The sequence below is a fragment of the Ruditapes philippinarum genome, unplaced genomic scaffold (genome assembly GCF_026571515.1).
Source record: "Ruditapes philippinarum isolate M1 unplaced genomic scaffold, ASM2657151v2 ctg147_1_1_1_1, whole genome shotgun sequence".
Lineage (NCBI taxonomy): Eukaryota > Metazoa > Mollusca > Bivalvia > Venerida > Veneridae > Ruditapes > Ruditapes philippinarum.
The window spans coordinates 57,204-118,151 of NW_026863615.1; the positions used below are offsets into that span (position 1 = coordinate 57,204).

Below are 60,948 nucleotides of genomic sequence, written 5' to 3' on the forward strand. Positions count from 1 at the left end.
AAAACACAATGATAGGAAAAAGTATATTTGGGTATGTTTGCTTATATCTTAGTGAAAGTGTATATTGTATTCATGATTAAATCAGCACTTTTTTAGTATGAAACATTTATTTTTAGTATAATTTGGCAATATTTGGGTATATTTAGGCAATATTTGGGTATATTTGGGCAATATTTGGGTGTATTTGGGTATATTTGGGTATTTCGTGCTGCCCTTCATAAGAGACATTGCTTTGAGATATTTTTACTTTTTGGCAAAGCAAAGTCATATTGAAAATGCTCATAAACCCATAGCACGTTACACAAGATAAATACAGGGCTCACGCTGTCGGTCGCCATAGTCGCCATTTGCGATTATTTTATAAGATTGGCGATTATTTTTGCATTTTGGCTACAAAATCTGGCGATTATTTTTTACTTCCAACAGTGTTTATATAAGGTGTAAAAATCGATAATGAATGCAGTAGAACCAATTAACACCTTAATAAATCAGGGTATTATAAAATTAGGTGCTACGGGTGAGAGTGGTTTCGTCGAACTACCAGTACAGCGAACTGATCCTAATGATGTTTATATTTTATTTTAAATTGATAATTACATTGTTTGAAATATTTTATTAATGATTGAGCATGAAATTAAAAGAAAATTTGATAAACTTTTTATTAAAGCCTGAAAGGCAAGATAATAGGCATTTTTTGAATTTTTATGCTGTTGTGCGTTTATGAGTGATAGGTACATCAGGTTTGACTATAACAAGCCTTTAACGTCTAATATATTAAATTATACAATATGTCATTTCAAGTTTCAAAAACTTGCTGCTTTTTATAACTAGAAATTTTAATTTTTTATGATTAATTTTGTTATTTTTTATTTTTGTCAAAATCATAAACAGGACCTTTTCCAGCTATTTTGGGTGTTAAAGTTTTACTGCATTATATCCATTTTATTTCAGCCTGTACAGAATTTACAACAATTTCAAGAGAAGGACAGCAAGGTAAAAATTCACTTTGACCATGGTACTACAACACTTGCCTTCAAGTTTCAACATGGTGTTGTAGTGGCTGTTGATTCAAGGGCTACAGCAGGACCTTACATTGGTTAGTATTCAGATTTTGTCTTTCAGTAGTCAGAATTTTTTCTTTGAGACAATCTATGATACATACATGTATAATAGTCTTAAGCTGTTTGTTAAAAGTATTCTTGAATTTATAGCTATGTCCTTGGACCCAAACCAGCATCACAAACACAAGAAAACTTTTGTAAAACCCCTGGTGATGATATTGAAGTTCACTCAGTTTCAAAAGCCAATAACTTGGCCTGGATTTCTAATTAAATATGGATCTTTGTGACCATACAAAATTCTTTGGCTATCCCAAGCTCATAACTATGTCATAAATAATTTTCTTATTTTGAAATCTTCATTTTCATTAACTTCAATATTAACCAGGCTATGGTTTTACTATCAAGCACTGTGGATAGTCAAACACACTGTCCTACTGACAGCTCTAGTTTCAATCTCCCCTTACAGAATTTGATCTCTGCCATCACAACATTTTTGTCAAGATTTTTGACGATATAAATTTTTTCAATTTTTATATTTATTTTAAAAAGTAAACACGGTTTTGCTAATGTTTCAAGACCGATAGGTGTTAGATGTGAACTAAAATTAAAATAATTTTGGAAACATAAATATTATGAAAATAATTTTTTAAAATTTTAATACCGCACCGTTTTTTTCCAAAACTATGACCCCTCTCGAAAGAGAAATCATTCAAGTAATTATTAATTTCGACTCTACGCTGTACAAAAATCAATTTTTTTCAATCATATCGACATATTTGAGACCAGAATTCAAGTTTTAATGTCGCTGTTTATTACAGATAAAACATTTTTTCAACGAGTTCATTGGCGTATACGCCATTTTTACACAATCATGTGATAAGACCATCATCACATGATTTGTGTGAAGGTAGTGGTTACTGGCCGTAGCGTAACCAGTGCGCAGAGTTTGCTCTAGTTTGTGAAGTTTTTAAGAAATGAATATAGTTTAAAGTTTCACTAAGGTGTGAATTAACCTTATGATAACTGTAAATTTGTCACAGCATCCTTTGTTACAACCATGAAATTATTCATGACAATTTCTTGGTATATGTTATGATATTTTCAGCTTCACAGACTGTAAATGACAATTTCATGAAATATGTTATGATATTTTTAGCTTCACAGACTGTAAATGACAATTTTATCATATGTTATGATATTTTCAGCTTCACAGACTGTAAATGACAATTTTATCATTTGTTATGATATTTTCAGCTTCACAGACTGTAAATGACAATTTTATCATATCATATTTTCAGCTTCACAGACTGTAAATGACAATTTTATCGTATGTTATGATATTTTCAGCTTCACAGACTGTAAATGACAATTTTATCATTTGTTATGATATTTTCAGCTTCACAGACTGTAAATGACAATTTTATCATTTGTTATGATATTTTCAGCTTCACAGACTGTAAATGACAATTTTATCATATCATATTTTCAGCTTCACAGACTGTAAATGACAATTTTATCGTATGTTATGATATTTTCAGCTTCACAGACTGTAAATGACAATTTTATCATTTGTTATGATATTTTCAGCTTCACAGACTGTAAATGACAATTTTATCGTATGTTATGATATTTTCAGCTTCACAGACTGTAAATGACAATTTTATCGTATGTTATGATATTTTCAGCTTCACAGACTGTAAATGACAATTTTATCATATGTTATGATATTTTCAGCTTCACAGACTGTAAATGACAATTTTATCATATGTTATGATATTTTCAGCTTCACAGACTGTAAATGACAATTTTATCATATCATATTTTCAGCTTCATAGACTGTAAATGACAATTTTATTATATCATATTTTCAGCTTCACAGACTGTAAATGACAATTTTATCATATGATATTTTCAGCTTCATAGACTGTAAATGACAATTTTATTATATCATATTTTCAGCTTCACAGACTGTAAATGACAATTTTTTCGTATGTTATGATATTTTCAGCTTCACAGACTGTAAAGAAGGTTATAGAGATCAATCCATATTTGTTGGGTACGATGGCTGGTGGTGCTGCAGATTGTTCATACTGGGAGAGAGTACTGGCAAAACAATGCAGGTCTAATGTTAATTCATAATACATGTTTAATTCCATTTAATGTATAAAGATTGGATAAAGATTAGTTTTTGGGGATAAAGATGTAATTGAGAAGTTGTGCTCATTATATTGTATTATTTTGTATACATAAAATGTTCAGTAAAGATGTTACCTGCCTTTCTCATCTTGTTAGTAAGGATGTTGTGTAAATGAAACTTTAATTAATTGCTGTTATTGTACTATTCAAAGATGCTTTATCAAATTAATCAATTAATTAAATATGAAATGATTAATATGAATAATTAATTAATGATGAAAGAACTTCTGATGAAGAGACATTCTTATAGTTGTATTAATACTAAGGAAAATTACACAAGTGGAACAATCAACGCAGTTTTAACAGAATAAGATTTAAGGTTTATTTAATGATGTTGTTTATCAACGTTTCGACTCTCATGAGTCTTTATCAGATTGTTAAACTGTATAAATAGTACATATGAGCCGCGTCACGACAAAACCAACATAATGCGTTTGCGACCAGCATGGATCAAGATCAGCCTGCGCATCCGCGCAGTCCGATAAGGATCCACGATGTCCGCTTACCAACTCCTCTACTACAAGTTGCAAAACTGATAGCAAACAGCATGGACCCTGATCAGACTGAGAGGATGCGCAGACTGGTCTGGATCCATGCTGGTTGCAAACTCATTACGTTGGTTTTGTCATGAAGCGGCTCATATATATAAGTTAAATGATGAAAAAAAGTTCTTACAACTTAAAAGTAAATATGTTTTGAGTCCTCATCCTGGAGATAACCATTACTGGTATCATGCAAAGGAACATTTAGTGAGGCTCATACCCATAACCTATAGGTTGAATGGTTGGTTGTTCATTAACTGTATTAAATATAGAAATGATACAGGTTCTTTATTCTGTAATGAATTCAAGAAGAAACTAATAACTTTATGTTTTAATATTTAAACATCACTCTTTCTTGTTGTTTTCAGAATCTACGAGTTGAGGAATAAGGAAAGAATATCTGTAGCAGCAGCATCAAAACTTTTAGCTAATATGGTGTATAATTATAAAGGAATGGGTCTCTCTATGGTTAGTTGTTTTTGACTGAAGATTTTATTGAAACTTTTTGGTATTCTATACAATATCTTTTTTACTTTTATATTTTATTGAAAAACTATAAAAACAGGAGAAAGAATTGAAATTAATATGTATTATATTAATATATAGGAAGAATTATAACAGTATCAGAACAATGCTGGAATAGTAAGTTCAGTTCTAGGAAATAATGGTAACCTTTATGTTATGTTGTTTACAATTTACTTAGTAAAGACTTTATTTTTGTTTCCAGGGTACAATGATAGCTGGCTGGGACAAGAAGGTAACATTTTCTTATTTATTTATTTAAATGTTTAATGATGTATACATACTATTAGTCTCTGAGAAGTTCTGATATGGTGAAGTTTTCAGAAAAATGAGAAAATCAAAAGCAAAACTGGAAAATGAAATTGTCATAACTTTTGTAAAACACAGTAAAAAATTCTTGTGACGAGAATGAAAAAATTCGGATATTATATGTTAGGATATTATATAAACATTTGAATGAAGATATTTAATTTGTATAATTTCGTTCAAATGGCCCATATAGATACAAACACATTTTCCAAACAATTAGTGTACACAATTTTTTTTCAGAGATTATTTTTATTTTACCATATTATGTTTTATGTTTTGGTACAGGGTCCAGGACTATATTATGTAGACAGTGATGGTGATAGGTTGACCAACAACTTGTTTTCTGTGGGATCAGGTTCCGTGTATGCCTATGGTGTGCTAGACAGTGGTTACAAGTGGGACCTTTCTGTAAAGGAGGCTCTAGATCTCGGACAGCGTGCAATCTACCATGCTACATTCAGAGATGCTTACAGTGGTGGTGTTGTCAATTGTAAGTACTATACAGCTTATGCCACCATCTGTATTAAGCAACTTTTATTTCTCAAAATTATGACTTTAAATCAGATAGATGGTAGTGCTCTTGATTCAAGATATGGTTTTATGAAACCTTTTTTGACAGAGAGGGTGACGGTTTATTGTTTTTCAAATAATGTTTGGGTGTTAAATATTATTTGTTTGTAATGAATGTAGAAAAATTGAAAATCATTAAACATATAAATAAACAATATTTTTTGATTGAAGTAAAAAATATAGGAATTCAAATTTTATCATAGAAATACGATTGAATGAGGTTGTTCTATAATAATGATAATAAAATATAGATTAACATTTTGTCATACTATCAAATGAAGTTGTTCTATAATGATGATAATGAACTATAGATAAACATTTTGTCATTACTTTCAGTATATCATATGAAGGAGACAGGATGGGAATTTATATCTAGAACAGACACAGCAGATCTACATTATAAATTCCAGGATGAGAAGAAGAAATAAAACAATCTCAAATAATTAACTTACTGTTTTTGTGATAGTTCATGTCTTAAAAGTGCTACATGTGAAAAAAATGATTACAAAGTTTATCATAGACATAACCTAAAATATAAAAGATTTTTTACTGACAAATCTGCTATGTCTAAGGTTATATGTTGCATTCTTTATGAAAACAAAGTTCTGCATTGTACTTCAGAATTTGACAGCAGGTTTCATAGATAATTTCTGGTTTATAAAAAAGATTCTAATACAGAATTGATTGTTCTTTTCTCTCACTATGGCATATGCTTAAAACATATTTCAAGAATTCAACATTTGTTTATCACATTTCTTGTATTATTGTGATTTCACATGAATACCATTATTTTTCTCATGTCATTTCATAAAAGATGAAAATAGAAAGAAGAATTACTTTGTTATGCTTTATTTTCTCACTGTTGAGGGCAATTGAAATAATTGTAAGCATAAACTAAGCCAGTGGTTTTATCATGGGCTTTATCCATCAGTACAGCAAGACCAGCTTAACCCTCGTGGTGTCTGATAAACATTTGAACTATCAATTTCAGAATGAAATAAAAAGGGAAGTTTTTGTGTCGCCTTGAAAAAAGCGACATATAGGGGTTACTTTTGTCGGCGTCGGTGTCCCTTAAGCTTGTCAAGAGCATAAGTAAGTCATTATAAGTCGGATTGACTTCAAACTTGGTATGCATGCTTCTTATAATGACCCGAAGTGCAGTGCATAAGAACCAGTAATCTGCACTTCTCAATTTTTGAGTTATTGCCCTTTGTTAATTTTCATAATTAGGCTTAAGTCACATAACTCAGGTTTGCCTTTTTACATATTTATGCCCCTTCCCCCCCGAGTTAGAAATTCCTGGTTAAGTTTTTTGTGTGTAAGCTGGTATCTCTGTAACTACTGGGAATGGATTGAAACTTCACACACTTCTTCTCTGTGATTATTTAACATGATTGGTACAAGTACCATAACTCTGATTTGCTTTTTTGCATGATAAAGTCCCTTTTTCAACTTAGAAATGCTTGGTTAAGTTTTTGCGTGTAAGCTGGAATCTACATAACTTCTGAAGGGTTTGTGCCTTTTTTTGTGACAATTTAATCAAGCAGTGATTTACCTGATAAAACATCTTAATAACAAGTATTTGTACCTTTTTGGGTTAATTTTATGTATTCATTTAGGTAAGCATTATTATACTCAATGAAACACCCTTGTGACAACTCTTCTAAATTATAGAGCGTTGCTGTCCTCCAACAGCTCTTGTTAAGTAACTAGTCTCAAGTTTGTGACAAATACACATCATACACGTGAAGCATCAAACAAAAGATTGTTTTTTAAATTTTTCCCACTTTTCATTTTTTTAAAAGCCTCTTTAAAAAAATGGTTGGTGAGTGAATTTTTTCCAGGTTATTTTTAAATTTTTTTTTAACAAAGCAGAAGGAACAAACAAAAGAGCCCGGGAACAAAACTGGTCAAAAAAAAATCTTGTCTTTAAAGTAAAAATTCAGCACGCATTTCAAGATTTTAATATAACATGGCACATGTTCACCATTACAAGGTAGAGTGTCATGCACAAAGTAAAGGTCACATCAAGGTCAAAAGTGAGATATGAATGTGTGCATGTACCATTAAATCATCATAAATTGAAAGATTCTTTCACAAATGTTCACTACTCATGAGACTGAGTATACCATTTAAATGCCATGATTAAAGCAAAAAATGACTAAACTTTCATGTGAGCTCTTGAACATGTATTGAGGCTGTTAAATCTTGTCCATTTGCATAAGGTGAAAGGAATATGCTCTATGACAGAAATCCTGTGTACAACAATGATATTCTATACACCAACAAGACAACTTTTTTTCTTTTAAATGTATTTATTTGGGAAAATGAAATAACAAAGAATATTGTACACACTATTGGTCAGTCTAATTATCCAAAGACTACTTTAAGACTACAAATGTACATTTACTTTAGATAAATTTAATCATGTATAACTTATTTAAAAGTTAACTTACAGTGTTAATTGGTATAACAGATTGTTCATTGTGAGCTGTAAATTTTTTCCTGTTTACTGTGGTCAGCTGTGTATAATAAATGTAGTAACTATGCATGGACCATAAACACTTTCCAGGTAAATTTAATGAATTTGAATACATATTCCTTTGGATGCATAATTTTAATCTATATGCTACATCATTATCATATGTTCGTATTTAAATACATGTAATGACTGTGTAATAAATTCTTCTATGCATGAAATATATTAAACTCCATATTCTTCAATAAACATTTGCTTGAAATCAGTGTTAATCCCTGCCAATTATAATATGTTATGCAGATCTTATATTTACCACATTACATAACTTATCTTTAAACTAACCTAAATCATAATTTTCATGATAATGTCATTTTATAATTCTTCATATAAATATTATTGATAAAAAGACCAGTTCACATCTTTAAACTGTTTATCTTTTAACCTGGTAATTTAGAGTGGCCCTTGGAGGTAGTCTTGGAGTGTTTTGAGGCAATTAAACTGACCCCACACTATCACAAAACATTGGTATTAATATATAAACATAGAAAACAATAATGTAGACAAGAATGATCACTAAAGTACATGTATATAAACATGAAAATATGAGACAATATCCTTTCATACAGTACTAGTATATAAAATACTTGTGTATTTTTGGCTTATCATGCTTTCATCAAAGATATATTAAAATATAAATGTAAATACATGAGCCGCATCACAACAAATCAACATAATGGGTTTGCGACCAGCATGGATCCAGACCAGCCTGCGCATCCGTGCAGTCTGATCAGGATCCATGCTGTTCGCTTACATACTCTATGACAAGTAGAGAAACTGATAGCGAACAGCATGGATCCTGATCAGACTGCACGGATGCTGGATCCATGCTGGTCGCAAACCCATTATGTTGGTTTTGTCGTGACGTGGCTCATATGGTAAAAAATGAAATATATTAACGCGTGAATTGTATAGTGACAAAACTTGAACTGCAACTGGGTAACATTGATATACATGTAAATATATATATATATACATAATCTCTGTAATAAATGAGTTCTTGAACCTAACAAACATGTAAAGTTTGAACAAAGAAACACCACTGGTAAACTGCACTCTCATATGAGGATATAATCTATTATTTTAGTTGTTCAATTCTTCAACATTTTCTGTTCAACCTCGCTTGTCATAGAGCATAAAGTTGTGATTATAGGGTTTAAAAATATAAATTACTTTATTTATACAGAGTAAAAACCTATTAATTTATATGTACATTGTAAAGAGAAAAAACAACTCTATAAAAGGGTTGAAAAAACCTTTCATTACTGCCAAATGATAATTATGACAAAATAACCCAAGAAGGCCAAGTTGGCCTTATGTCACTCACCAGAGTTTAATGTACATTTGCAGTTACAGGAGAAACACTTCCCCCACCTGCTAAACATCTTTTTTGATAAATAAAAAATATTTGAAAATTCTGGTAGTAAATTACATATGAACCATTTCTATCTAATTTTATCAAAATCTGACCAACAGATTTAACTGTAATGATTATCATTGATTTATGTATACATTATAGGGAAATAACACCTGCCTTATAACTGCCATGTTTTAATACTAAATGAAGTTATTTCAACAATCAAAATTATTTCAACAATCATGATATATGGTTAACCAAGGATCATTTCTGTAAAATATCAAAAACTGCCCAAATGTTTTTAAGACTATTTTTTTCCTTTTGGTTGCCATGGCACATTCTGCACAAAATAAAATTACAAGTATTTGAATAACGTGAACAAGAATACTATGAAGTTTCCTGTGGACAGTTTGGTGTATATAGTCTTGTATAGGAAATGTCATTAAAGTCTATGTGCGTGAAACTACAATAACCATAGCTTAGATATTTGACAAGTAACGTTGTCTAGTGCACCTCTACAAACATTATATCAATCATGCTTCAAAGGTAAAAAGAGGCCTGCCCCTGGAACTACTGGTATGGAAAAATAATAGTAAAAATCATCTACTCAGATAAAATAATGACCATAACTTATATATTTTATATGCTGCATTTCTTATTGGACCTCTATTGTTGCATTTCCTAGAGTGGACCTCTTTAAAATTTTAATAAATCATACTTCTGAGGGATCAAATATGACATGCCCCAATGCACTCCCTACTATTACCTACTTGTGCACTGAAAAATTATAACAATTTCTATCAACTTATCTCGGGTGAGTTATTGTAATGGCCCACATTGTTACAATAAAAGGTGCAAAATAAATTATAAATCATAAAAATTAAGCAATGCAAAAAAACAATATAAAATGAGATCATAACAGTTTAAAGCATACATATCAGAAGTAAAAACTAAACAAAATAAGTTACTGAAAGACATCTCAAAAACCTTTTTCCATCTACAATAAATAATACAAAAACAAATTGATGCACTATGATTAATATGTATACATATCATTTTACAGTTGAAATAACTCACTTGACAAAAAAAACAAGAGGACTGCGATTACCCTTAATTCCTCACCTGAGGATATTGTTTACAAGGACGAGATTTCAAAATTAGGACAGTCCAATAAAATTTTCATTTTGTTGAATTCAAGCAAAATTTGCCCAGGTCGGGCATTCGTGGCAAAATGGTTAAGATTGTTGACTTCAAATCAGTTGCACTAACCACTGTGGGTTCTAAACCGCAGAATGAACTTTAAATTAGATTTCTTCATGTGAAGAAGCTATCAAGCTAGCTAACAGAAAATATAGATGGTTCTACCCTGGTGAGATACCCTCTCATGCCTTAAATAATGCACGGACGGGCATCTTGAGGTATTTTCCCACCAGTAATGTCTTATAAATATAAAATCTATTGCACAATAAATACAAGGTATATAATAACAAACGACAAAAATAATGTTTACACCTTGGTAGATTTTGAATTTACATATCTACTTCTTAAATACACAAGAACACAGCGATAATCTGATATAATAGCATTACATAAACATGCATTATGTCATGATCCATGAGCGTAAACTATACATAAATATAACATAAAAATGGACGTTAAAATTAAGCATAGTAAAAAAAAACAAGCAAATTCGTTGAATTTATATCCCCCGCCGAGTACTGGTTATTACTAACACAACAACTGAAGACATCAGGCTTTATTTATATATTTATCATGGCATAAACAGTAATATTCTTTGAACTTGAAAAATATTCAGGGCAATAACAGAGCCATAACTCTGTTAAATAGTAATATCTGGAAATGCCAATGAGATGTATGCATACTGCATAACTAATCAAGGGCCATAAATCTGAGTTAAATGTGTCTGACCGGAACAAGGCGACTATATGCACATCTCCTCTTCGTATCCCATAAAGTTTCATTGAATTCCAGCCAGTAGTTACAGAGAAGTAGCACGGAAACGATAATTGCTCTGGTTGTATACTGCATAAGTTATCAAGGGCCATAACTCAAAGTTAAAATGTCTGTCCCGAACAAGGCGACGATATGCTCATCTCCTCTTGGTATTGAAGGTTCCAATAAAGTTTCATTGTATTCCAGCCAGTAGTTGCAGAAAAGTAGCCTAGAAACAAATATTTTTCTTTATGCATACTGCATAACTAATCAAGGGCCATAACTCTGAGTTAAAATGTCTGACCCCAACAAGGCAATGATATGCGCATCTTCTCTTGGTATTGAAGGTTTCCATAAAGTTTTGTTGAATTCCAACCAGTAGTTGCAGAGAAGTAGCGCGGAAACCATTTTTGCTCTATATGCATACTGCACAACTAATCAAGAGCCATAACTCTGAGTTAAAGTGTCTGACCCAAACCAGGTAATGATATGCACATCTCCTCTTGGTATTGAAGGTTCCCATAAAGTTTTGTTGAATTCCAGCCAGTAGTTGCAGAGTAGTAGGGCGGAAATGATTTTTGCTCTATATGCATACTGCATAATTAATCAAGGGCCATAACTCTGAGTTAAAGTGTCTGACCCTAACAAGGCGAGGATATGCGCATCTCCTCTTGGTATTAAAGGTTCCCATAAAGTTTTGTTGAATTCCAGCCAGTAGTTGCAGAGAAGTAGCGCGGAAACAATTTTTACTCTATATGCATACTGCATAAGTAATCAAGGGCCATAACTCTGAGTTAAAGTGTCTGACCGGAACAAGGCGACGATATGCGCATCTCACCTTGGTATTGAAGGTTCCCATACAGTTTTGTTGAATTCCAGCCAGTAGTTGCAGAGTAGTAGGGCGGAAATGATTTTTGCTCTATATGCATACTGCATAATTAATCAAGGGCCATAACTCTGAGTTAAAGTGTCTGACCCTAACAAGGCGAGGATATGGGCATCTCCTCTTGATATTGATGATTCCCATAAAGTTTCGTTGAATTCCAGCCAGTAGTTGCAGAGAACTACTCCGGAAACGAAATTCGGACGGACGGATGGATGGACGGACGGAAGGACAGACAACGCCAAAACTATATCCCCCTCCCGATTCCATCGGCGGGGGATAATAACATGAGTACAGGCTGGACATCATTGGGTAGATCACTACATACATTTGTATCATGACATAGCTGGATTTACTTTGTGTCAAAGTTAAATATTTGCCTATTAACATATTATATAACTAATGACATTCTGGCAATTCTTTTTTTAGAAAAAAGATATTCTCCTTTATCTTGATATAAAGGTTAAGGACACAGGGCTTGTGCTTGATTTAAGCTATTTTCTGATGAAAATTGTTAGAAGAAATTTTAAATTCCTATAACCACAATTTATATGAATTATTCAAAATAAATGTAGATCAAATTTTTTTTTTTTTTTTTTTACCAAATTTAGAATATTTTGTTAAGGTCACAGCAAACCTGTATAACAAAACAGATACTACTTTATTAAATAAAGAAATGATGCAGCCAGAAACATAACCCTGTCATATAAATTAACAACAATTTTGGCATCAAAAGAGTCAACCCCTTTCTCCCACCCCACCCCGTTCCAAAAAAAAAAAGAAGAAAAAAAGAAAGAAATATTTGCTAAAAGTTGCAAACTATCTTCAAACTATTGTGCAGTATTTATCTGGTGGACTGGTTTCTAGATCCTCACTTTCAACATCAGACTGGTCCCCCTCATAATCTTCATACAAACTTCCACCAGCAGACGACAAATCTGACATATCATCAGCAGACACTGTCTCACTGTCGTTGCTCCTTAACGAAGAGAAATCATTTTCCCGATAAACATCAGAACGATAGTAGTTCCCATTCTCATACTTCATAGATACAACTGTATCAACTTTTTGATACTCTCTGGATTTCTCTCCCCTTGAAATACTCTTCACATTAAAGTTTCCAGAAAACTGTTCAACATTTGGATTGAATTTGATTTCATCCATTGATCCAGTTATGCTATTGCATATTTGATTTTGATTGCATTTAAGATCATGTGCAGAATTTCCATCTCCTTTGTTAATACTTTTCTGTGATTTGGACACTTCTTTAGAATTATGATGTTTTTTGTTATGTTTTGACTTGCTGTTTATTCTGCCATTTTCTATGACATCATACTTCTCCTGTTTTTTCCTCATATGATGTTCATGTAGACACTGTTTTAAGTAGCCTGTAATTGGCATTGGTAAACTGACTGACCACGGGTCTGGCTCAGGGTCAGTAAAGTCCTGTAAATAAAACCATATACCATCTGTATATATCTGATTCAATAACAAATTTACTAGAATGAAACTGCTCACTTTCTCTCATGCTGTTAAATAAACACTGACAGGTGTAACAATTAGCTTCTCATATGCCTTTGTTTAAATGTTTTACTGTTGTTAATAATAATTATAATAATAATGATAATAATCAAATGAATCATATAGATAACAGCTAAATCATATGAATTGTATTTTTATTGATTGGGAGGTATGACAGAAAGCATAAAAGTGAATTGGTCTATTATGAAAGGTCTGTAATGCAATAAATAATTTTTTTGATAATATTTAGTATAAGACACAACAACAAACCACAAAAATATTATACATGAAAGTTGTTGGAAAGTGTGAGGTTCATAATATTACATATATTAATATAGCAGACTATAAAGTGTTTTAGAACAAAATATTATTATTCATCAGATAAATGGTCATTCTAAATCATTCTTAAAACTTTATCAACATTTTTTTTTCAAGCAGCATTTTATAAGAAAATCCGAATGATACATTTCTATTGTTTTTATCAATATTTAAAAAACTAATGGAAAATGTGCCCATTGTAGACATACGTGTATCTAAAATACCTAAATACCTGTATGACAGTGTCAAGTTATGTGTAAGTCATATGAATTCTCTATCAGATTTTTTCGAATGTAACTTAGGACTTTTGCAAGGGGAGATAACTTCCCCGATACTATTTTCCATGTTTTTGAATGATATAGAAATGCATCTACAGCAAAGTAGCAGTGCAGGTATTACTCTGGACCAATTATCTATATATTTATTACTGTTTGCGGACGATGCTGTATTGTTTTCTGAAACAAAAGAAGGTTTACAAGATTCACTTAATAATTTAGAAACTTATTGTAAAAAATGGAATCTTAATGTCAATATTGAAAAAACTAAAATTGTTATTTTTAGAAAGGGTGGTAGAATAAGTGAGTCTTTTAAATGGACATTTGCTGGAAAAGAAATAGTAATTGTTAGTTCATTCAATTATTTAGGGGTTGTTTTTTCAAGTGGGGGTTCGTTTTACAATGCAACAAAAACTTTGGCTGGGAAAGGAATAAAGGCAATGAATTCACTTTTTAATATAACACGTGGTATGAATGTACCTGTAAATATAATGTTTAATTTGTTTGATGCTTACGTATTGTCAGTAATGAATTATGGCTGCGAAGTCTGGGGCTTTTTAAAGGCTGAGAATTTAGAGCGGGTACATAAAAAATTTTGTAAATGGTTGCTTAATGTAAAACGAACAACAAATACATTATCTCTGTATGCAGAACTGGGCAGATTCCCATTGTACATTAATAGATATGTTCGAATTGTTAAATATTTTTTAAAATTGTATGGTCGAAAAATGGAAAACTGTATAATCAGAACTATTGTTACAGACCAAAGACTAGACATTTTTCATAATACTGCTACTGTTAATTGGTCGTCGAAAATACGTGTTTTATTACTAAATGCCGGATTTTGTGATGTCTGGGAATTTCCAGAGTCAGTTAATATAGATGTATTTATACCAGTGTTTAATAATCGCCTTAGGGATATTTATATCACTAATTGGCATGCTAGTGTTCAGACATGCAGTTCGTTATTTTTGTATAGACATATTAAGTCTATTTTTAATCGTTCTGAATACCTCACTATTATTGATATTCCTAGATACAGAAATGCTATTGCTAGATTAAGACTAAATTCACACAACCTGCATATTGAAACTGGTCGACATAACAATATTGAAAGAAATCGTCGTTATTGTTTAATTTGCAATTCAAATGATATCGAGGACGAATTCCACTTTGTTTTAGTTTGCCCTTTTTATCATGAAAACAGGAGAAAATATATTCCTAGATTCTACTATACACGTCCAAGTATGTTTAAATTTATAGAACTGCTAAATTCAAAATGTAAAAAGACTCTACATAATCTTGCAATTTATTGTATTAAATGCTTTAGGCAGAGAACTGACCAATTAAATAACTTATAAATCTTTTTTGTTATTATTATAACAACGCCATAATATTCCTATGAAAGATATATGTACTTTAATAACATGCTTACTCAGATCACTCTCAACTGTTGAATTTAGACAAATATTTGTTGTAAAGTTTATTTATAATTTATATGATTTGTGTGTATTATTGTATGTTATGACGATGAGCTGTATGCTTAAGTCTTTAATAAAATTTCTGTTCTGTTCTGTTCTGTAAATCATAAACCACTAACTACTTCAGAAGTATCTTGTTCCTAAACATACCTGTCTTTGATGATATTCTATCAAGGCTTTCATCTCCAACAGTCCTCTTCTGTCTTTAAAAGCTAAAGGCGATCTTCCATCCTATATAATATACCAAATTAGAGTAAAAAAACATAAATAATAAAGGATAAAATAAAATTCTATGATATTTTAAAGGGTATGGTAGACCATAATGGATATATATTGTAAAGCATGGCAAGATCTAAGGTCAGCTGTATGTTTGTAGTCACCATACACAATTAATAACTTATAGAGTAAAGGCCTGCTAGCCTAAGTATAAAAGTTGCAAAATGGTATTTCAGGAACCTTTATTCAGTTCAACTAACAGACTGAACATTTTTAAACCATGAGTGGTACCATTAAATATACCCAAAAATAGTTCAATCCAATGAATCGTTATGTCAATACAGCCTGTCTGTCACAGGTTAGCTTGCTACATAAAACATGTAAGCTTTCACTTACCAACAGGGTAACTTTCACTTACCAACATGGTAACTTTCACTTATCAACATGGAAACTTTCACTTACCAAATTGGTAACTCTTATTTGCTAACATGGAGACTTTCACTTACCAACATGGTAACTTTCACTTACCAACATGGTAACTTTCACTTACCAACATGGTAACTGTAAGACTGTGAGAGAGAACTTAAAACACAGCTGTTTAGAAAAATAAAATCTCTAAAATAAAGTAACACACCTTGTCCATTGAGAATTCTGACATGCCACTATCTTCTAGAATATCTGCCATTAGTTTGTAACATTCCATGCCATATAGATAGTGCAATGCTGTCCTAAAATACTAGAATATAAGAAATCTAAATATTACTTTTAAATGGTACAGTATATTTCATACATTGTATATACTACATAATATGTTGCTTGCAATCCACAAATATGTACATTTAAATAGCAGGAACCTTCAGGAACCTTCAGGAACCTTTATTCAGTTCAACTAACAGACTGAACATTTTTAAACCATGAGTGGTACCATTAAATATACCCCAAAAATGTTAAAACTCAATCCAATGAATCATTATGTCAATACAGCCTGCAAATAAATTATAGGCCTGGTTACTCGGCTTGAAAAAGGAAGTGTGTACAATGTTTTAGAAACAATAAAAACATAAATTTCACCTAACTAACCACTGGATGGTCATTGAAATTATTACACTTAATCATGAAGATTTTTTTCTTCATACAGTTATTGTGTGCATTTTTTAAGCTCTGCTTTTTACTGTTACAATATTTTGACATGCTACCACAAAAACAGTACTTCATATTATATGTGGGAAATTATTACAGCCAATGAAAATTTGATTATGTTTTTAGTCGGATAGAACGAAAACATGTAGTATATAAAGGTTTCATCAATATGTTCTTTTACATATGGCTATGATAAAAATTTTAATGGAACTAGGATTTTTTACATGGATTCAAACGGAGATTTAAAGAGATTTTCTTGAAATTTGAATACATGTTAAAGGTTTAATTTGATAACAAAAATAAAATAATTAAAGACTTTCAAATAACACCCTTATCAAGGGTTATAAAAACAATACCTGATCTCTAAAACTGTCAAGTTTTCTGTTAGAATGTTGTATAACATACTGTACAATCTCCTTGACAACCTCATCATGTCCCCACAACACTGCCTTGTGTAGCAGTGGTTGACCATCTCCACATACCCTGTACATATAGGGTGTGACATAATTATTACAAATATTTTTAATCATTGTAGCATTTCAGGACAGTTACTGCAAACACATAAAGCAGTTTTAAAATATTTCATGTTAATGGGTCAAGATCACATTGAAATTTTTGAGTACATTCACATTTATATTATGTATAAAAGTTAACACAAAACAAGAGTTGTAAAGAAATTTATTTTACGTGGTCTTATTCAAACTGCTAGATCATAAAAAATATATATACATATAGCAAAATATTAATTCTGAAACAGTTTATATTTTTTTGACAGAACTGAACACTTATTTTGTTGTTTTTTTTTGTTGTTTTTTTAAACAGACACTATTTTTATTTTTTGTAGAAAATTCGTTCCAAGAATTTATTGTCAAAGTATTAAATTAGTAAAAGTTTGGAAGCACACCTTCAGTCCCCTTTTTCATTAAAGTCATATACATGTATGTGTATAACCTGAGAATTTAAAAGATAAAATATTTTGCACTCACTCTTTGCAATTATAAAATGTACTAATTTTGTGCCCTACCCCCTCTTTACAATTACAATATGTACATACCTACAATCAGCTAGACAGATATTCAAACCTCTGTCTAACCATGAATTTGTAGCAAGCATTTCTTTGACAAGAGCAGCATCACCTTCAACTACTGCTTCCCTCAATCTATATTTGTATTCCTCAAAAACAATACAAAGAAAAATAAATGCTTCAAACATAAGATAACACCTGTATGTAATTATTGATATCAATAAGTAAATAAGTAGATGTGTATCAGAGCAATAGAGATACTTTAAAATAAATTTGATATACCTTGACTAATGCTATTTATATTTAGAGCAAATTTGTACAGATACTGCAGGTCTATGTAAACTATGTTATAATGTCTATAATGTTTAACTGACTGTTCCCCAGTTGATAAACTTTAATTTCACATTTTAAGTTAAATTAATTATAGGTAACAAAACAATCAAACAGATGTATGGAATGTAATAGATGCTACTTTGAGAAGTTATGAGCGATGCATGACACGTCAGTAATCGATGTAACATCCAGTGATATAGCTGACGTCAGGAAACACCATCGTGGCCTAGGGCGCTAGCAGTCAGGTGGCATTGCCTTATATGATTTATCAAATTGCTGTTCTAATCTTTCATAACTATTTTATGAATTATGCTTGCTTTACAAAAAAGTTATAAGCACAGTCTACGAATATATTGAACGCCCCTAATATTCTGCTGATTAAGCAAAAATATATACCTCTAATTCTTCTGCAACTTGCATATAGTTTATAAACTGTTCATTTGGGATTGTATTTTCTGATGTTAATGGCAACACATATGGGTATCCATGGAGACAAAGCGTGTTTCTATTTATAGACTGGTCCTCCTGGATGCACCAATCAGAAACAACCTTGAAAGTAAAATGAGACTCTACCATATCATTTTGAATGGTACAACAAATCAAAGGCAAAAACTACAAACATGTCCATTGATTATGAGAAATGAAAAAATTGCAAGTATCTTCTTGAGCTTGTAGCATGAGTGATATTGTGGATATTCTCTCACATATATTCCTTTTATTTTTTGCCCAATTAATAACTAACATCAGTAAATTTATGACTGTTTACATCAAACTTATTTACAATTTATGCGAAGTAATGATATTTGAATCAAGAAATATGCCATAAAGAACAAAACATAACAGTCATTTGGTATAAAACTATCAAATCATAAAAATTAATACAAACACCAACAAAAAAGTGTATTGTGTAGCAAAAACACAGTATGATATACTGTGAGCGATATGGGTTGTATTTCATGGCTAAAATCCAGTACATGTATTTCATTGGTCAGCATAAAATGATTATAATTCACAGTTATACTTCAGTCGCCTATTGAAATGAGTAATAAATGGACATGAAAGTCCTTGGAGAGATAACAATGGTATAGGTAATCTAAAAAAGAATATGTGGACAGTAGATCTTGCTCTTCCATTCTTGCGCCTTTTCTTTCCTTTTGTATTAAGAAAAATATTGCTTACCACATCAATTTTTGTCACATATTGTCCTCTACATAACAGAACTGCATATTCTCTTGCATTGATATTACCCTGAAATAACCATTTGAGCTATGTAAGTTTCTAGTATCGTAATCATTTGACACATCAGTACAAGATGTATATAATCAATAGCATTAAATATCTTTCAGAGAAAAAAATATATGCTCCAACCTGGACTAAAACCTACATTTCCAAGTCATAGATAAACAACCCTGTAACAGAATTATGAATCTTAATATAAACCCTACACCACTATACCTGTCCATGTACTGGTAAATGAAATTTATAAATATCTAGGAAACTATGTAAATATCAAAGCTAACAGTTTCTTAAGATATTTAAACAATATAACTGAAAAAAAAATAAAAAAAGTTTTTTTTTCACTTGTATATCTGAGACATTATAAAGGATTATATAACTTTTATTTTTAAGTAAAGATTTTATTAAACGCTAAAAGAACTCAGTAAACAGATTACCTCAATCCTCTGTGTTAGAACATGGGCTGAACATTCTTTCAGAATATCGTTAAACAGGTCAATGTCTACCTCGTGCTCTATGCAGTAAAATATTACATTCTTTCCCTAGTAATAACAAAAAACCCCTTCATTCTTCTCTATACATGTTATGAATAAAAATTCCAATTAAAGAACACATAGCAGTTACATCAGTTACATTAAGCTTTTATATATTATCTTTTCTTTTTTCCCCGTAATATTTAACTGGTGATGTAAAATATAAGTAAAGACATGCATTTAGTTTTCACTTAACATCAATAATTTAACCATGTTAGACTAATTTAAACTAAGTATTTCATGTCAACATTTTAAAAAAAAATATTTATTAGTGATAATTGTACCTTATAGTTGAGTTGATCAACAGGAACTGGTTTCTTTGGTATTGTAAATCTTAACATATCTGTATCTACAGCAGGAGTGTGTGATAGAGCAGCAAAATATAGAGGTAACTCCATCTATGATACAATAAAAGTCTGCTTTAATACATGTGTATGTATATACAATCTCAAAGTGAAAGTAATGGTAAAATCAAGGCATCCTGTATACAGCTAGCCTGCTAAATTTCTAATCTCGTAATTTCAACACAATGAATTTAGTAACATCCAAAATGAGAGGTTTCTTTAAAATAATTACATAAAAACTTTATCTAAAATTTTTTTTATCTTAATACAGCTTGCTAAAAACATTTAATATTATTCTACATGTTTCTTAATAATTCAATCATCAAAAACAACAAGAATTTGTAACAGAGCTACCAACGTCCCCTGTCTCAGGGAAGTTTTATATGAAGCATAAAATTGTGCTATTTCAAAAGATTGAGGTATGGATCTCAAGACTTTCAGTCCAAAATTATGATCAATGCTAGATCTGAAAATGCAACAATAAATTTATTAAAGAAATAAAACGAAACACGGAATTTAAAAATCTATCATGTTCAGCTTTGACCTCTAAGTATGACCTTGGAGGTAGGGGGGCAGGTGTTGTGCATCTTATCGTCTTATTATTGTAACTATTTTTTTTAAAATCCCTTGATCTATGAAGAAGTTATGGACAGGACACAAAATAAACCATATAACAGATTCTGTTAACCTTTGACCCCTAAGTGTGACCTTGACCTTGGAGGTAGGAGTGCAGTTGTTGTACTATACATATTGTCTTATTATTGTAACTATTTGTGCCAAGTTATTTTAAAATCCCTTGAACTATAAAGAAGTTCTAGATCAGACACAAAATATACCCTAAAACAGACTATGTTAATTTTTGACCTCTAATTGTGACCTTGACCTTGGAGCTTATTATAGTGATTATTTGTGCCAAGTATTTTCAAAATCCTTTGATCTATGAAAAAGTTATGGACCGGACACAAAATATACCCTGTAACAGTCTACGTTAATCTTTGACCTCCAAGTGTGACCTTGACCTTGGAGGTAGGTGACCGGTTCTTGTGCATGACACATAGTCTCATTATTGTGAACAATTGTGGCAAGTATTTACAAAATCCCTTCAAAGATAAAAAAATTTATGGACCGGATACGACATATACCCTCAAATAGACAATGTTGACCTTGAATGAGCAAGTGCGACCTTGACCCTGGAGGTAGGGGTCTGGTTGTTTCGCATGACACATCGTCTTATTATGAAAAAAACATCTGTGCCAAGTTATTTCAAATTCCTTTGATAAATGACAAAGTTATGGACTAGACACGAAAGTGTGACGGGCGGACGGAAGGACGGAGCCTAATTCTATATCCCCCTTTTTTCTTCGAAAAGGCGGGGGAAAATTATTAAAAACAAAAAAAATTTGGTCTTTTAATTTTTTTTACATACACAATTACTGAATGGTACCATACCTCATTTTCTCCTTGCATACCAGCATCAAGCCGGGCATCATGTCTCAACAGTAACTCCGCTATATCTCTATCATTGTTGCATATTGCGTAAAATAATGGGGTAGCTCCCATTTCAGCCTGAAATCAGGATATGGAAAGTAATTTTCATAAAATTAATTTTAAGCAAGATAAACTTGACCTTCTAAAAACACTGTAAAAATAATAATTCTGAAAACACTGTAAAAATAATCATAGTAGATATGTAATTTTTCTGTGTATTTTGACAAAATTATACAACACAATAAAAATGAAAATACAAAAAAATGAAACAATATATAATTTACCATGTTTTTCAGGTTGATATTGACATGACTATTTGACTGTAGCAACTTTTTCACTGTAACTTTGTCACCAGCTAATACACTATGGGCCATATCCTGTAATAAAAATCACTTTGTACATATAGTATTACATTTGTTAAAATGTGTTGCTTGACCAGGACACAAACCTAGGATGCTTGGAATACCGTTTCAAAGATTTAGCAACTGAGCTACCCAGCCGCTTACACAAATTTGTAATTGGTTTACAGAACAATAAGACATTGTGAAAACATTAGAAGCGATATTTCAAGTGGAACTACCTGTCTGTAACTTTGCAATATTCACTATCTTTGACAGTTTCAATCTAATAATTTTACTATCAATTACATTTCCTAGACAAAGTTAACTTAATGTCATATGCGACTTATGTGGATGGCTATAACACCAATAACTCAAGTGCTGTTGGGTTAACAGTTAGGCAGCCACTCAGATTTGTCTGTTGTAATCTATTATTTTATAAATTTTATGATAATGTGAACATACACTAAACTAACTAAATCAAGATAGGAAAAGATTTTTGTTTGTTTCAGGAATATCAGAGAAGTAGTATAACATACCATGGAGGGTCCTATGCCCGAGACAACCCTTATAATATTCTCTGTTCCTTTACTGTAAGCTAGCTGTAACACTGACATACCACCCTGGTAATATATTAATCTTATTACATTACACAAGCACAAACAAAACAGCTATCTATGACAACATATTTCTTTTATTGAAAATGTTTTATATTAAATGATGAATTTTTTAATTTATACATCAGGAAAATAAAATTAGTATGTATAATATTAGCCTGGGTTCAAATCGGTCGATTTTTCAAATGCTTCTAATTGGCATTTGTTGATACTATCAGAAACTCAACAACTTACTCATACAAAATAGCACAATGAAAAAGCAAAAACTATCAATGTCTGAATCCTAGGCTAGTGTAATAGTCACTTGACCTTATTATCTTACCTTATCTAAATAACTTTGATCATACATTATTATTACCAACCTTAATAACTTTGATATTTCACAAATATTACCAACATTAATAACTTTGATATATCACCATTATTACCTACTTTAATAACTTTTATATCACACCATATAATACAACATACCTTAATAACTCTGATATTACACCATTGATTAATCAACCGTCTCACTGTGCAAGCATCATCAGAGTCAACAGCACGCCATATACCTGGCTGTAAAATTTTAATACAAAGTATATATTTTAATTTCAAGATGTATAATCATATCCGATTGTTTAAATCCAATTTGAACCTACTATAATTTTTTAATCACTACTCACTTTTAAATTTATTTCCTGGTACTCCCCAGTACTAAAACATGGCTATGACCCAATTTGGACTCAAACCTTCAATCCCTGGATTGAGAAGCAGAAACCTTAACCGCTCGACCAAAATTCCTGTTAATTGAATCTAATTTACAAACATTCATTCCTATCTACGATTAAATATCAATTTTGTTATCACATGATTATTTTGTCATGTCTTTACAGAAAGTTAAAATACCTTTACATACCATATACTCCAGTATCCTGGCTCTAATCTGTTTAGGTAGATCATCTCGTTGTAAGATTTGCTGCAGAATATCTAAACCATCCTGAAAAAATAAACATGACATAATAAATATTAGTGCTGTCAATCAAATTAAAGTAATTTTCCTCCCATTACATGCAGTGAAAACTTAAATGCCATATAGAAGGAGCAAAAACATTGGCTGTCAATCACAAAAACCAGTGCTGTCAATCAATTTACTAGCTTGTGCTTGCCCAATCACATGTATTGAATACTTTATGTCATATAGAAGAGCCATAACAACACGAAGCAATGCCAACCAGACATTCTTTAGGACTTACAAAAATAGTACTGTTATAATTATATTGTAATTTTTAAGATCAAAGAAATCTTGAAATGGGTTACTATGAGGGAAACAGAATTGTTAACACAGCTAGGAACATACATTAACTGACATAGGCAAATCCATATAAAACATAAATAACTTGATGATGATATGTTTCCACTTACAAAAATAACTTGTAATTGTAAACCAATATATTGTAGTAGAAGTTTTAGCCATGAACTGATTATATTCTATAAATTTATGAATTTGTGCAATAAAGCTGTATATAAGTTAGGACAGTTTTACATTAATCCCTAAATATGTGGTAAAACTTAAAGGTCTAATCTTGTGAAGTAAACTAAAAATCAAGTGTTTATTCTGATGCCTTTTAAAATGGATTCAAAATGCTTAATTGATTCTGGCACATTATCAAATTCTTGAACATAGAATATCTCTATTCAACACAGGTATAAATACAGGTATACAATCAATTGAAACTTACCTTGTTTTTTAGGCAGCTATCAGTTCCACATCTCAGAAATGCTACAACAAGAGAATCTGAGATAAGGGAAGTTAGATCTGCCTTCAAATAACACAGTAATGCAGTATCTCCATTCTATAAATAGAAATAAACAACATAGGTAAACCTTAACTCTCACACTCTTAATAAATATCCTTCATAAACAAACCTCTAACTGATTAATGTGTTAAGACAAAATAGTTGATGTATAATTAATTAACAACTAAATACATGTACCTATATTTGCATGTGATCACAAAATAAATTAACTTAATTAAGGCAAACTTTATGACTTAATACTATATATATTTATATATCATAAATATAAAAATATACAAGAGGTCTTTGAGTAACAGCATGCTCCACTTTTCTCAGTGCTGGATAGTAAATTGGGCATTATCTAAGTAAATAATTTGAATTAAAGGTAAAATTGACCTTGGCCTTTGATCCAATGATGGGTATGACTTATCAAGGTACACCAACATACAAAGTTTCAAGTTATTAGATCAATGCACTTATATTAAATGGCCAGTTTTATTGGGTTGAAGAGGGGTTATATATTTAACAGGTCCCAGTGATCTTGCCCTTTTTACCTAAATTGGGTTTGGCAGGTAGAACTAACTGTGCATCCACATATAAAGATTCAATGTTATATTACAAATGTACATTTATAACCATAAAGGAAACTTAACCAAAAGGTCAATGAAATGTTGATGCTGCCAATAAATTTAGTGGGCCATGCTAATAACTACTTCTTTTCCTTTGAAAAGGAGCTAAAAAGGGGTTAACCTAATTGTATTCTTGACATAAGATTCAAAGTCAAGTTCAGAGCATGCATCAAATATAACACAATCATGCTCACTTCAGCAATTTAGGCAAGTAAAACAAACATTTTATCCTGAATACTTGCATAACAGTTGTCTAAAGTTATTTCAATAAAAAAGATATTCACATATACAGGAAATCATTACAAAAAAACTAATCATAAAAAACTAGAACTGCCACTTTCATGGCATGAATACCCTTGCATACCACTTTGTCAGAATCAACAGTGGTCATTTAGAGCTCAATGACATTTTACCTCCCTGCCAAATCTGATGTTACTAAGCCAGTACATTGCTAAATTATGTATTTTACATGCTTCCAAATGTGAAAATGTCAAAATCAATATGCTGCGGACAGGCATTCTTAAGCATTTGAGCAGACAAACTTATTATAGTAAAAATCCCTGTGACCTTGACCTCTGATACAGTCACCTAAAATCAATAGGGGTCATCTTCTAGTCATAAACAACCTCAATACCAAATATGAAAACTGTGGACCAAAGCATTCTTAAACTTAAGGAAAAGCTTTTATAGTCAAAGCCCCTGTGACCTTGACCTTTGACCCAGTGACCTCAAAATCAATAGGGGTCACCTTATGGTCATGATCACCCTCCATGCCAAATATGAAGACTGTGGGTCAAAGGTTTCTTAAGTTATTAGGAGGACAATTTTTTTCAAATCTAAGTCCCTGTGACCTTTGATCCAGTGACCTCAAAATCAAAAGGGGTCATCTACTAATCATGACTAACCTCCATGCCAAATATGAAGACTGTATGTCAAAGTTCCTTTGACCCACAGTCTTCATATTTGGTATTTAGACTGGTCATGATTAGTAGATGAGACCTATTGATTTTAAGGTCACCAAGTCAAAGGTCAAGGTCACAAAGGCCTTGACTAAAAAAAGCTTGTCTGCCCAATAACTTAAGATTCCTTTGACCCACAGTCTTCATATTTGGCATAGCGGTTAGTCATAATTAGTAGATGACCCCTATTGATTTTGAGGTCACTGGGTCAAATGTCAAGGTTACAGGGGTCTTGACTAAAAAAAAGCTTGTCCGCCCAATATCATAAGATTCCTTTGACCCATAGTCTTCATATTTGGCATGGAGGTTATTTATGATTAGTAGATGACCCCTATTGATTTTGAGGTCAAAGGTCAAGGTCACAGGGGCCTTGACTAAAAAAAGCTTGTTTGCCCAATAACTTTATTGGGTGGACAAAAAAAACTGACGGCCGGTCGGACAGGGTAACGGCCCACCGGACAAGCTGATTCCAGTATACTCCCTTTACAACTTTGTTGTGCAGGGGTATAAAAAAACTAGAAATGTGTCCATAGCACACAAATGTTCCCACACTCCCCTGTTTTGTCAGTCTAAGGTCCGACAGGCAAACTGTGAGACAACAATGACATGTGACAGCAGGACAAACAGGGGCAAATCTGTAAGTCGGGACATTAAAACAATTGCTTTGTTACAATTCATTGCCTACATAAATATTTTACCTCATCTTGAACATTGATATCTGCACCATGTATTGACAAAAGGTAAACTAGTTGTGTAGCTGCCCTCGCAGAATCTTCACTATTCTTACTGTCATATGTCTGTTTGTGTATCAAAGTTTCTACTAATATATGATATACTGGAAGATTCTGAAATATAATATATATATGACTTTTGAAAGTTATTTCTCAAAGCCTAACTAATAACAAAGAGCTCTTGGTAAGACAGCATGTTAGACTGTTCTCAGTGCTTGACAGTAAGGAATATTGACATGACTATAAAAACGTAACTCAGAGTTACATGTATGTGAGGCCATCCATAAAAAAAATGATTGTTTGCAGTAACGCGACCGACTCACAAAATTTGCCCCTACTCAAATTTTTTTTCATGGTCTGGATAAAAAATTTTTTTATTTTTTTTAATCAGAAAATTATGCCTTGTGCTTTGTTTTCGTTCTTTTAAAGGTTAATAGAAGAAATAAAATGTAGTTCTTACTAAATTAGAATTCAGTTATCAATTTATTAATTGTTACCAGATTATCAAAGCATATATTGTCCAGCATTTTGAAATTCCATGTTTATTTGGGAGTACAGTTCAATTGAAAAAAAAAAAAAAAATCGACCTACCTACCCACCTTGAAAATTCTAGGTCGGGTTACTGCAAACAAACATTTTTTTAAGGATGGCCTGACCTAAGCCCATCATGTCAGATAATCACAGATAACAAGTGTGTGAAGTTAAAAATAATGTGACATTAAAATCCACCTTAAAATCTAAACACATTTAATGATTTGTTATGTATTAATACATTGTAATTCTAAGCAACAATGTTCATAATTTGTTCAAATATTTTATCCAGATAGCTAAGTAGAGCACTTAAATACATTACATACATGTATGCATAACTTATATTTTACCTGCATTCTGGTATTAATTCAATAACAAAAAACCTTTAATCAAAATATTTGAAAAAAAATTCAATCTGTTCAATCTGGCAGAAGCATATATTTTTTGCTATTATAACTCCTTTAATATTTATATTTTTATATTAAAAGACACACACATAACAACAACAAAAAACATACTGAAAATAATTCTCCATTTTTCTGATTGTTGTTTAAAACATCTGAAACTTCTTGTGTATTAAGCTCTTTTATCATGGAACAGAGCCTTGTAGAATCTTCCAAGTTGTTCATTCTAGCAGACTTACTTGTTAATCCAATACAAACTGAATAACAAACATTGAACTTAACTACACACTTGATTTGATAGACTAGCAAACAGCTACAATCAAGGGCCATAACTTTATCAAACTGAAATCTCAAACTTTGTCTTGATAAAATGTGTGAAGTCATGGGAACTATTATTGACTGTTTAGAATAGAAAATAGAAATTACAAATGAGCCGCGTCACGACAAAACCAACATAATGGGTTTGAGACCAGCATGGATCCAGACCAGCCTGCGCGTCCTCACAGTCTGATCAGGATCCATGCTGTTCGCTATCAGTTTTGCTACTTGTAATAGGGTTGGTAAGCGAACAGCATGGATCCTGATCAGACTGTGCAGATGCGCAGGCTGGTCTGGATCCATGCTGGTCGCAAACCCACTATGTTGGTTTTGACATGGCACGGCTCAGGACAAGCATTTCGTGTTTTTAATTATTATAATGAGAGATCATTCAAAACTTAAGCAAGGTTGAATGATAATATTTGAACACTGTGTCTATAGATCTCTCTGTGAAGTTTTAATCAAAGTCATTTACCGTAATACTTTTACTTTCAATACTTTCAAGTTAATTTGTGGACTTAAGCATTGTAAAAAAAACAAGAAACATGGCAATGCCATGAAACCAGGTTTTTAATTATCACCATTGTAGATAAATATGTTGTAGCTGAAATACAAATACAAGCAACAAACAATGTAACTATGTGCAATGTAAATCATGAATATTGAATTTTAATTTTTAGTAACTGTAACCTTGACCATTGGAGGCCAAAAAGCCATCCCGATTGAGGTCTTCATAAAAACTTGCTTTACACCAAATTTCATAAAAATATCTTATTCCAAACTAGTAATTGACCGGAAAACTATTTTCTATTTTTAGTAACAGTGACCTGACTGGAAACAGATTTTCTATTTTAAGCAACAATGACCTTGACTCTACAGGACCCAAAAGCAGGCAGATGAGCTGGCAGGCATGCAACAACCTAGATAGTTTCTGTTTTATAACTTAATAAAGTCTGTTATGATAAATAGGATATATTACACTAATAAATAAATTTTATGGAAAAACATAGTGCCATAATAAGGTAAAAGGTAAAAACTCATCCAATCATAAAACCCTGACAATACACATCAGGGCATTTGAAGATAAAGCTAATCTGTGAAAATTTTTTACAAAATCCTTTGAGAAATGTAAAAGCAGTTTGACAACAGAAGAAATTGTTCACTATATACTCTATATAAGGGAAAAAAACAAAGGGCCATAATTAATTAAAAAATTAATTATTATCCAATCACAAAAACCCATCAATATGCATCAGGGCACTAGATGACAAAGCTTCTGTGAAAGTTTGAACAAAATCCCTTGAGAAATGTAGGAGTTGCCCACAGAAGAAATTGTTCACTATATATTCTGTACAAGGGAAAAAAAAACAAAGGGCCATAATTAGGTCAAAAATTATCCAATTACAAAACCCCCACAGTATGCATCAGGACACATGATGACAAAGCTGCTGTTAAAGTTTGAACAAAATCCCTTGAGAAATTTAGGAGTAGTTGCGCACAGAAGAAATTGTTCACTATATATTCTGTATAAGGGAAAAAACAAAGGGCCATAATTAGGTCAAATATTATCCAATCACAAAACCCTGACAATATGCACCAGGGCACTGGATGACAAAGCTTCGGTGTAAGTTTGGTCAAAATCCGTTGAGAAATGTAGGAGAAGTTGCGCACAGAAGAAATTGTTTACGCCCGCCCGCCCGTCCGCCTGCCGACATACCTCAATCTAATAACCAGATTTTTCCTTCGGAAAACCTGGTTAACTATGCTACATGTATGTAGAGTTAGAGTTGTTTTGTACTGCGCTTTCACTATCTTGTCTCTACAGTCTGAACTGTGGAAAAATTTGCAAGATCCTGGCTTTTGTCACACTCTTGTATGAAGAATAACTTGAAATGTATTGAATTAAGGAGTTTGATTAAAATTCACATAGTGATAGCGGTTAGTGAGAGGAAGGGTAGTGTTTAACAAAAACTGTACATTTACTTGATTTTTTCATGATTATCTCCCAGAAGTTAACAATTAATGCTTTTAATAAATCTATTTTCCCTCTAAAAAAAACTCATTCTACTTTTATATAATTTTACACAATTCTGCGTAAAAATCTGCATTTTCCAACAAATGTAAAACTAAAACATGATAAAATAATAAACATAATAAAATGAAAATGGAAAGTCTTTTAAAGAAGGAATACTGTGTCTGTAGTCCAGTCTGTATGACTTCTGGTCTACTTGTAGTCAAAATATATTGATGTGCCAAAGCTAGATTCTGAGATATTTTTGTTCTGGGTCAGAATCTCTGCCAGACACAAAATAGGACAATATCTCATCTCACAGTACAATTAGTTACCGGTATATGCCAGTTTGATTATGGGTGAAGTTGATCATGTGTAATCATTACCTTGGTGCAATAAAGATCCAGAACTTTGTGCTTCTAAAATATAAAAACTCTTAGAATGGCTTCTTACACCTGTCTAACAACAATAGGAACATATATTTAATGTGTGCTTATAAAGGTCCAACGCCAATTTAGAATTTCTCTCCATCACTGTTAGCCTGTAAATTATAAGACCTATGAGTAACCTATTTTATGTTTATCCTTTATTAATCTGATATTTTACAGTTTTTATTTTCCATGTTACGTAAGTCTAAAGTCTTTAAAATATAAAATGCCACAATGATAAATAGATAAAATTAAAAATGTTAAACATTTTGACATTGTCTGCCTCTACAGTATCCTGTACAGTGTGTCAATGTGAAATATAAATGAGTCAAACTTAATAGAATAAGTTAATTCAAACCTCTAAACGTATTCAATTCACAAACAACATGTTATGCGCAATATATAATTTGATGTCATTCATTTTTCATGTTTTCAGAAATTATTGATCAGCATCAGCATCTGACGGGACGGGTTATTAAATTTAGACAGATTTTAGTTATAATGACATCAAACAAATTAATTACAAAACAAAAATCAATCTATGTACCTCGGTTGAAATACGTTATTTTATTTATAATACATTAATGAAAGTTTTTCCTTCATTTTAAATTTGAATGATATTATGTATCTAATGATTACTCCCAAGTAATTAGCAAAAAGAAATATGTAGCAAAAAGATTTTGTTTTTATATTCTTTTTTGTCTATTAAAACATTCAGTTTGTGATGATTTTTATCTCATATAATATTTTTATGCATTAAAATGATAGTTATTAATCAAATTTACTAAAATACACATTAAAGAATTAAATCACTTTTGTGATTTTATAAATCTTTGAGGTCTATTACTGTAAACTTCCGGTAGGTTCAGCATGTGAATTTGTGTTACCAATTACCTTATTTTGAAGAAATTTAATCTCTGAATTGTCTAAAGTTGCTGTATTTATCATAATCTAAAAAATATTTTGAAACTCAAGTATTTTTTAAGATATGTAACCATTGAGTTATTCTTAAACCTAAAGAGTGTAAGTGTATATAATTTCGGATAGCAACATTTATGTAGCCCGGGTCTCCACGATACCGGTGTAGATATTTTATACCAGGTGTTTTTCATATAAAATTTTACTGACTTAAAAAAAAGAAGGAATAAACAACTTCATTAACATTTAATCCTCTTAAAAATACATTACAGAGTTCTGTTACTATGAATTTCTCGCTCACTACAAATGTAAACAATGGTCGACCATTTTGTGTGACGTAGTTAAACAGACTTCATGCTACCGGTGCACTGGTAAAAATGTTATTTAAATGGAAAGCCATTGCAGTTTTAATAGCAAAAATATCATTTTAGCATTCTTGTATTCATATCTAAAAAAAGAAAGAAAAACCAACATAAAAACGTGTGTTTCAATGGTTTACTGTTCCTCTTTTATCACCCCAAGGGATCTCTGTTTTAGAATCTTTAACTCCCAATTACAGGTGTACATACGTATATACCATGTGGCTGGATTCAAAAATTTCCCTTCACTTAATTTTAGTGTTGTTGTGATTTTCTAGTCCTTTTATACTATTGAATCTATTTTATTTCTAAATGACGAAGATTAAATATCAATATGGCACTTTACACAGGCTCCCTTAAAAGACTGAATGAAACTGACTTTTTAATTTTCACTAACTATTTTATATGCACTAATGGCTTTCCATAGATTAATTTTTTCCCGCCAAAAATGATGTCAAAAGGTCAAGTGACATGTAATGGAGGTCGAATGACGTCAGCACCTGTCATTTTATATTTTTTGGGGAAAAAAAGTGTTTTGTAAAGAGACCAATTTATGCAATGGAGGAATAGGATAGTAAAATAAAAATAAGGTAGGATATGTGAAATATTTCCGTCTGAAACTCATGAAAATGTTAAAAAACTTTGAAATAGCCAATATTACTGGGAGCATGTCAATATAAACACTCGGTAGGTGGCGTTGACAATTATATCGCGAGATATGTGAATATACCGGTACCATGGAGTCACCGGTATCATGGGGTTCGAGTATATGTTGTTTTTTAAATTTTGATACCAGTTAATGTTAGACATATGATGTAAGATATAATACCTTGCAACTTTTAATATTATTTATATTATACAGATTATACTCAATAATAATAAACTTACTGTACATACATGTATGAGGGAAAAATGATGCCGCCTACTTTCTTATTTATTTCTGAAGTATGGTTCCCATATAGTCAATTCCAAATTGATCATTTTTAAAGCAGACCTGTGCATATTGCAAAATTTGGCATTGACAGCTCATCCAATGTAATCCAGATGCAACAGTTAATAGCACTGGCTTGATTTTTTTCATATTGACTATATGCTCTCCATGGTGTATAAAATCGCTAATGATATATTCACCAGCCCAGGATTAGGCCTCTTAACAATAACTATACAACTTTAAGTCTAAACAAGATTAAATTAGACATAATTCTTCAACAATAATTATAAAATGAAAAACAGTTCATTTACAAATGCTTAATGTTGGTAATAATTCAGGTATAATATATAAGATAAAGGTATTCAAGGTTTTAAATGGATTTCCTTATTAATATTGAATGAATTGATCTTCTTCCAGTAGTATTTAAAGTACAACTGTTATTTCAGTGAGAAAGTATGGAAGGGGATGTGGAAAAAGCAATATCTTTCTTGAAAGATGTGAGGCACAAGTGTGAAGATGTTACATCCCATATTAAAAATATAGTCAACAAAGTTGAAAATGGAGATCTTAATACATCAAAGGTAATATTAGAGATTTAAATTATTATAATTGAAATTTGAAATTTTTCCATTATACTGATAAATGTTTTATGAACAATTAATGTCTATTTTCTATGTAAAATACATGATGCTATGCATACAATGAATTGATGCAAAGTTGATTTTTTTATAACATATAAATGGTAGACTCATAGGTGAAGGAGTGATTAGATATCAAATGCACATGTTTGCTTGTCTACCTAGTACAGTTTGTTGGTTTTTAAACTTAAAAGTAAATATTTAAGTGAATGATCTTGCAAAGAATTAAGATGTCAGTTATTTCTTTTAATAGGGTATAAATATTAAATATTGAAAGATGTTTGGTGTGATTTATTCTATGTAAGAATATGATTTTCTCAGACTGACATGCTGCCGATAAACTGCTTAATAATCTGTGTATAGAAATATAAAATATATTGAATACATATGAGAAAACCAGGCCTCAATGTTACATGTATGAAACTTTTTTTTCCAAGATCTGTCTTGGATCTCAGAATTAACATTGGTCAGTGCAGATTCTGTGTCAGTTTTCAGACCAATTCAATGCCTGAGATCTGAGTTTAAGCTTGGGAAATGTTTTTATGACCACGGACCCTGGTTACTTATCTATCCACTATGAACCATTAGGTTAGCACAATAGGTAGAGCAGTGAATAGGGTGATCTGGGTTTGATTCCCTCATAGTGGTGGTCGCTTTCATGATTATGAAATACATGTTCTTGCTATGGTCATTTTGCATCTGCTCTTGGATGTATAGAAGTTATAAACAGTTCCTTGCGAATGTGAAGGCAGTTTTGGAATAAGCGATGGCTTATATATAACTGTGTTCTGATGGATTTAAAGTGTCTTAATGCAGTGATCAGGAGGTAAACTACCTGTAATCAACATCACCACCACTTCTCCATTGTAATAATTGCAGGGCATTAGCTTCTTGGAGGTGAAGTACCAGCTTTTATTGAGTTATCTAACAAACCTTACATATGTAATGCTGAAGAAGACACACGGGCAGGCAATAGAAGGTGACGAGTCTATAGAGAGACTGGTAGAGATAAGAACAGTAAGAAATAAAAATGTTTTTATCAGATTTCATTCACGTCAATTCCTTCTGCTAATATTAAGATATAAGAAGGATTATCATGTATTGATTTTTAGTAACAATGTAATGTTGTGTGTGTTTATTCTTGTAATTGAATGAAGTTAATGAATTAATAAAGTAATAATACACATAATCAAACAGGGATCATTTTAAGGTGTTTTACTGTCATAAATTAAGAATCGCATGATTTCATGATAAACTGATCATCTGTATCATAAAAATAAACTGATTGTAGTGAAAGAGAAGACAGAAATTTAGAATTATGTAGCATATAAATCTGGTTGTGTGCTTTACTGGTGCAATTGTTAGTAGAATAAAACTGATTATTATTTATAAAGGGTGTCATGTTGAAATATCGTGAAATTAATTCAGTGTTTCCTCATAAACTTTAGTATTTACTATTATAGTATTAATGTTGCATATGTAGTTTTATATCAGGTTTTAGAGAAGATGCGACCAATAGATCAGAAGCTGAAATACCAGGTGGACAAAGTAATTGCTATAGCAGCCACAGGTGGTCAAGGTATTTATACTATATACATCAGCTTATTACCCATTATCATATAAAGTATTTTTTCTCTCAGCATAATGGTAACTGTAAAATATATTACAGTGTGTGTTGTTAACCTGTCATTTACTAATGATGTGGTAAGTGTGCACTATGTACTCTACACAATGAATAGTCAAAACTTTTAAAAACAAGACAACGGCTGTCTGAAATTGTGAGGCTTTGACAAGGTTTTTTACAGCAAGGGATAAAAGTTGGTTCAAAATATGAATTAATTTAAAATGATAATAGATTATAATGTACTCATAATTGACAGGTTGATAAAATTGAAATATATTAAATGAAATCCTAATTGTATTAAATATTTTAATTAACTTTAACCATTAATAAAATAATGGAGAAATATTTGATTTGATAGTGATAAAAACTACACCTAATTTTTGTGTTGTTTATTGGAAGAATATGAGAGCTATAGTTCTCACCCAGATGTTGGCATCACTCTTTGGTTAAATTTTTGTGTGCAAGTTGGTTTCTCCAAAACTACTGAAGGTAATGGGTTGAAAATGCACACACTTATTTAGAGCATAACAAAAGATCACTCTCTAAGGCCCATATTTCTAACATGGATTTGGACAGAATTTTGGCCCCTTTTGAGCTTTGAAAATTCTACATTATCCTGGCTCTTGTTTTACTATCAAAAACTGAGAATAGTCAAACATACTGTCCTACTGACAGCTCTTGTTTTTTTTTTTCCGTATATAGCCATTTGTGTTTGTTTTATGCCATTACCATATAGTTGTTAATGTTTGTTAGCCATTTCCTTTTAGCCATAAATGTTTATTTTATGTTATTTCTCTACAGCAATGTAATGTTTAATGAATGTATGAACATTTCAGATTCCAATGATCCTATGAGATTTAAGGCAAATCCAGATGGTTTGGAAAGCAAGGTAATATCTTTGTATAGTAATGAATAATTTATGTATATAATAATATTATATGAATTGTGTGTGTGTGTACTACTTTAGCTTACAGTTTCTTCTCTCAGTACATTGCAGTACAATATTTCTAATATCTCTCTAGATTATATGATTTTGGTCACACATTTCTTGTATCTGTACAGTTCATTAGAGCACGAAACTTCTGGAGAGATTTTTTTAATGAATCCATATAAATGAGTTAGATAATTTTCTACATACAGTGACAGTTGTCTAAATCTGCTTGATGCTAAATTTTAGTAGTTTTATCTTGATGTCCTTGAACTTTAGATAGGACAGGACAATACAGGGCAGTCTGTTACTCTTAATTATAGGTATCTGTGGGTTATTGTATTTAATTTTAATTGACAAATGAGTTTAGGCAAGTACTAAAGCTTTCTTGTAAAATGTAAGTTATCTTGTTTTCTTTTTACAATAAAATAATTAGATTGAGAGTGATGGATCAGAGAGTGGTAGTGATGTAGAGGAGGATGGAGAAGAAAAGTCCAGTAAATTGTATAGACCACCAAAATTATCTGCTGTTCATTATGGTAATATTTTGTCTTAATTTATATCTACAAACATGTTTAACTGTCAGCAGTTGTTTATACTGTCCATCAACCATCTTTGTATTTTATTGTGTTATAGTATTACATTAGAACAGTGTTTTATCACTTACTTGTGCTACTCTCCACCTCTGTAACAGTAAATGGCCTGAACCCCTCATATATTTTGATGTTTTATCAAATGCATTATGCAAAGAAAGATCAAAACAAGCTAAATTGGATTGTTAGTTAAAGTACAAGTACCCCTAGTGGCTGAGGGGTTGCCTTTAATGGTTGAGCCTTTAGAATTGCAGCCACTGTTTATACCTGGATGATCGTAAGAGATGGCTAAATTGGTTCTAATATCTGGAGTCTACGCATTTCTTAGCTCCAGCAGGTGAGCTGGTTCTGACCCCTATTGCTTTAAAGTTTGAAGTTTCCAAGGTCAGCCATAGTCAACTTTTCTGTTTTATACCACACTTAAGTGAAATTTTATATTTGTGTATACAGTCGAAACTGTACTAACGGTCACCTCTTATCAGCGGTCACCTGACCTTAACGGCCATTTTGTGACGCTCCCGACGAAAACCACTCTATTTTATACATCTGTTCAACGATCACCTGCTGTCCGCGGTCAACGGTCACCTAAAATGCTTCCCGAATCTTAAAGTCGGTCATCTTAAGCGGTCAGCCAGGTGAAACGGCCAGGCAATCTTCTGCGGTCAGCCAGGTGAAACGACCAGGCAATCTTCTGTCATTTATTTTCAAAGATGACACGTGTCACGGATTAACAGAAGTTACTTGTCAGGTGCTAGATATTAACACAAACCACAACATTTCAAGAAGTTTGCATAATTGCTCCCCGTGTCGTAATTACAAACGTTTGGAACGTCTCAACGCACTTGCAATTCGTTCTTTTGAGTTACTGTACGCTAGTTTTTTATTTTTCAATTTACCGATTTTAAGAAGAAAAAAAAGAAGAAAAAAATGCATTGTCGATGGCAGAAAGAAATTTTCAGTTTATCCCGATTCAGATAAATTTTGTGCGTACATGGTACTTACCAAAGAAATGAAAATGAATTACATCGCCGATTGACTAAATTCCTCAGTAATAAATTTATAAAAACACTTGCTCCATGTGTGAAAATAAAATTGCATGAATATAATGAGGTCACTGTTAAATCACACCCATTAAGTTTACACACTAGATGACCTCTAAGAGGTAACTAGCGGTCTCTTCAAAGGAATCTTTGATGTTTACAAACCTGTAGCCCTGCCGTTTCAATCCGAAACATCAAAGGAAGTGCCGACACTTAGATGACGTGTACACAATATTCATTTGATCAAAAGTTAGAAAAAGAAACTGTCATACTTTTTTGTGAAAAAAATATTACGCATTTTAAATTATTGTGCAAGAAGATATTTTTATGGGATAAATAGTTTCAATTATTGACATAATAAATCGTGAGTGCATTTGTTTATCTGTGTTACATTCATGTAAAGCTTTATATGTTGGAAGGATTGTGTACATGTTAAACCATTAAAAGCATACATTTGCAAATGGTTAAAAACTGATGATGATGATGATGATGATGAATTAGACTGGTTTATTTATACTTAAATCAGATTTATTTTACAAAGAAATGAATAATTTATTTGGATAAAAACTGGATCCTCCATTCAGCAGCCACCTGTCTTAAGCAGCCAAAATGACTGCATCCCTTGGCTGGCTGCTTAAGACAGTTTCGACTGTATTTATGTTTATAAAACAATTTTCAAACATCGAAGAATATTTACAGCAAATATTTGTGCACATTATATGTAATCATTAAAATATATGCATTCATTTCTTATTGACAAATTTGACTTAGACTTTATAGAAAATAAATTTCTAATTACCTCCCTTTATTTACATGAAATGTTAAATTCGGTAATATCTTTATAAATAATGCTTTTTTGAACTTACAATATTGATAAATCTTAATTTGAGCATCATATTTATGATATAAAACCATAAAAATATTGTGTTACAGGATCTTTAATAAAAGGAGGGGCTTTAAGCTAGTGTTTGACATTGGATAATGTTGTTGTTTTTTTTTGCTTTTGTTTCAACTTTTATGTATTTCACATCTGGAAGTAGTCACCTAAGAAAACTTTATTATGCCCCCACTTCTAAGAAGAGGGGGTATATTGCTTTGCATTTGTCAGTCCGTCGGTCCGTAGACCAAGTGGTTTCCGAGTGATAACTAAAGAACCCTTAGTCCTAGGAACTTCAAACTTGGTATGGTGATTGGTCATGACCAGTAGATTACCCCTATTGATTTTGGGGTCAAGGGGTCAAAGGTCACATTGACCTTGTAGGTAAAAACGGTTTCTGATCAATAACTAAAGAACGCTTAGGCCTAGGAACTTCAAACTTGGTATGGTGATTGGTCATGACCAGTAGATGACCCCTATTGATTTTGGGGTCAAAGGTCACGGTCACATTGACCTTGTAGGTAAAAACGGTTTCCGATCAATAACTTAAGAACGCTTAGGCCTAGGATTTTCAAACTTGGTATGATGATTGGTCATGACCAGCAGATGAACCCTATTGATTTTGGGGTCAAGGGGTCAAAGGTCAAGGTCACATTTACTTGAAGTTAAAAATGGTTTCCACTCTATACCTAAAGGACGCTTAGGCCTAGGAACTTCAAACTTGGTATGGTGATTGGTCATGACCAGTAGATGACCCCTATTGATTTTGAGGTCAAAGGTCAAGGTCACATTGACCTTGTAAGTAAAAATGGTCTCAGATAAATAATAATAGAATGCTTAGATCTAGGAACTTCAAACTTTATATGACGATTGGCCATGACAGTAGATGACCCCTATTGATTTTGGGGTCAAAGGTCAAGGTCACAACCTTGTAGGTAAAAACGGTTTCCGATCAATAACTAAAGAACACTTAGGCCTAAGAACTTCAAACTTTATATGATGATAGGTCATGACCAGTAGATGACCCCTATTGATTTTGGGGTCAAGGGGTCAGTGTCAAATTAACCTTGTACTTTAAGATGGTTTCTGACCAATATCTCAACAAGTCAAGTTGCCTTGGTTGATATTTTTATATTAAACTACAAATGCTTTTGGTATACACATTTGAAGGTCTTATGTAATATAACAACTTGGCTGTCATTAATGAGGCCTACATGATTCATAAAATTAATGCATATTTTATTTGGTAAGATTTGTAATAACTTAAATTGCTGCACACAACCTATGGGGTCACAATAATTATTACCTTGTGACTAGTCATGACCAGTAGATAACCCTTATTAATTTTTGGCTGGGTTGCACTGGTGCAAACCCGGGTTATAGTATGGTGAATGTTGGGCGGCGGGCGGGCGGGGAAAAACTCGGACGGGCGGGGAAAAACTTTCGTAACAGTTTTCTCAGCAACTACTAATCATAGCCTTTTGATATTTGGTGTACAGCATCAACACATGGTCCCATACTGTGGGATTCGATTTTAGGTTTGTCGCTCATCTACTTCCTGTTTGCTGACTTAGTTAAATTTTCAACATTAATGGTCAATAATAGGAAATTTTCGTAACAGTTTTCTCAGCAACTTCTTATCACAGCCTTTTGATATTTGGTATATAGCATCAACACATGGTCCCATACTGTGGGATTCGATTTCAGGTCTGTCGCTCATCTACTATCTGTTTGCCGGCTTAGTTAAATTTTCAACATTAATGGTCAACAATAGGAAATTTTGGTAACAGTTTTCTTGGCAACTATATATCACAGCCTTTTGATATTTGGTATACAGCATTAACACATGGTCCCATAATGTGGGATTTGATTTCAGGTCTGTCACTCATTCACTTCCTGTTTGCCGACTTAGTTAAATTTTGACATTAATGGTTGGAAATTTTAGTAACAGTTTACGCAGCAAATTCTTATCACAGCCTTTTGATATTTTGTATACAGCATTATCACGTGGTCCCATACTGTGCGATTTGTTTTCAGGTCTGACGCTCATCCACTTCCTGTTTGCCGATTTAGTTAAATTTTGACATAATTAATGATCAATAGATAGTAGGAAATTTTCGTAACAGTTTTCTCAACAACTTCTTACCACAGCCTCTTGATATGTGGTTCACAGCATTGACATGACTGTGGTCCCATATTGTTGGATTCCATTTCAGGTCTGATGCTCATTCTTTTCAGGTTTACCAACTAAGTTAAATTTTCAACATCAATGGTCAGACAGTGGTAGAAAATTTAAGTAACATCACAGCCTCATGATATTTTGTACACATATGCAACCCGGCCTTTTCTGTCTTTGACCCATTTTTTGTTCACTGGGTCAGAAGTCATGCATAATAATCTAATCACATGACTAATTGGCTGCCCATTGGGGGCATACATGTTTTACAAACATATCTTGTTTTATAGATGGAGATGAAAGTCATACCAGTAAGAAAGATAAACAGATGGAGAGTCTGAGAAAACGTGCACTCAACAGTGATATACTTCAAGATCTTAAAGACCAGTATTATGATGGACCTCAAGAGATTAGGGTATGTACATATTTTGTAATACTGGAAGTTTGTAACATCGCTTTTGATTGGATAATCTTGACGCATATATAAAATGTATACCAAGAAGTCCAAGCTTCTATCATTTTATAGAGTAATTTTGTATTTTTCTCTGAAAAAGAAGTTTGCTGTATTATAAATTTGTTATAAAGATTTTTAAAAAGTTATATGGCCATATATTAAAGGTTGTTTGCAAAATAACCCTCACCTAGCTCCTTGGATATATGATAATAATGCAAACAAATGTTTATATCAGACCATATAACCTGTCATACATCTTTAAAGTTTATAATATAATCATGGTTTACCTATCTGTACACATAGATTGATTTGTAATTTAAAACAGTGAATACATAAGTGAACTTTACAAATCTAATTTAGAATTATTTTTGACAAGGGATGTAATTTTACTCTTATTTTGCATAATTACAGATTTAGTTCCCTTTAATAGTTTAACTATGTGTATGTTGTAATAAAGTGTGTTGTGTCAAATATAATGAATTTATTTAATGCTGTAGGAAAACAGAGATCTACACAGAATGAAAGTAGACAAAAAGACAAAAGAAAAAACAAGGTAGGTATAATCAATTGAAAAAATATATTGAGCCGTGTCACGACAAAACCAACATAATGGGTTTGCGACCAGCATGGATCCAGGCCAGCCTGCGCATCCGTGCAGTCTGATCAAGATCCATGCTGTTCGCTATCAGTTTCTCTACTTGTTATACAGTTTGTAAGCTAACAGCATGGATCCTGATCAGACTGCGCGGATGCGCAGGCTGGGATGGATCCATGCTGGTCGCAAACGCACTATGTTGGTTTTGTCATGATGCGACTCAATTATTTGTTATTATTTATATACATATTTGTCTGTACTTCAATAAAAAAAGACAAAACTTAGTTGTTTTTGGATTTGACATATAGTCACTACAAGAGAAGTAAAATTTGCCTGTGACAAATCTAGAACATGATTGAACAATATACATATACAAACTTTATAACATTTGGCCCATGTCAAGTACACATTAATATCAAGTCAATTATCTACTAAATTTGTTTATTTTTACCTCCAATACCTTTAGAATAGTACATCCATTGCGTAGTTTATTTTATTATATATAAAACAGAAAATCAATGATGAATTATAAGTTTCTTGTAAATAATTTTATTACATTATGATTATAAAAATTGTGTTATAGATATGAAGAGGAGCATTTTGTGAGATTGAACACAACAAAAAAGGACAAAGTAAGTCTTGTTCATTAATAAACATTTTCTCTCTAACCAGATAAATAATTAAAAGATAAAATAAAATAACCGTAGCTGGAAAAACATATCTTGTCTCTGTTTCACATGTAACACATACATGCCATAACGTCCTGGATGTCCGGGACAGTCCAGGAAATAAGGTGTCTGTCCCTGAGGTGTCCCGGAGATAATTTATGTCCCGGTAAAAAAAATCTAAAATAATCTACTTTGAAGCAAGAAATTTTACATTTTTATATAATTTAAGAAAATTTTATAATTTTGTCCGGGCCATTTCTTTTCAACTATAAAAGCTATGGACTTGAATCTTCATAGGATGATAGATCTCATTAAGAAGAAGTGCAGTGCATAAGAACCGGTACTCTGTACTTCCTTATTTTTGAGTTATTGCCCTTTGTTAATTTTCATACTTTATTTTTGTCCAGGTCATTTCTCCTTATGTATAAAAGCCATGGACTTGATACTTCATAGGATGATAGGTCTCATTAAGAAGAAGTGCACTGCCCAAAAACTGGTACTCTGCATTTCTTATTTTTTGAGTTATTGCCCTTTGTTAATTTTCATACTTTATTTTTGTCTGGGCCATTTCTCCTTATGTATAAAAGCCATGGACTGGAAACTTCATAGGATGATAGGTCTCATTAAGAAGAAGTGCACTGCCCAAAAACTGGTACTCTGCATTTCTTATTTTTTGAGTTATTGCCCTTTGTTAATTTTCATACTTTATTTTTGTCCAGGCCATTTCTCTGAAAGTATAAAAGCTATGGACTATAGGATGATAGATCTCATTAAGAAGAAATGCAGTGCACAAGAACCGGTACTCTGCATCTTATATTTTGAGTTATTCCCCTTTGTTAATTTTCATACTTTATTTTTGTCTGGGTCATTTCTCATTTCTCCTAAAGTGTAAAAGCTATGGACATGAAACTTCATAGGATGATAGACCTCATTAAGAAAAAGTGCAGTGTACAAGAACCGGTACTCTGCATTTCTTATTCTTGAGTTATAACCCTTTATTAATTTTCATACTTTATTTTTGTCCAGGCCATTTCTCATAAATTATAAAAGCTATGGACTTGAAACTTCATAGGGTGATATATCTTAATGATAAGAAGTACAGTGCTAAGAAACTGCTGCTCTGCACTTCTTATTTTTTGACTTTATATTGCCCTTTGTTAATTTTCTTATCCTAAACTAAATTGTTCACAAGGCGACACATCCGACTCACGGAGTTCTAGTTAATCTTATTATTCCCCGCCGAAAATTTTCGGCGGAGGATATAGTAATAGTCTCCGTCCGTCCGTCCGTCCTACCGACCTTCCGTCCTTCCGTCCGAAATTTTTGTCCGGAGCATATCTCTAAAAGTATTTGAGTTATCAACTTGAAACTTCATAGGTGGAAAGACCTCATTGAGGAGGAGTGCAGTGCACAAGAATGATAACTCTACCATGCATGATTTTTGAGTTATTGCCCTTTGTTATTTTTCAAAATTGATTTTTGTCCAGAGCATAACTCCAAAAGCCTATGAGATATTAACATGAAACTTCATAGGTGCATAGATCTCACTCAGGAGGTGTGCAGTGCACAAGAATGATAACTCTTCCTTTCATAATTTTTGAGTTATTGCCCTTTGTTATTTTTCATACCTAATTTTTCACCTGAGTGGAGCATAACTCAAAAAGTGTTTGAGATATCAACATGAAATGTCATAGAAGGATAGATCTTATTGAGGAGAAATGTTGTGCGCAAGAATGATAACTCTTCCCTATACAATTTTTGAGTTATTGCCCTTTGTTGTTTTTTTCATGCTATTTTGTCCAGAGCTTATCTGAAAAAGTATTTGAGGTATCATCTTGAAACTTCATAGGTGGATGGATCTCATTGAGGAGGAGTGCAGTGCTAAAGAATGATAACTCTGCCCTGCATTATTTTTGAGTTATTGCCCTTTGTTATTTTTTAAAATTAATTTTTGTCCAGAGCATAACTCAAAAAGCCTTTGAGATATCAAAATGAAACTTCACAGGTGCATAGATCTCACTCAGGAGGTGTGCACTGCACATGAATGATAACTGTACCTTTTATAATTTTTGAGTTATTGCCCTTTGTTATTTTTCATACTTAATTTTTCAATTCATTTTTTTTTTCAAAAAGTATTTGAGGTATCAACTTGAAACTTCATAGGTGGATAGATTTTACTGAGGAGGGATGCAGCACACAAGGATGATAACCTACCCTGCATTATTTTTCAGTTATTGCCCTTTGTTATTTTCAGCCATCAGTATTCACATAGGTTTCAAATCTGTAATCACTATAGCCATCAGTTTTCATTACCAAAAGACCTCTTAAAATGGAATTATTCTGCTCTACTACATATACATTCTTCCAATGAGCAAAAACATTCGGCGGGGGATGGCCATGTTGACATGGCTCTTGTTTTAAAATATTTTATATAAGTATAGTAAATAGATTACTAACAGCATGATCTTGTTATGAAATTTATACTCTGTTATAATGTCCCGAACAACCAGTTACAACTGTTAAAATGTTGATAGTAAACTGTGATAATCAATTTAAATATGGCTAGATAAGTTTCCACACATTGTAAAGCATAACATACAGATACACACTAATACTGCACAAGCATGATTGACTATCTATAGATAATAATTTAAAGATGACCGCAATTGACTTTTAAGGCCAGAAGGTCAAATGTCAAGGTCAGTGCAAAAATAAAGGCTTGTCTAATCAATAATTAGCAAATGCTTGGTCAACAGAACTTAGATTAGGTGGGATGTTAGTCATGACAGAACACTTTGACCTCCGTGTACTGACATAAAATTTTAATAGGAGGTTCTTCCTCATAACCTGTAGATCTATATACTAATTTTACAGTTAAGACATCCATGTAACATGGCTAATTAGGTACCATTGCATGGGAGTGGCATACATGAATCACAAGCATCTCTTGCTTTATTTTGAAAGCAATAATATTTACTATTTATTTTATGGTGGAGATAAAGAATTAAAGGGATATCTGTATGAAAAAATACTTTTATATATATATTTGTTTTAAGTATCATATGTATATTTAATTAGAGGTGTCACCGTTAGAAAATATGCTTAACGTTTAAACGGCAACATAATTACCCTGTTAAACGTTTAATCTACCATACTAATAAAATACTTAGATTTTCAACATAAACTTTGTTTCTTTATGACAAGATATGCCATTTTGTTCTTATTTTGTTGTACTCAAAATGATTACAACATATCCGAATATGGAGTATCTTTTTTCTGCTAGGGTTGTACCATATTGGATCAGATCGGAAATAATACATTGTTGAGTACAACTAAAGTACAAATAATTGTCATATCCTGTCATAAAAAAACTAAGGTAATATTTAGAAACAATTTAAAACTTTTCCGCCCCTTAGTCAAATACTAACCTTGGTTACCAGTTATTTAATTTTCCTTACTGTTTAAGCACCAGTTTAAAGGTGACACCCCTATATTTAATCATTTGACATTGAAAACTGTTATCCTGTAGGAAAAGACATTATAATACATGTAGATATAAAGAGACATTTGATGTGGTAAATGTCATTGTTTGTGCATTAAAAAAAGAACTTTTCAAAAGTACTATCATCTTTGTAACTAGACCATTTTAATTGATCTTATTATAATTGTTTATGATAAGTTTAAAGATAGCCTTGTTAAGACTTAAAGTTGCAAGTATAGTGCATTTATTATTAATAATTTTCTATTTTTATAGCATTCACAGCAAAGGATGGCTACAATTTCTTCATTGAACAGTTTGACTCATTTTAACAGTATATCAGCGTTAGATATAGACGAAGGACAGTCAGGGGTAAGTTGATTTTAACCATAGAAACAATCTTTGCATGAATATGATATCTTAAAAATAAAAAAAAAAACTTGCTTTTTTTTATAACAGGAAACTTTTCAGCTAGCTTATTTCTACCTATCCACTTGTCAGTTTGTTCCTGAAATAATGTAGGGAGTGGCAACTGAAATCTTCCTTCGATAGGAAAGATGGAAAGTTGCCTTATGACCTTACTTAAAATGTAAATTAAGGACAGCTGCCACTTAAGCTATTCTCAGAATAAGTTTTCTCGTTTTAAAAAAACAGGCAAAAAATGTTTTATAGATACCAGAATATGTCTTGTCTTATTTCCTCTGATGAAAGTGAGCTGATAAATCAATTTTCTTATTTTCTTTGAAAAATAATAATGTTTACATTGATGATATGGAATTGTTGTGCCTCTTGTAGACATAAAAAGGTCTGAGGCACATGGAAAATTGATTCTCAGTTGGAAAATGAAAAAAAAAGAGATATATTTAGGCTAAAGATATTTTAAAGACTAAAATAGATTAAATGGAAACCATAAAGAAGGTCCAAAATGGCAAAAATGGACATATTGCAGGCTTGGTTTGATCTAGTCTGTTCATGTATGGCAATGACATATGCAATCTACAGTCCACACCCCTTAGATTAACAGTGCTCTACTTACTTAAGCATTGTTTTATCATTTTTACCTCTTGATTTTTTTTGGTTTTTTTTTCAGAAAAAAAATTTGAAAAAATTTGTTCAGACTAAAATGGATTAAAATCTAAATATTAAATTGTTTTTATGCCCCCCTTCGAAGAATAGGGGGTATATTGTTTTGATAATGTCGGTCTGTCGGTCCGTCGGTAGATGACCGCAATTGATTTTAGGGTCAAAGGTCAGGGTCACAAGGGCCTTGAATGTCAGAATGGTTTCCGCTTATTATCTTGGAAGCTATTTATCACAAAGTCTTCATATTTCACATACTGATTGGTCATAACTAGTAAGTGACCCCTATTAAATTTGGGTTCACTAGGTCAAAAGTCAAGCTCACAGGGTCCTTGAATGGTAGTATGGTTTCCGCTCATTATCTTGAAAGCTATTTATAAAATTTCACAATATTAGTCATACAGTTTACCCATGATTTTTCTCCCTAATTAAAGTTCGAATTTTGGTCATTGTATTCTTTATAACAAAATAACCAATAATGTGTGTCAAGGGCTAAAAAAGAGGACATGTATGTCGTTCGACATTTCTTGTTTATCTTAGAAATGTAGTTAAAACTTAATTTGGAAACTATTTGGAAAATACTATTTGAATTGGGGGGAAAAAAATTATTTGGTAACAAAAGTAATAGGTTAGAAATTAATTAGCCCTAAAAAGGTTGAAGTAAAAACTAAGTGACTCAAAGTCTTATCTGAAATGAAGAATTTGGAAAGGTCCACAGTTTTGTTCATATGATGGTGATAATGGAAACTTCAGTGTGTTACTTCTTATACATTGCATGAAAAATGACATACAAAATATTTGTGCCCAAAAGGAGTAAAAAAAAAATGGTAAAAAGGGATAAAATGGAATTTTTAGAGGTGATGACATGTTAAAAGATTAGTCCATTGGTTCATGTTTTTTCTGTTTCCATAATTATAATGTCCCTGTGCTTGTATAACAAAGTTATGTACATGTAATGAAAACATAAAATTTTCAATATTCTAGAACTTTGATTTTGTTTCACAGCACTTGTACTTTCCATAATATATCTCAACAGAGAAACTTCCTCTTGTACTTTCTAGTCATTAGCATTTAATTTCCTTATGAACTTTATATCTACGTTCATTTGCATACTGTAATAGTGTTCTAATTAAAGTGAAAGTTACTAATAACAGTTAGCCATTGACTTACAATATATATTTACTTCCTTTTATTTTATACTGCACATTTTTTCCTTATAGAAATGAAAAAATAATGTACTATTTCTAAGTACAGAAATTTCCTTGGGTCACATGAGTTATTTATTGTTCATACAAAGTAAATTATAAAATCGAAAGGAATTGTGGCAAAATGAAATCTTATTCTGGCTTTCACCTGTTCACTCACTAAATACACTTGCATAGGCGTAATATTACTTAAACCTTTAACAAGATAATCCTTCCTCTTCCTGTCAAACGTACCTTTCCCTCATAATATACATGTAATTAAATTATTACTGAAAATTGAAATATTGGAATATTTGGTTCAGAACTGATTACTTTGATATTCATAGCCAATAGTTAGTTTTAAAAAAATCAGTCATATTGAAAGATGAGAGTTTTATCTCACTCACTTCTATTTTTAGCACTTAAAATGAAAATTTTATCAAAAATTAGGAAAAAGAATATGATTTTTAGCTCGACTATTCGATAAGAATAAGTAGAGCTATTGCAGTCACCCGAGCGTCGGCGTCGGCGTAACCACTTATGTTAAAGTTTTTGTAATAGTTCAAATATTTTCAAAGTCCATTGACATATGGCTTTGAAACTTTGCACACTTGTTCACCATCATGACCCCAACCTGTAGACAGGAGGAGGTAACTCTATCAAGCATTTTGACAGAATTATGCCCTTTTTCGACTTAGAATTTACGTTAAAGTTTTTTGTAATAGTTCAAATATTTTCAAAGTCCATTGACATATGGCTTTGAAACTTTGCACACATGTTCAACATCATGACCCCAATCTGTAGACAGTAGGAGGTAACTCTATCAAGCATTTTGACAGAATTAAGCCCCTTTTTCGACTTAGAATTTACGTTAAAGTTTTTGTAATAGTTCAAATATTTTCAAAGTCCATTGACATATGGCTTTGAAACTTTGCACACTTGTTCACCATCATGACCCCAACCTGTAAACAGTAGGAGGTAACTGTATCAAGCATTTTTTTTACTATCAAGCACTAAGAATAGTCGAGCGTTGCTGTCCTACCGACAGCTCTTGTTTAGTAAAAGCTCTTAAGGGGCGATTAAAGAATTAGATTAAAATTATATACACGTAATATAATTGTTATAGTTAACAGGTTATCTACTTTAATATAACATAATATACATTGTATATTTTATTCAACATAAAATTGTATACATACAATTTATATTCATACTGTACTGTTCAAAAGTAATGTGGTGTAAAGTGTTATAAAGTAGCATTTTGTACATACAGTAAGTTTGTTTAAAAGTTTTGTTGTACAACAAGGTTATGACCTATTTAACAGAATTTGTTAATATCACAACTATGAATATGTAACTATAAGCTGACAAAATATTACATAGAATTACTCAATATACAGACCCTACATGTAAATAAAAAAAATGCAATACATGCGTCATATAAAACTGTAATTGGTGAATTTCATGCTCATTATAGTAATTTAACATAAGTCTATAATTTGAGGTAAGTGCTGGAAGTTCAGTCATCAAATTTTGTCATACAATTTCCGTGATTATGTCATAATTTGTACATGTAACTGACTCACTAAATAATGAAAGATGTTGCAGTCAGTTTTCTAGCAAAATTTTCTATTTATACTTTGGGTTTTAAATATTTATGTTTTAATTTTTAATTCAATTAGCAGAATATATATACTGCCAGCATTGATTAATTTACAGGAAAATAAAACTGCTATATTTTTAATGCTAAAAAGGGAAAGATGAGTGTTTTTTTTTGTATAGATTAAACATATACTAGTATACATGTATATGTATATATTTTTTAAACACTTTATTTTCTTTCAATATATTTTGAAGTATTATATTGTATATGTATAACATTTAAATGTAGCATGTTATAATGAAATATCCTTATATATAGTATGTCCAAATTTTATATCAAATAGAAAATTGAAGTTTATCCACTATTAATAATTGAATAAATCAGTTTAGTATTGGGTATGTTATTTTCTTAATGAAATCCTTAATTAAATTTGAATTTTTTGATAACATGTATTGTAAGGGCATATAAGCCATGCCATGACAAAACCAACATAATGGGTTTGCGACCAGCATGGATCCAGACCAGCCTGCGCATCCGCACAGATGCGCAGACTGGTCTGGATCCATGCTGGTCGCAAACGCACTATGTTGGTTTTGTCATGGCACAGCTCATATCTTTTTTGATATCAAGGCTGAAAAACATCCATACTATATAGTTTGTGATTATTATAATAGGTAATCAGCCTATCTGAACTGATGAACAGGCAAGAAATTTACAGAACACAGCTGACAGTATTGTTATAAAAGCAAAGTTCACCTTTACTATAGATAATTATTGTGACATTTCTTTACTTTCAGGACTTACCAGCTAAAAGAAGAAAAGTTGAAAAGGTAGTTTGTTATTTGTAAACATTAACATAAGTTTGTTATTTGTAAACATTAAACATCAGTTTGTATTCATTCTCTGTATATTTAAATGCTCAATGATCTTATCAAAGTCTGATAAATGCCTTATTTTAAAGTAACTGACACTGGATACATAGCTTACTGTGAATTCTCATGTCATTTAATATTGAAATTTTGAATGGCACACAATGACACAATTAATACCAGTACGGAACAATCTGAACACCTTATCAATTATTCATAATAATCTCGGACTTTATACAAAATGATTGAAAGTAGTTCTACCATGTGTTAATTTTGTAATGTTAGCAAAAACAGAGTGTTATCTTTGTTATGTATAAGAAATTTATATTTTTGACATTCAAACGAAATAAAGTCTATTTATGTTGAAAAATATCTCTGACAATCGTTATGAATTTAAAAACGCCCACTTATGTACAATAAAGAATGTATAACCAAATAAGCATTAATGTCAACAGCTATATTTTTTTTATAAAACACTCTAAATAGTTCTTCTATTGTTGGTATGTAGCATTAAGTAACGCTTGGCATGAAGACATGATTCTGTCTTGAAAATGTCACATATATAATTATAACTTATCTTGTTGTTTATTTTTTCAGGGTAAAGGTGGCAAGAAAGGAAAGAAAGGTAACCAACTTTTCCCATGATATGTCAAGATATATAACATGGGTGTTGTAATAATAAAGTACGAGGAAGACTCGTGATTATTCATGATTTTTGTGGACTTTAAACTGTCTTAATGTCATTGACACATACAGACGTTCTGTAAAGCTTTGTTATAACTATGACTAATATATTTTATGACAAGGGAGGGGCTAAGATGTTTAAGAGCAAAGCCAAAGGCTGTATATATTTCTACATGTACATGTATTTGTGATAATGTTGTAGAGACCTAGTTCTCAAGACTTTTGATAGAAAATAAGAAAAACATTTGTACATGTACTATAGTTTTCATGTACTGAAACAGAGCGACATTGTCTTGTTGTAAAGTAAGGAATATTTGAGCCGCTTCAAGACAAAACTGCGACCAGCATAGATCCGGACCAGCCTTGATCAGCGCAGTCTGATCAGGATCCATGCTGTTCGCTTACCAATCCTATTACAAGTAGAGAAACTGATAGCGAACAGCATGGATCATGATCAGACTGTGCGGATGCGCAGGCTGGTCTGGATACATGCTGGTCGCAAACGCACTATGTTGGTTTTGTTGTGATGCGACTCATTTCATAAATTGTTAAATTTAAGGTAAATGTACAGAAAGCTGACTTCAAGTATTTGATAGGCTGTTAGCCCATAATGTTATGAATTCCAAATATATGTACTCAATCATATACATGTATGAGCATATTGGAAGTCATCCATCTGGCTTAATGAGGAAGGCCGTGTATATGTCCGGGTGCCTGAAGTAATACTGTTGAAAATGTTCATGTTACCAGCTCTTACATTATGACACGGTTACTATGTGACACGGTTACTATGTGACATGACTTTTGTCAGTGTCATTATCCTCATGACATGTCAGTAATTAATTAGTTAGAATCATGAAAAGTTTTTTTGTCCAACCATGTTGACTATTCCAAATTTCTTCCTTATTTTTAAGGCACTTGAAGCACTATAAACCACTTAATGCAGTCATTGAACAAAACTAACCTCAGGTCATGGCAGATAGGAATGTAGAATTCTTATAAACTGGAAGTTTATGTTGTGGAAATTTTAAGTAATTTTTTATGCAATAGAGAGGTTGATGAAAACATTTATTTTGATATTAAGCTTTTATCATGCTTCTCCCAAAAGTTTGGGAAGCATAAAGGTGTCGCTTTGGCCTACCGTAGTTTTGTTGCAACCTTGGTTGGAGTTAGGGATAACTTTGGTCAAGGTAACTGGTAAAGGGAGCATCTATGACCTTTAGCAACATGCCCTGTTAGTAAAGTTGCAAAGTTTGTTTGACTTTATTTTAATTTACGTTATACTGGAAGCAGTGGCATGTAACATTTCCTGTACATTTGTATCAAAGACTTGTCAACATCTTTTGTTTAGTTTATTGTGGTTAAAGTTGGAATGTTGAGAGTATGCTAGTCAACATTGTTACATAATTACTTCAGGTAATATGGCCTTATATAAATGGTTAGGTTGTAAATGGTTTTGGTTATATTGCAAATAACCATTTATATATAGCCATATAACCTGTTGAGAATCTTTATAAGGTATTTATGATACTGCAAACTTTTTTATTAGAGAAACAAAAGAAATTAATTCATAAAGCATAAAAGTCATGTTTTTAAATTATATAAATGTCACTATTATCCAATGAAAAACGATGTTACAAACATGAAGTATTATAATTACAGATATAATATACATGTCTATGAAAGCAGTAATGTCAATCTGTTATTCCATACAATCTGATCTTACTGTATTTAGATAAATAAAATTAATGCTAATTAGTGTTGAATAGTTTCCAACTTAATAATTGGAATAAAAAAAAACACATGTAAATTCAGTTGATTGAAGATTAGATGTACACATATACAATTATTTGGCACCTCAGTTCTTGTTTAAAATACTGATAAGAACACAATCTATAATGTAAGAAAAAATTCGATATAATAAGTTTCATATAAGTTAAAGAGTAGTTTTTTGTGGGAATGAAAAAAACTTGTTGAGAAAATTTAAGATTTTTATCTGTTCTATTGTAATGTGGTGATGTAAAGCATTTCTCCTGTATTTTCATATGAGAAAATATAATGATAGAGAATTCTGTGCCAGACATGTTTCTGGTGTGTATTTTATCAGTAATCTGTGTGGCAAACAATACATTAGATCTACCAGTTATACGAGTCATAGCAGCTTTAATATTATGTGAATATACAATTCAATCACTTACATGGCATAAATGTTTAGCTAATTAACAATTTAAATTCAGTATGAAATGATTCTCTCAGAAAAACAATTTTTTGATATACATATAACTTGTGTTTTTAATATCTTAGAATAGAGTCTTAGCTTTTGTTACTAATTAAATACTTTGATTGATTTTCCATTGTGGTGACATAAACCTTTAATGAACTGATACAAAATATTTGGTACAATTTAAAAGCAGTTACAATTTCTTTGTATTGGTTAGTTTATTCACTGTAAGTTAATTGTTTCATATTCATTAATTGACTTAGTTGTTCACTGTGTCAGTTTGTTGAGAAATTCTAATGTATCTTATTCCTTGTCTGATGGTTTATTTCCTGGCTAAGTCAAGAAATATTACACAGATATGTTTAGTCAATGCTTTAACACTTATTATGGTCAGATCAACATTTCAAAGCCAATGTCACCAGTAAAGCAACAGCTCAGACTGCACATTCCTGTGTTCCAAATAGGTTCAACCAGTGTTCCAACCAGTGTTCTCTCAGCTATTTTTTTGGAATTTTGCAAACAAAATCCTTTGAACAACTCATGGTCTGTTCCAGTCTCAACCTTTAACATGCAGGAGCCGACAGTGACTTGCCTTTACTTACCACTAGTAAAGAGCCAGGCCAGTCTGCTCATTCATCCAGTCTGACCATGCTAGATATACTGTTGGTTGACACAAATCATATTATCATCTTGATATCCCTAAAATTAACTATGGACACTTCCAAAAATGAAACTGGACTAGAACATTCAAAAAATACAGCAGGTTTTGCTTTAATGTTGAGCAAGTTCAATATACATAAGTAGTAAAATGGGTATCAGTCAATCTTCCTTCTGTCAGGTTATGTAGTATATTAGTGGTATAAATTTAACTAAATGAGCCGCGTCACGACAAAACTAACATAATGGGTTTGCGACCAGCATGGATCCAGACCAGCCTGCGCATCCGCGCAGTCTGATCAGGATCCATACTGTTCACTTACCAACCCTATTACAAGTAGAGAAACTGATAGCGAACAGCATGGATCCTGATCAGATTCCGCGGATGTGCAGGCTGGTCTGGATCCATGCTGGTCGCAAATGCACTATGTTGGTTTGTTGTGAAGCAGCTCAAATGCATTATTCTTTTATGATTTCAGGTTTCAAGAAAAAGAGAAGGCGATAGAATGGTAGAGTTGAGATGTAGTGAATTATTTGTTCAAGTAAAACATTATTATAAAATATATGGTACACTTGATCTGTGTTGCATTTTTTGTTTGAAGTCATTATATGTGTAATGGAATTTTTATGTAATGGAATGTCTGTAATGTTTTATATTTTTAGTTTGACTTTTTCAAAGAAAATTTTGAGCTATTGCTACAGTCAGGTTGTTGTTCCTGTTGCCATCCAGTAACTTTAACATTGACCATTATTTTTTTTTATTTCTTAAAAGATTTTCTTTTTAATCAGACACAACAACCCTATGGACAAGACCTTTAAGTTGACCAGATTAAACTTGACGTTGACTCATAGTTGACCATGACTGTCATGGTCAAATGTTTGAATTTGCTAAATTAGGCTATATACAGATTTCATTTATACTTTGACAAAAGAGCCCTTTTGACCATATTAACATATTGAAATATTCTGATATGACTTTGATCTTTAATGAACCTTTACTGTCAAGGTAAAATATTTAAGTTTGAGTAAATTGTCATACTTTTGTTATTTATCATTATTTGATCCTTTTTTTTTTTTTTACAAAAGAACACTTATGACAAGATCTAATTATTTTCTAGTATACATTACTACGTTATTCTTCCCCTGATATGTTTGACTTTAGAAATAAGAAAAAAATGGAGCATGGTCCCAGATAGGTGGTTAATCTGTGTTCCTTAAAAATATTTGTTTACTGCCAAATGAGTTTATGTTCATTAGAATTAATTTGCATGCTTCACAACACTTGAATCCTGTAATTTTTAAAGGAAAAAAAATTACACAGTTTCATAATAATGTGATTAATATAACTCAAAAGGATATTTACTGTAATAGCTACTTTGCTAGACACTTTTCAATATGTGTTTATTATCTTTTGTAGATATACCAAATTTATTTTCACTTCTATAATTTACCTTTGATTACTGAGTCTTCAATCAAGTGATTTGTTTTGTTTCTGACAACGGGACATATCAATTAAATGGGCATATCAATTCAACAAATTTTCTTGTTAAAGGTTCCAAATATATTTGATGATCTTGTCTAACCAGTAACTGTTTCAACCAAGTGCCCTTTTCATGATACCAGGGACCGTCTCTAAAGTATTGCACAAAGGATCTCCCTGGCAGAAAAGCTAAAACGTCACAATGTTATATTAAATAAAACTGTGACGGACGTAATAACTCAGCACTGAAATTATAAGGTGACAAATAACGCAGAAAGGTGCACGTATTCACGATCATAACCGGGAAGTTCCCATTAAACCCGATTCCGTTTCAAATTGTATATCAGAATATCGTAATATTATCAAGTGAAAAAGATAACCTCCTTGCAAAGAACAAAGATATTGTCCCCAATCTCGTGACAAATTAGTAATTCAAATAAAGATGACTAACTACTACGTGCTATTAAACATCAAAGGAAATGATCGGACGCTTTGTTCTGTGAAGTTAATTTCAATTTGCACTTTAAATATAATACGAATGCTATTTACGGCAAAATATACACACGAACGTCAAATCTCATAGTTCATTAGGTAGCAAAATACTGGTTATTACTTTAAATTGAGAGTGAGTTGTGTTGATAAAGGGTAATTTAAATGGCCGGTTCACAGTTGCTGATCGTATCGCCACTTGAACTAGAGAGAAAAACAGGAAGCTGGAGGCTTCTTATCCGCCAAAACTCGATTGTTGCATTTTGATTGCTCTTGAAACCCGGTCCTAGGACATTGGAAATAAAATAATTGGTTAATATACATATACTATATTTTCCGCCCGGAATCATTACTTTCCGGCAATATTCGCACCACAGATGATTGTGTTGAAAAATATTCTTGTTCATGGAACAAAAAAGAATCAAACTTGTGAAAATTATATAGCCTGTTGGCTGTATGATTGAATGACGATCATCTAAAAGCAGGAACAAGTTTGGCATTATTCTACACGTTTTGATTTGCAAGATAAACCCCTAGCTTTAATGGTTAACGTCGTCTCTGTAAGTCAAGATGACAAGGTCGTTGGTGATAAGGCTATGTTTTGGTCCTCGTACATTCTGTCGCACGATCATGACGATAATGTCACAAGATTGGCTCTGACTTCAGTAAGATACCGTTTTAATGCAAGTCAACAATTTACTATAGTTCACATCTATTTTTAACGTCTTCATTCTGTCTAACATAGGGAAATTGGCAAAATATTCCATGAAGATGTTTATTCATAGTAGTTCATCAGAGATTTCTTACAACGATACAATACGTATATGATATCATAATCCCGTCGTGGTCGTGTTATGTTGTTTTCCCACAGGGCGAGTGTAAGATATCAAAGTCATCAACACAATAGTGTACTTTTCCTTTTATTTCATACCTTTACCTTTTATAAAATGCCTGAAGAAAATTTGAACAAAACCGAAGAAATTATTTTTCCTTATGAAAAGAATAAAACGAACAACACATTCGTGACAAAACATCTCTAGCAATACAGAGTGTGAAATACATAAAATCGATCCGTATGTAAGTATTTATTTCAATGAAAAGAACTTTATATTCGCCAGAAAACTTGTTCTCAGGTACAGCCGAAATATAGCCTTATACCCTTTATCTTTCGACTAGAATTTATCTGGAAAGGAATTGTAAAGTAAAAAGTAAAATATTCATGTTGTGATAGGTGATTGTTTAACGTTTGCTATCATTTCTTCACGAAGAAAGAAATGATGCATGTAATTTACTTTAACTTTAGTGACGTGGAATAAGATTTCAAGTATTGTCACTTCGAAAAATGCGCTGAAAACGGTTGTTGGTTTTGGTGAATGTGAAAATAACTCGGACGGAACCAAATTATTCAAAATAGTTTTGGCCTGATTCGTAATGTACTTTAATAGACGGACGCATTGCTTTTTTTATTAAATATATATAACGGCATTATTTTTTGTTCATGCGAATTAGATGGAATATGTGGCAAAACAAATAGCTCGGTTTATATGCATCGGCCAATAATTGGCAATGTCGGTATTTATCCAAATACCCCAACTGTAAAAATTGCGATATGTTATCTATTGATAACGTCTACACTATAAAATTTATTGACATTAAAGTTTTCATTTATGTACACGGTGTCATTTGAAAATTTACACCAGGAAATGTAGAAAAATCGTTGATATTAATGCATTTGTGTATGTATACAGTTATTTTATATGGTTGTTAAAGAAGAAAACCTTTTGGAAAGTATTTACTGGAATTTGTATACACGTTTACGTTCAGTTCAGTTCCTTCAGTGCAGGGCGTGTAGTTCAGTTTGTATTATGACAAGAGTTTTAAGAAATATTTTTCAAAATAAAGAGAACACTATTCAAGTGTTTTGAACTAAATGATATATCTTAAAGCAAATTACAATGGAGAAATCTGAGATATAAGTGGAAGGAAAATAAGGACTAAGGACATTACAATCGGTGTGTCCTTAATGTGGACTTTATACGTGATTTTACGTAGGTTGAACTTGCAAATTTGATCAGTTTATTTTTACTTTAAAGTAGATTTAAAATATAACGACAAGAGTGGACACGTTAATATTGGATACATAGCTGAATTTGCAATTTGGAGTTCTGAAACATCAATTTATGCAGTAATAGCAAAGTTTAATAACAGAGGATTAACCTGCGACACTTTTACATCTGTATAGAATTTATATAAACTATACATAGCAGCAGAAACTGATTTTGAAGTTATGAGTGAACAAGTAAACCTTCACTTTGTTGAAGAAATACAGCAATAATTTAATTCTCTTAAAACTGCGCGTAGAGGAAAAAAAAGGAGATGAACAACAACACGTCGATGTACGAGGGAGACCTCGAATCTCTGAGTGAGCGGCGAGTGGCGTTATCTATACCAGTTTTGAGCTTTATAGGGCTTTTAGTGATAGTTGGAGTCATCGGGAACACGCTGGTTATTTTCACATATATCAAACGTGTTGAAAAATCGTCAACAAATTTGTTCATATTTTGTTTGGCCGTGTTTGACATAATAAATTGCTTCTTTGGATTACCTTTGGAAATATATGACTTAATGCACCCCTACACAAATGACCAACATTATGTGTGTGCTATCCACCATTTTATACAGTTCTCTGCGGATATCTCGTCTGGATACATTATCGTATGCATTTCATTTGATCGATATCTAAGAATTGCCAGACCACACCAAGGTTTGAGTGTCAAATTTTCAAAGTTTGCTATCGGTATTATATCTGGAATCTCTATGATTATTTCATTACTGACCCTCTTTGTTTACGGGACAGAAAAGGTTACATTCGATTCGTACCCCGGACTTGTTGCTCATACGTGTGGGACTGCTGAACATGCTAAAAACACTGTTGTCCCTTTATTACTCGACACCCTTGTTCTCGTCTGCTTCGGCGTCGGTGTCATAATTCTGTTGATAGTTTACACTTTATTGGGAATAAAAGTAAAGAAATGGAACAAAGGGAGAAAATCTAAGCAGACGAATAATCGGCGTTCCGAAATGTATTTCCAGGCAAATACTGTAACCATTTCAGACGATACAGAGAGTAGAGATTCTCACACGGACAACTTGAGTCCAACTTTACCAGAAACATTTTCGTTCTTGCCACCTTCACCCGGATTTTCGGCAGACGATCCAGTCAAAGAAGACAACCCAACTTTTACAAAGCCTGAATATGTACGCGAATTATCACGATCACTCGACCGGAATCACTTTCTTAGACTTGATAGCATGCACATGAATGGGACGAAAACATTGCCAGTGCGCAAGACAGAATCATTCAAGAAACGCCAGGCGGCAGCGAATTTAGGACGAAAGAGCTCAATGCCATCTTTAACTGGACTAAAGAAAAGAATGAGATTAAGTAGAACAACTGTCATGTTTATTTCTGCAACCATAGCATTTGTTGCCAGTCATTTACCATACGCATGCGTAAAAATTGTTTTAACTTTGAATCATGACTGGGTGAAATCAATGAATGACATTTCTTATTCCTGTTTTCTGTTTGGAGAATATTCGTTTATTGTGAGCTATGGAGTTAACCCTCTCATTTACAGTTTTATGAATCCCAAATTCCGCAGAGAATGTAAACAGTTACTTTTAAGCGTTTCCGAAACGGTCAAGTGTCAGTCAAAGAAATTTTACGTGTAATCTTCTCCCATATGCATTCGTCTGGTACAGAAAAACAGTTTAACCTCTGTAGAGCGATTACCTCTGTATAACGACCGTATAATGTCTACCAAAAGTAACAATTTACAGTAATTTTTACTTCCCTTGGACCAACACTTCTCAGCATTAAACAAAATCTTCTTGTCTTGTCTTCAGAAGGCAGTTGCTCCGCAGAGGTTTCACTTGTACATAATTATGTAACCAGTTGTAAATATGTTTAACAATGCTAGACCATAACTTATATCCCGTTATTGTTTCAGGCTGGCCTGAGCTTGTGTAAATACTGCTTTTTAAAACTTGCATAATTTTATGTAGGTTTCATGCTCCACAGAAATGTTTATTTATATCATAATAATACACTTTATATATGTATATTTGATAATGATTTTATCACAAATGTTGACAATGACCATTGTAAATTTATACGTTTGTGTCGTTTTGAAGTGTGCAATAAATATTTTGTCATTGATCTGTCATTTATGGTTTACCTATGCAAATAAAGAAATCTTTATTCCAATGTTCCATTCTGAAGAAAGGGAAAGATAGAGGAGAAATAAAAACTTTATTGTGCTCATTAGATAGTATCATCAAATTATGGCGGCTGATTAACGCCATTCGTTTGGTCGCTTTTTGAAAATGCGAAAATATGTAGGTACGACAGTCGTGCTTTTTCGTTGTTTCGCATTTTCGAGGTTAACGAATTAAGGTCGCCAATAAGAGACATGAAATGTAATGTGTCCATATTTTTTCATTACACCTGTTATGTCTTTGCCTTTCGCTGCGAAAATGCGAATGCACGAACAGCGAACAAACGATAAAAACCTCCGTTGCATTCTCGTTTTTGTATTGTCCAGCTCTAGAAGCGCATGCTCGCATCAACCTACTCTGACCATCTCTGATCAATAATACATGTTTTAAATTAATAAGGATTGAAAGTAGTTTTACGTGTTTTTTACTAAGACAAAATTAAGTCATTAAGATATATCTGACAAACACAATCAGAATTTAGAGCGCAAAAATACATTATTTATGTTCTAATTGTTGAGTCTGGAAACTGGAAACTGGTTTAA

The 60,948-nt window shown here is 32.0% G+C and overlaps 4 protein-coding genes across 5 annotated transcripts in view; 3 read left to right on the forward strand and 1 right to left on the reverse strand.

Moving 5' to 3' along the window:
- LOC132722718 (proteasome subunit beta type-5-like) overlaps positions 1-6,033 on the forward strand; it is an 11,072-nt gene extending 5,039 nt beyond the window's left edge. The window contains exons 2-7 of the mRNA XM_060707250.1: positions 952-1,096; positions 3,070-3,181; positions 4,168-4,267; positions 4,527-4,556; positions 4,916-5,120; positions 5,537-6,033. Of these exons, the coding sequence (XP_060563233.1) occupies positions 952-1,096; positions 3,070-3,181; positions 4,168-4,267; positions 4,527-4,556; positions 4,916-5,120; positions 5,537-5,628 (684 nt within the window). The 3' untranslated portion in view covers positions 5,629-6,033. The remainder of the gene's footprint in view (positions 1-951; positions 1,097-3,069; positions 3,182-4,167; positions 4,268-4,526; positions 4,557-4,915; positions 5,121-5,536) is intronic.
- Positions 6,034-12,310: 6,277 nt separating this feature from the next.
- On the reverse strand, positions 12,311-31,080 carry LOC132722719 (uncharacterized). Its single transcript, XM_060707251.1, has 18 exons — positions 30,941-31,080; positions 27,940-28,082; positions 26,858-27,004; positions 24,515-24,628; positions 23,692-23,772; positions 23,265-23,351; positions 22,716-22,799; positions 22,123-22,215; positions 21,800-21,916; positions 20,291-20,404; positions 19,911-20,015; positions 19,417-19,485; positions 18,634-18,786; positions 17,935-18,053; positions 17,237-17,363; positions 16,375-16,476; positions 15,675-15,755; positions 12,311-13,375 (listed from the first exon to the last, which is right to left on the reverse strand). Exons 2-18 carry the CDS (start codon positions 28,048-28,050, stop codon positions 12,755-12,757), a joined length of 2,325 nt encoding a protein of 774 aa, XP_060563234.1. The 5' UTR covers positions 28,051-28,082; positions 30,941-31,080; the 3' UTR covers positions 12,311-12,754.
- A 267-nt stretch (positions 31,081-31,347) lies between these two features.
- LOC132722721 (neuroguidin-like) lies at positions 31,348-54,736 on the forward strand. Of its 2 annotated transcripts, none has more exons than XM_060707253.1 (13): positions 31,348-31,441; positions 33,237-33,371; positions 34,308-34,445; positions 34,923-35,007; positions 35,889-35,941; positions 36,417-36,519; positions 40,957-41,081; positions 41,618-41,673; positions 42,299-42,347; positions 46,138-46,233; positions 50,526-50,558; positions 51,195-51,222; positions 54,639-54,736. In XM_060707253.1, exons 2-13 carry the CDS (start codon positions 33,246-33,248, stop codon positions 54,662-54,664), a joined length of 918 nt encoding a protein of 305 aa, XP_060563236.1. In that variant the 5' UTR covers positions 31,348-31,441; positions 33,237-33,245; the 3' UTR covers positions 54,665-54,736. The 2 variants fall into 2 exon arrangements, with proteins under 2 accessions (XP_060563236.1, XP_060563237.1); XM_060707254.1 differs by lacking the exon at positions 31,348-31,441 and adding an exon at positions 31,471-31,605.
- A 2,864-nt stretch (positions 54,737-57,600) lies between these two features.
- On the forward strand, positions 57,601-60,347 carry LOC132722720 (uncharacterized). The gene has a single exon (XM_060707252.1). The coding sequence runs from the start codon at positions 58,505-58,507 to the stop codon at positions 59,858-59,860; it is 1,356 nt and encodes a 451-aa protein (XP_060563235.1). The 5' UTR covers positions 57,601-58,504; the 3' UTR covers positions 59,861-60,347.
- The last annotated feature ends 601 nt before the right edge of the window (positions 60,348-60,948 follow it).

Coding starts and splice junctions, on each gene's coding strand:
- LOC132722721 (XM_060707253.1), top strand. CDS start 33,246: ATGGAAGGGGATGTGGAAAAAGCAATATCTTTCTTGAAAGATGTGAGG. Junction 34,446..34,922: donor GACTGGTAGAGATAAGAACA/GTAAGAAATAAA, acceptor GTTTTATATCAG/GTTTTAGAGAAGATGCGACC. Junction 50,559..51,194: donor AAAGAAGAAAAGTTGAAAAG/GTAGTTTGTTAT, acceptor TTATTTTTTCAG/GGTAAAGGTGGCAAGAAAGG.
- LOC132722720 (XM_060707252.1), top strand. CDS start 58,505: ATGAACAACAACACGTCGATGTACGAGGGAGACCTCGAATCTCTGAGT.
- LOC132722719 (XM_060707251.1), bottom strand. CDS start 28,050: ATGAACAACTTGGAAGATTCTACAAGGCTCTGTTCCATGATAAAAGAG. Junction 23,773..24,514: donor ATAGCTGCCTAAAAAACAAG/GTAAGTTTCAAT, acceptor TTATTTTTTCAG/GATGGTTTAGATATTCTGCA. Junction 18,787..19,416: donor ATGTGACAAAAATTGATGTG/GTAAGCAATATT, acceptor TTTACTTTCAAG/GTTGTTTCTGATTGGTGCAT.